Genomic DNA, 71007 nt, shown 5'->3' with positions numbered 1-71007 from the left:
CACAGCAGGAAACAGGAGGTGATAATCTGCTGCTTGGAACTTCTCTGCAGGGGAAGCTGTCACCTGCAAAAGGACCGGAGGCTCCAGTCAGTTTGCAGAAGTATTGGCTTTGAAAATAACTGTGGCACGTGCTCAAGAACATCAGTAGTTCAGAGTATGAGCATATACAGACTTCTGGATGGCTGCTAGTGCATTGTGGAAATGCCTCTAAGAATGGAATCATATAACTGGCAGCAGCGAGGAAAAACAATTTGGGCAGCAGTAGAATGGAAAGTAGTACGACAGCTACTCAAAGAAAATACCTCCTTTAATGTATCATGATAATGCACGCGTCCCAAATTCAAAGGCATCTCAAGAAGAGAAGCACAATAGTCAGGCTGACCAGTTGATTTGACTTGAACGAATAGACTTGGGATGGGAGCATAATGGAGGACTATCTTTAGCCAGGTGGGCCCATGAAACTGCTAGGCATGCCGGAAGGGATTGGATTTACTACTGGGACAGAGAACTACTGGGGCAGAGAATGGTGTCTTGGCAAGTCTCAGTGCAACCACTTAGGCAGTGTGAGAACTGTGGAATAATATAACCCACTCAGAAAGTGCAAATGATGAAACAGTATGTGTGATGGGAGAAATGGATGCTTGAAGAAGCCTGGCAAGCAGATTATGTAGGTCTCCTTTGCTCCAGCAACACTGGAAGGCTCTGTGTTCTCACAGTGGTACAGCTATCACCAAGGTGACTAGAAGCTTTCTGCACTTGGAAACCAAACACGAGTAACACCCTAGAAGAAATAAACATATCTGTTGGCACTATGGAATGCTACTTACACTAAAATCAGATAGCTGAAGTCATTTCAAAAACAACCATCCAAGAATGGGCTGACAATCATGGAGTAGAGTGAGTATATCATATTCCCTATCATCCCCAGGCATCTGGAAAGTTAGAATGGTACAACGGCTTACTTAAAACCGTGCTAAAAGCCCTGGAGAAAGGGAATCTCAGCTCTAGGAAGTTGTGTGGCTAATTAACACAAAGCCTGGAACCTCTTATCATAGATAGCCCTGCGGACAACCTTATACCCTGAACTCTACTGGGTAATGAAGTACCAACCAGCCCTGAGGACTCTTGGATTGGGAAGTGAGTTCATGTCTCTCACCCTGCAGCAGTTGAAATCCCTAAGGAAGGTGTTCCTATTGCTCAAGGACCAGAGTTTACTTACTGGGTGGCCTTTGGAAATGAGACAATGAAACGTGTGCCATTACATATGATAAATACAGTAATCTTGTTCCACCTCATAAACTGTGTTCTTGGTTAGGTGTTTTGCAGGGACAAGGCCTGAAGTTTGTAATAAGTATTTAGATTATTATGATGTTAACCCCTTTAATCTAGTCCTCAGGTTCAAGGGGTGAAGTTTGTAATGCATATATATTCAAACTGTTTTTTACCTTCTTGTTTGTATGTTGTGCAAGAACAAGGTGTGAAGTAGTAAGTAAGCGTTCAAATTGTTATAATATTAACCACTATAGTTTGGTCCTCAGAGATGAGAGGTGGAGTTTGTGAGGAATATATATTCAGGCTGTGATAATTTTAATCCTGATAACTTAGTTCAAAGGAGCAAGGGGTGGACTTTTGTGATAGATAAAAATTCAGAATGTAATGATGATAATGCCTGTAATCTGGTTCCCTGGCGGGATGGGTTAGGTGGAATTTTACTAAGTATACGTACATGTTGTTATGAGGTTAACTCCTGTAGTCTGGTCCACAGGGACAAGGGGTGGAGTTTGTGACGGGTATATATTCAGACTGTGATGTTAATCCCTGTAATCTGGTTCCCAGGGCAAAGAGTGAAATTTTAATGAGTGTATGTACACATTGTTACAATGTTAATCCCTATTGTCTGGCCCGCAGGGTGGAAGAGTTTATAACTGGTGTATGTTCAGATTGTGATGATGTTGAAAGTAGCATTTATAATGGGTTTATGTTCCAACAGTTTTTAAATACATGCTTTGCAAGGGGAAGGTGTAGAATGTATTTGGCATAAATTGCAGGGTTTACTGTATTCAAAATTCCCTGAGTCAAGACTGTTTTGCTCATGACAGCCTTCTAACGCAGTGGACACTGTGTGGCCTGCAGAGATCATCATTACTAACTGTTCATCCCAGGAGACCCCAGAGCCAAAAGAGAACATAGATTCAGATTCTTATAATGCAACCCTAATTCTGGCATTATTCTGACAGTCAAAGGAAGGTTTGCTCATGACACAACAACAATGTTGTGCCATACGTGCAAGAGCCTGCTTTATAAAACCATCTGGGTTATATTGTGCGGAAAGCTAATGGCTAATACACATATTAGTTAAAGGGCTTGTCAAGTTTGAAAACATTATGTCTGCCACAGGCCTAAGAGAAGGCATAATGGCAGGTCGCATGGCTCAGCTGAGGCAGGAGAACTTGCTGGACAGTAGCAACTTCATCAGTAGTGATTCTCTTTCCTGACCTGGAGAAATATTTTCGCTATCCGACTCTGTCGAAAACAGCAGCCTTCAGCTGTCAAGCTGCTAGGCACAAAATTGTTCTCTATAAAGACTTAACCTTCACATTTGTCTAGGGCCTGGAAAAAGGAGAGTTTTCTATACATTCATCCCCATTTATCAAAACTTCCCGTTTTAGCAAAAACTTTCAAATGATTTTGTCTGGATCTGCCTCTATAATGCCTTCCTTTTGAAGGATCATAAAAACATGTCAATCAGACCTCTCAGCATCCCGGAAAGCTGTTATCCCAGGCAACAGGTCAGCAAAAACGATCACAGAGAATTTATCCACCTCACTCATGTCGGCAGTAAACTCAGAGCTAAATTATTCAAACCCCAAAATTGCCACCATCAAGTGATTTCATGTATGTCTTCATGGCCAGAAGACTGCAGGAGGCACATATGGAAATATTCCTGTTCACTTGAGCAGGTAATTTCACTGAACCTTTTCATCTTCTGGGGCTGGGTAAAAACAGGAGGGAAGAACAACCTATGGATAATATTAAGCTAATGTAAAAATCTACTGTCTCCCCCACCTCTAGCTAATAGAAAAGGCTGTGTATATTGCCTTGCGGCATCTGAGATGTGTCTACAGGGTGTAGTACTGACTTGAGATGAGGCAGAGTGCCTGTTGGGGAGGGTATCATTATGTTAGTGTGATGCCCTAGTTAACATTCTCAGTGGAGCTTTGCAACCTCGGTTAGAGTTACAGTCGTGCAGCGGTGCTGCTTGCAAAAGCGGTTGAGGTGGCTCAGCTCTGGCAGGGCTGACGTGCGGTGTGCTGCGCTGCACCTCGCAGAGGCACCCCGAGAGCAGCGGCGCAGCCTGCCGCCTGTGTGCCCTCTGCAACTCAGGGCAGCCGCCCCAGGCCGCAGAACAGCATCGTTCTGCCCCGGGTCTCTGTGGGGTGCTGCTGCTCTCTTGCACTCCAGCCTTGTGCAGCTTGTGCTTCATATTTGTTAGCCCAGCTGTTGGATAGGTGCTGAGGCTCTTCCACGGTGCCTGCACTGGGGAGTGTCTTCCCAGGCAGCCATGGGGCTTTTAAGGCCTCTAGGTGAGATTCTGCCTCTGATCCCAAAGGGGGACATTTGCTTAGCATGTAGACATGCTCCTGTTCCCAGTAGGAGCATGTACTTTGGGTACGAGTAGATACACTTCTATATTGGTTTGTGTGTGTATGTGTATTATTTTTAATGTATCCACTGTGTATGTAATAAGCAGTTGAAATGTGACCACTTGTCGTCCCCCCCCAAGATGATCAAATGTGTAAAACTGCTGTTGCCTGGGAAGTGGATTAACTGCTGTTGAGGAGAGAGAAGCAGCATTGCCATGAAGTTGATATTTAAGTTAAAAATAGCTTTTTCTACTATGTCATTGTTTCCTACAGGAGTCATTATTTTTAAGGGTATTCTGTATATGTTCTGTACTCACTTTTGCCATTTCTTGTGTCTTGCCTTGACCAGATCATGGCTTCTTTTAAAAGAGTTGATTGAAAAATAAATACCCAGTTATATTGCTAAAGGAGAAAAGCACTTCACTTTGATGTTCCAAATGTTCAAAGGAATAGATCCAAATTTTCTAAAGGATCTGTCCAGCTTGATTGTATTTTGGAAAAAAACAAAGAAAAATATGGCAGTGCCTTGATATCCTTCTGCATTTCTAGGAATTGAGCACAAGGTAAATTTGAGACAACACATATCCTTTGCACGCTCAGGCCTTGTATTGCTCATCCAGTTTATTTAGACGTACAACTGTGAGTGTTTTCTTCCCCATGGTGATACGTCCAAAAGCTGTGTACCTCTGAGAATTGAATTACCTGTCCTAGGATTAATGTTATTAGTAATGGTTGTCATATTAAGCTTCCTACAAGTGAACTATGCAGGACGTTGTTCTAGTTCTGGTAACTTATTCCCAATATTATTGTATGTATTTGTCCCTGAGATTCTTGCTTGCTAGAAAACCTGGAGGCATCAGGGAAGTTAATGTTCAGTCTGACCATAGGTGAATGTAGGGTAGATGACACTGATGGAAATGATGACACATGAACAGAATGGGAAAGGCCTTGAAATGTTTCCTGAATTGAATAGCAGCACAGATGTCTTCTGAAGCGACCCCTGAATCAGATGAGTGCACCAAGTGGAGGCCTGTGGAGGCTTTCCAGAGTTGAGGTAGCCTTTGAGCCTTTCAGGTCACCTTTTTTGCCTCTTGCTGTCTATCCTATTACCTCTGGCCACAGACTAGGTGCAGTGTCAGAGAGCACTGGAGAACAAGTAGCTCATTTGAAGATGAGTGTGGCAAGTGAAGACTTAATAGTCAAAGCCAAATTTTCCTGAGCCCAGAGTAGTATATTGCTGAAATGAATGGGAAACAGAGCTGTCATTACCGTATGAAAGTGCAGGGAAGTCGGACTGTAGTTGTGAAAAAGTCCAGTTTCCAGACAGATGTTTAGTGCTATAAATGTGCTTGTTGAGAAGGGGAGAGACAACGGCAGTACCTGAGAGTTTTCTGAAAAATGTACTTTCCTCTTGTTTTCTAACTTGGATTCTAAAATATGACTCAAATTATCCCACATCTTGATATCTCACCCAGCTGATCAAAATAGTCATTGTGCAGAGAGGCCCTCCTGATTTCTGTCTAAGGAGTGTTAGTGTTAACTAGGAAATGTAATTCTGTTCCAGGGAAGGGGATTCTGAGGACGCTTATGTGACAGGAGCTGTGCTGTGGCTGCAAGGTTCAGGATTCATCCTTTTGTTTGCATGAGGTCTTCAGCCCAAACCAAACCATCTTATGCATGGTTATAAGTGAGCATTGGGTACAGAGATGTTCCCCAAGTCCTTCAGATTAAAAATCTTTGAAACAGATACATGTAAACAACAGATTTGCAAGAAACTTCTAGTAAAACAAAGGTATCATGCACAGCTGTGAAACATGTGCAGCCAATTTTCTCCTCCTTGAGGCGTATGGAAAGTGGTCTCTGCCTTTCCCAGTGTACATCAGAGCCTGTACAGAAATGGGTGCAGAGCCTGAGCTTCTCCCTGCTTCCTGAAGTTAGTGGCAAAGCTCTCCAAGTGACTTCCACAGTGGGGGACCAGAGGCTGATGTGGAAGGATATTGGGAAAGATTGTTTACTTGAGGAGAAGTCTATACACAGCTGATGGCATCCCTCTCTTACTCCTGTCTAATCACTCTGACCTGCTTAATGTCACAGGTGCCATTTCTCAGCCCAGATTTTTGTGCAGTGTGACTATTTGTCAATTAAGCAGCAGATAATGTAGGTAGCACTAATTGAAATCAGTTTGGGGTTAATGTTATGTCTTGCAGGATGCTCTGTTATGATGTTTTCAGGGTAAATTTACTGAAAAAAGAAAGTTATATCTAGAAGAGGGCAGGACCTGAAACCTTGATAGAAAATGCACAAAACTGCTGCAAACCATATATAGGTGTTAATCCACTCCTAATCCCCAATTTTCATAACACTCAGCCATTGTAGCATTGATGCTGTATAGCAGAAACATGAACTGAGGGGCAAATGCAAAAAATAGTAGTTTAACAACTAGCCAGACCCATTTCAGAGCACAGATGTGGGTTGTCAAGGCAGAAATTGCTGCCTTTGTCTGCCAGTGCAGAATGTAAGACTGAAGCATTTGCAAAATGCATCTGTGAGCTGCTGGCATCATGTGCTGCTTTTCAAATGGGGTGAAGCTGAGAGCACGACTGAATTATCTTCCACGTGCTAAACAGAACGTGGCTGAAAAACAAAGCAAAACCAAGAAAAGCAAAAAGTTCATGCCATCTCTGGTAAAAAATCTACTTTGGTGTTTTTCGGTAGGTTACGATGCAGGTTGCTTCTGCAGTTTATGTTGTTTTCTTACATGTCTGAGTGACACAACTTAACATTGGTGCTGAGGCAGTTTTCTCATTGCAAATGTCCTGTGCTGTCCATTGCTTGTGGGTTTTGCTGCACAGCTGTACTAGGAGTGCTGTGTGATGTGGGGAGAGTGGAACTTGCGTTTCAGAAGAGCTGCTTTGTCCCTGAAGTGTTGGGGAGCATCTCTCCTCGGTTCAGGTAGTTCCTGGTGCTGGCGGTGTCGTCCTTCTCCTAAGGATAAGGAGAGAGTTTGACTTTCTAGGTTGTCTAAATAGCGCCTTCTGTCAACACTAAAGGATGCAAAAAATAAGTGAATATCTCTGCGAGAATGCATTCTAGCCTGCCTCGCTCTAGGAGAGCATGTGAGAAACCCCAGAAGAGTCTGCTGTGACTACAACGCTTGGAACTGGAACTAATGATGTCTTTAGCAGAGAGCAGAGGGGTTCTTCTGAATGATCTCTTACGCCCTCATGTAGAGCATGTTCTATGGTGCTTTTGTTGGGCTATTGAGAGTCCTTCTTGAAGCAGATATTAGAAAATGAAACCCTTTGCAGATAAACTGCATCCTGATTAGTTGTCATTGTGCTAAGGAAGTTGTCCTCTGATAAAACAGCTGTCCTTGTTGCCTCTGGTCTTCCCTGTTCACAGACCACAGGAGCTGACTTGGCAGAATTTGCTTCTGGGAACCACAGTAAAAGTACCAGCTTCGTATCTGAAAGATGGAATTTGCTCACAGAAGTCTTTGAAATCAACAGTCAAATGTGGGAAGACAAAAAAAAAAAAGAGAGGTGACCAAAGAAAACCCAGAGAGTGATGGGAATGAAGAATCATGGTCAATTTATTCCTGAGGAATTCCTTTGGTATTGCTGCTTTATGATCTGCTTTGGACTCATCTAGCCACGTTCTGTCTGATCAAAAAGACAGGTATGTTTTTAAATGTTTGAAAATACTGTAATGTGATTACCCAGAATTGCTAGAAATACCTGTTACAGAGACTTCCTGACCAAGACAACAGTTAAGATGGTTTCAGCTTTCTTTGAACTTTCTAAGCCAAACAGAAACACAGAAGAATATGTATTGTGTCCCACTATTCAGGTGAGCTTTTGTTTTGGGTTTCTGAATGTAAAACTGTTTCTCCAGAAGGTCAGTGAGGTGAGTGCCATGGAGAAGGCCTGCTTGGGTGTAGCTCTCCTGCAGGATTGCTGTGTACTTGACATCTTGATTGGTCATTGAATGGGCTTTTCTACTCTGAGCACTCAACACGACTATGAAATGTCCTCTGTTGATGCAGTCTGTCTGAGTGGTTTGGTAGGATTAGGAATAGTACAAGGTTCTGTTTGTTTTTTCTTTTTCACTGCGTTATTGGCATCCTCCCACCCCCACCCCGGCTTCTCTTTTAATAGGCGAAGAATAAGTCAGCATGTTGCCTCTATAGCAGAGCCATTCTTCTTCCTTGTCAGGTCATTGCCTAGGTCTGCCTCAACATGCCTCCTGGAACGATGTGCTAAGGAGGGATAGGAATTCCAGAGCAACAGATTGCTGCAGACCCTAAAAGTGCCAGTGGTCACTGAAGTTACAGTAGAAATGATCATACTTTGGGAAGCGTGAATATCCCCTCTCTTCTTTCTGCTTTAGCAAGAACTGAAACCTATACTGGAATGCCCAAAAGGTATGCAAGAAAAGAAGAGGCAGGGGACTAGTGGCAGACTGAGGTGTCCCTGGAGGGTCACTTTGGGTGGAAGCAGTGCCTGCTGTGAACTCCTCCTGGCTGTGAGAGGGAGGAGTAAAATGCACCTTGCTGCACTGGGCAGGATTGATTGAAGCCATTATTTGCAATACAGAAACTCTATGAAGCTAACATTGCTTGGGGGTGTGCTGTTTGCTCTGCAGATGAAGTCCACAGCTCAAACGGCCTCCTCTGCCGCTCTGGACAGATAAGGATTTGCAGAAGTAATGCACAGTCTGTTGGGTGCATGACCCACGGTTTCCTCTAAACACCGAGGAGCAGCAGGTCCTTGAGGCATGAGGAGGGGAGAAGACGAGTGGTGAGGTGGAGGGAAAAAAAACAGGAAAATGCATCCTTGCTGCCCGGCACAGTTTGCTTTTCTACCTCCAGGTGAAGGTGTGAGGAAAAAGACCCTGCATCCTCGATGAGATCCCTCTTTCCTTAGGCCAACATTTGCCCTGGGGAGCGTCCCTGGTCTGGGAGGGAGGGGGGCAGTGGACACTAGGCGACTGCTGGTTGTTTCTCTTTGTCAGAGCGCAGCACTACCCTTGTTCGGTTGCCGTTGCTGGCTCGAGCACCAGATGTGCGCACTGAGCAGGAAAGAGAAATGCAGCCCTGAGAAGAGGAGTTGTGGAAAGGAAAGGGGAACAAAGCGACAGGGAGGGGAAGCGCAGACAGACCTGGAAGGGCCTCTCTTGTCCAGCTCTCGATTCACAATCCAGGGCTATGTTCACGCCATCCAAACCGGATGCTGAACTGAGGAGGTTGATCTCTGTGGAGAGCGGGAGGAGAAGGAGGTTCCTCCAGCTCTGGACATCCTTGGTGTAGGACTTGTCAGTGGGACGCGTTTGACATGGGGCTTACGGGGCACCGCTTAGGGTTATTTAACGCTGCTGCTCGAAGGTGGCTGCCTGTGCCCTCTTTAGGGTGGCGCAGTGCAGAGGGGAGCGGAGCACTGGAGACTCAGGTTCTGTGGCACAGTGATGGTAGGTCACAACTGAGGACCTGGACGGACAGGGAGCCTTGCCATGCAGCGCGCAGGTCCCCACGGCAGGTGTGGAGTTTCAGCGCTGTGGTGCCCTGGCTTGGGTGTAGCTGGTGCAGGTGTCTTTGTGCTCTGCTCCCCAGGTCTTCCAGTTTTAGAATTAGCCTCCACCTCTGAGCCTTTGTGTGTGTGCATGCTTATGTGTGTGTCTATATATATATTTTAAAACCTTGTAAATGAAATATATGAAGAGAAAGATAATGTCTAATTACAATCTTAAATCCTCTGCTATCTGTACTGTTGTAAGAGATGCTCTTAATTTTCTTGAATTAAAAAACACTTCCCCTCACACTTAGTCACTTAGAAATTTCCAGTTAAAAGGTGTTCATGCTCTTTGTGCCTTCTTTGCTTGTGTGACCTCCTATAGGACACAGCTGACTGTGTGTGCTCATAGGTCAAACAGGCACGTCTAGCTTGTGTTCCACTTTCACTTGCTAATGTATTTTTCTTTCAGATTAACAGATGGCTATGATACCACAGGGGATGGAAAGCCATGCGTGGTCCTAATCAAGATGCAGTTCTGCCAGATCAAAGGAACTGAACTGAGCAAGAGCAAAGAAGGCTGACATGGTGAGTACACAATCATGTAAAGAAAGCTGTAGAAAGAACTATATATGTAAAGTTAGCAGGACACAAAATTTCGGGGAAATTTGACTTAGATTGCAAGTGCTGGATGAAATCTTGGCTTTGTTGAAGTCGTCAAGACAATATTTCTTCCCCAATACTCATCATCTGTTTGGACTTCCATTTCTTTTTATTTCTAGTGCCAAATACAACACAGTTTTTAAGTATCATAATACTCAAAATATTTTCAATATTTTGAAAAGCTGGCCAGGTACAAAAATGAGTCAATTTTAATGCCTTGATTTTCTTGTACATGAGTATTGAGATCAGTGCCTTTGCTTCTCGAAGGACATGAAGAACACAGAAAATGCCATCTGTGCTTAACACGACAGGAGAATTTTTAGTCCAGTGTCCCCATTGATGCTAGATATTTCACAGGAACCTAAAGCCTGCATAGTGAGCTGAAAGGCACAGTGTGGTAGCATCATGGACTATACCATTCTTCCTGATCCCGGCTGGATGGTCAGCTTATCCTTGGAGCTATGAGAACTTGGAGCCTTTGTTTAGCTTGCCTAAACACTGTGCAGGCAAACGAGATCAATGTGTGTGTTGCTTTTTAACTTAGCCATTTGTCAAATGCACGCCTTGACAGTGAGTCCCATAGCAGAACTTGATGTGCTGTAAAAATTAGACCTGGATCAAAACTAGAAAAGGTATGCATGTGAAATGTAACAACAAAAGCAGAATGCCTTGAAATGTGGTAGCTGAACTAGAAAAAACGCATGCCTTTTTATCTGTGCTAAACCTTAGTTGCATCCTAGTGCTAGAGTAAAACAACTACCATATGTCTTTCCATTTGTATGCTTCTTGGGTTTGGCTGATTCTTGCTGCCATGAAAATACACAAATTGCATTCCTTTCTGCTTTTGAGAGCTGTTTCATCTGGAGGGGTGATGGAGGGGACAGCAGATGAGAACTGACCTAGACTCAGCTTATGGAAGGTCAGCTCAGAGAGCTCTACATTGATGTGGGTCAGATTGAACTGGTTTGTGTGGTTCCTCACAATTAATAGCACTATTTTCAGCCTGAATGCTTGCATATGGCTCTATCAGAATCTCTTTAACATACCAGCACAGGATCTTTAGGTGCCTTTTATTGCTTTATGCAGACTGCCCCCATTTACAGCCCGTATATGAGTGAGTAGCAACTGCCTTTAGGCTGATGCCGCATTTCCCCTGGAGATGGGCAAGGAGTAGGCAGTTCAGAAGTTTGGTGTTGGCCCTCAAAGTGCTGAACAAAGCTGAAGAGTCGGCCCGGTCAGCAAAATAACGTGTGTCAGGCCGAGCACTGCTGCAGTTCATTGGTTTCCTGGGTCTTGCACTGGCCCTGCCTGCAGTGTCCCTCCTATGTCAGTCAATGTGAGTGAGGGTGGTAGGACCTGGGGCTTTGAACAAGAATTCTCCTATGCAGAAACAGCGTCAAGCTGCTGTTAGGTGCCTTTGTTGTACTGGGATCTCCAAGGGCTGGAGTATTCTTAGCTACAGGAAGTTATGGCCAAGTAGAAGCTAGCCTGATGAGTGAACTGACACTAAAAAAGGCAGTGTTCAAATGCTAATTGATTATTTTGAGGAAAACTGGCAAATAAATATCCCTTATTTTATGTAATGAAGTGACTGGTTTCTGTTTGGAAATTCAGAAGCAATTCCATTTCCTCTTGTACAGCCTCCCCTCTCATATGCCATGAACTTTTGTTATCATATCCATAGAAACCAATTGCTCAGGATGCTCTAATGTCATTCAGTCTGTTGATTAATTACAAAGACGAGCAATAAATTGTGGTGAACTTTGCCCGGCAATCTTTTTAGTGAAAGATTAAAATCGGAGGTTGAATAAAAACAGCGGGATGAGAAGCTGCCTTTGCTACAAGGCAGCAGGGGAGGATTCTTCTGGCAAAGGGTAACAGAAGGAAGAGCAGAGTACCTCTCTGGGTACCTGCTGCGCTCAGAACAACTGCTGCCTTGAGGCAATCTCCAGGCAAGACTACAGACCAATGTCTTGCCCAAGAGAGGGGTGGGATGTGTCCTGTGTGATAGGGGGACCGCTGGCAGTGGTAGTGGGGCAGTGGGTGCTACAGCTGGGTTGTCACTGCCCTGCTGGGTAGCTGTGGTTAAATCACTCAGTTTTTCTGCCATTGCCTTTGTCCCCTCCAGCCTTGCTCTGTCCTGTCTGCGTAGACTGCAGGGTCTTTGGGAAGAGACATCTCTCTTGAACGACTTAAGGCCTGTTTACAAAGCTCTGAGCAGAAGTGAGCCTGCAAGTGGCTGAGGGCCTGTGGGAGGCTCCTGTAAGACAAATTACTGAATGGTGTCATTTGCTTTTTGAGTCTGGGGAATGCTGTTGTATTTTATGGTGTTACACCCTCACAAAGTGGTGAAATGGCTGTCTGTGCCCTGTGTACCAGGGCTCAATAAGTCCGGGACCATTTGGCACCTCCCGGGACCATGTTGACTGTGGCCAGCTCTGCAACAAGCTTTATGTTGCATCTTCCTCTGAGAGCACCTCCTGGGATCATGTAATCCTTTTTGTCCCATCATGACCTGTCGGGATTCTGGGACTGAAAACAAGGAGAGGACTCGGTAGCAGTGGGTTCCCGAGGGTTTCTTTGTGTTCCCTGAAGCGGGGACTTAGGGAGCCACGAAGAGCAGTGACATCTCTTTGCTCACACGCAGGGCCCTGCAAAGCCTGTATTTTCCAGAGGGGAGTGTTTTGTGTATGGAAAGCACTGGGGAAAATGCTCCTGTTTCCTGACAAGAAGGCACGGTGATACCAATCCAGATTATTCTCTGACTTGACCAAGCAAATAAGTAAGAGCGGTAACTCCCTGATGTGCAATGGCTGTACGTGTCCTTTTTGTGCAGATTCTGTTAGCTGAACATCACCCCACGTGTCCCAGCTTTGAATCTGCAGACGTGTAGGCCCTGTCACGTGAAAGTCCTCCAGCCTTGGAAGGAGATGACTGGGGTGGAAAAGGGTGGGCTCGAGTTGTTGCAAAGAAGGCATTTCACAGTCTGCGTTTCCCTGTGTGCGGCTACCGGGGAGGTGTCCTTGAATGGCATGTGCCAGGTTTTCTCAAAGTGTGAATTAAGGAATACCTGTTGCTGTTTGCTTTCAAAGCACATGTTTTCACGATTGATGCACAGGACAAAGAGTTCAGTCTGCCTCGCTGCCCCGTTACAGGTTTCATGGTGTTGGGCATAAGGGACTCCCCTGCTGCCGAAAGCGTCCAGCTTGGAGTGCTCGCAGTAACAGAATTAAGCTCCTTGCAAAGGGCTGCTTTTTTCTTTTCTTTTCTTTTTGGTTGCCCCCCGGTTGTTGAAATGCCTGAACTGGCCAAAGCACCTGCTGTCAGGTTGTCTCGCTTCCACTAGCTTTCTTGCTGCTGTCTGTGCATCTGCCCCTTTAGCCCATGGGTTTTGGTGGAGCACTGCTGGTTTGACCAGCCCCTCAGGGCACCGCACGCGCCTTGAGGAGACCGGCAGCCTGGGGACTCCCTGGTGCTTGGCCGAATGTGTCTCAGCACGGCCTGGTGATAATTCGCTGGTGCTGATTAGCAGTCTGTTTGTAGCAGTTTTGCTAAAAGCTTGTAAATGAACACCAAACTGCAAATCTTGCCGTTGCCCATTTGGGCAATTTGCTGTTTTCAAAGATGTGAAGAGGAATAAAAGAGATGAAAATAGGCCCTGAAGCCACTGATAGTTAAAGCACTGTGGCTGTGCTCACGGTTCAGCTGCCAGGGACCAAATGTTGTATTATATCAAATGCAGGGGCATGATTTTTGTTTGTCATTATTTTGAGGCCAGAAAGATAATAGCTGTAGTGTGTGTGAACTATGTTTCTATGGCAAGTTTTGGCAAAGAGGAGATTGGAGGAAAATTGACTTTTCAGTGTGGTATTCCCTCCAGAAAGCATAAGTGCCTTTCATTTGACTAGGTCTTTCCCCTGACGAGGACTTTCTGCTTGAGTGAATGGGGCAGGGAGTTCAAGTGACCCAGCCCCTGGCATCAGTGATGATGCAGCAGGTATAAGTTTGACCCTTGCACTCCGATTTTCAGATTTTCAATGCTTTTTCATGATATCCATAGAGCTTAGACAATTTACATCTGCTGTAGATCTGGAGCTAAATTGTTGTTTTTATTGTGGGTCTGCTCCAAAGGTTGCTTCTGTCAGGAGGTTTTGGATGAGCTTTAGGCTGAAGCTTTAGACTGGAGACCTTTCTGTTATTACAACAGGCGAATAAGAGCGTGCTTGTTTTTTCCCAAAAGAAACGTGTCTTTTTAGGTTACTGGCTTGGCCCGCTAGCCGTCAAATGAAAAGCAACATTCTCTGAGAATACAAAGATATTTTCAGAAACAGGAAAGAAGTGGTAATGTTATTCCCAAATCCCTAGTTCTTTGATTCATATCTGCAAGGAAAAAGACTATTTTTGATACCATCAAGTTTATTCTACCTCCAAACACAAAGCCAACACTAGCAAGGCAGAATAAGGGTAATAGGTTTCTGATCCACTTACCATTGCAAATGGAAAGGATAAAAGCAGGACCTTTCTGTGGTGCTTAGTAGGTTTATTAGTGCTCCAGAAGCTTGCACATGTAAGAATGGGAATTATGGGCTGTAGGGGTCGTGTAATAAGATTGGGCAGCTTTTTCTTTTAGTATGTGCTGTCCAGGACTGAAGGCAAATGAGAGGTGAGTTGTTTTCCAGAGTGATTTCAGCTCTGTCTGCCTTTTATTTGCGGAGGCTGGTTTGCGGGCACTGGAAAGCTTGTTACGTCTGTGTTCTCCCTGAGACGGGAAGACGCTGGTGCATCCCTTCTGCGCCTTGGTTGTTCTCTGTGCCATCTTCTGGCACATCCCTCTGCAGAAGGTTGGAGGGGTGTTTGGGCAGCTTGAAGAAGTGTGTGAATACCAGCAGGCAGCCAGAGAGACTGCAGGGCTCTGAGGTGCTTTCAGAGTCCTCTCTTCAGGTCACTTTTGTGACCAGTTAGGCTGCTGGATCAGTATCTGCTTCATGGCAAAGGCCCACTTAGACCTATGGGTCTGGCTGAAATGGCCTTTTCTTTCTTTTTCTGCATGCACGCTTTCTGTGGTGGCCCTTGTCTTTGCCTTCTCAGCTGCCTTCACCAGGTCTCGCAGCTGCTTCCTGTGCAGTTATTGCTGCTGCAGGTAGCCAGGAGCTCCCTTGGGTAGGGTGCAGCCCCGTGCTTAGCATCTGCAGTGCAGTTTTTGAGAAATCATGACCGACTGATAAATCGAACATACCGAGAGGCAGATCTGGACCAGGGATGAAATCTTCTGCTCGCTGGAGGTTGCAAAGCTGGTCCAGTTTGAGTTCTCAATGCAAGCGTGAGGGTTACACTATGGCGTTACTAAATTTTTTTTTGTCTTGATCTAAAATAGCCAGGTCTCTTGGTGCTTCCGTAAAGGGAAAATCTGTGTTGAGCAAAATCTTCTTGCTTCCTTCTGAGTGAGACCGTCTTTGAGCTGCGACTGCAATTATCAAGTAGTTAAATGACTCTCCTGCCAAGAACCTGCTTCTGACTAAGATCATCTGCGAAAGGCTCTGATTTGTGTAGCTTCGCACGCTTACAGAACGTCATGATGACTGAACCACCCAACAACCTGGGATGCTGATCTCGAGCTCCTGCTTTTCCATAGTTTTCTTCTGTTGTGGAATATAAAGCTGTGTGATTCTGGGTGACTTTGAGCTGAGGGGAGTCACCTATAGCAGACCATGTGACAGTAGGGCAACCAGCTCCCACATCCTGGACTATAGTGCCCTCACACTGACCTGCTCAAACGGGGCAAGAGAAAAAGATCATAAAATTAGGAGAATTATAAAATGTGACAGTCCAGATTTTTGTGCTAATCCATGATGAATAAAGTTGATCTTGAGTGTGGATTAAACAGAGCGTGCCTAGCTGTAAACCCACTCGTATTGCTGAACTGAAAGAGATGCTCTGAGAAAAAATGTCCTGCAGCACATCTCAGGAATTTATTGAATTGTGCAGTTTGGGATTGCCAGAAATATTACTGGCTCTGAGAACTCTGCAATAATTCTGCACCAGACTAATTCTCTGCACTGTTTTATCTTCTGTCTTTCTTTCAGAATCTGTTTTCAGCTTGCAGGTTCTCAGCCTGGCAGTAAACTGCTTCTGATATTATATGGAAAAATCTCTCGCAAGTTTTGACAATGTTGCTCTTTGACAACTGATTCCTGGGATATGCAGGTGCCTGAAATTCTGCCCAACGCCCAGGAGACTGTGGTCCCATGTCCCTTCCCGAGCTCTGCAACTCACTTCTGTGTGATCTCGAGCACCTTGCATAATTTCCCTGGAGTGGACTGTCTTGACAGAGAGCTGAGTATTACTCTTAATTAATTTCTTTTTTCCACAAAATCTGAATTTGAATCTTTTAATCATGCTTTGTTATCCAGATTTTTCTTACCCAAAATCATAGCTGGTAGCACCCTTATTATGTGAACTGTTCACCTCCTTTAAATTCCAGGCTGCAGAATGAAAGTGCTATTGGAATCTGTAGCAATCTGTAATGTTCAGTGTGTTTTTTCCTAATGTAACAGTTTTCTAACACTGTATCTTCCCATGTGCTAGGAAGGGTAAAATCAGTAACAACTCAAGTGAAAACGAATGGCAACTCGGAGTCTGTGTTGCTTTCATTAGATTCAATGGGCTACATTTTGTTCGTGGATGTAAACACCCAGTAACAACTCGGTTCCCTTCAGAAGAGTGACTGAGGTCAGAATTCTGCCCCTTGACCTCAGTGGAAATGGGACTTGTCCTTAAACCTGTATTAGTAATAGCTCTGCTGTAACCCGTACGAACGAGGAGTTTATCTGAGAGAGTAATTCCCATTGTCGTCGTGTGCTTTCTGATTTTTGGGCTGATGTTGATTCTTTCTGAAGGTTGCTGGTAGGCAAAGGGGGGAACCCGCTACCCTTTCCACTTCAGCAGCAGCGAGCGAGGCCCTGCACAGTCCCTGCCTTCCTGTAATTCGGGCGCATACTCTGCACTCCTGACCGCGTTTCTGATGGACCTTTGCAACAGGAAGAAACTGCCTCCTGCCTCGGGGAATCCGAGAGGATCTCCTCTTCCCAAGGCAGTTGAGTTTCAGAGAGTAAGCAATTGCTGGAAGGCGCTTTCTCATCACCTGCTTCTCCTATGATCACCATAACGTGTTTTTTGAGGTGCTGAGTAGGCAGCAACGTGCCTGTGGCGAACATTTATTTTTAATTTTGTCTGTTGTAATTGAGAACTGCATTATAGGTAGCCCTCCTTAGACTGGTGCTGTTAGTCAGACTTGTTTATATGAGCAGCTTCATTTCCATCCTAGAGAGTGATTTTGTAAGTCATGCTGAACACTGAGGTCAGAGTTTGTTTGTATGAGCAGCTCCATTTCCATCCTAGAGAGTGCTTGTGTCAGTCACGCTGAACACTCAGGTCTGTTGAATTCAAAGGAGGCTTTATAGGCAGGCAAGCTGGTGCTGGCTTGCATGATGGAGTTCCTTGGAGTAATTTCTGAATATGCATTTATAGCGGTTTTTCAGTCGTGGCAGTGCCAGGAAATGCCCTGAGGAGGGATGCCAGCTACGAGTTTAGAGACAGCGTAAGAAGCACTGATGCTGGCGTTTCTCCTCCAGCGCTGGCAATTTTGGGTAGCAGTTTTAAGTTTGTGAGTTGGGAGAAGAAAGGATTTGAGCTGAATGTAAAAATGCTCTCAGAAGGAGGGGGCAAGTTTAGAGGAGAAAATCGTAGCTGCAGAGTCCCAGAGGCTAGAGCGTGGGGTCACACTGAGTCTGCTGGGCAGCAGCAGTCGGAGAGGTGTTTGTGCAGCTCCTTGGCTGCTGTAAAATCCTTCCACTTATGTTTTGGCACACTGTTTGGGTCAGACGATCCTTGATTTGGAGAAAGCTGTTTTGAGTCGCCATAAAGTAAGCACCAGCAGAGAACAGCCCTGGGTACTGAAACTGGCACGCGTCCCAACAGGCAAGGAGGCAGTGCTGAACACAGGGGCGATGCTCTGCTCCAAGGCGAGCTGCCCTGCTGCAGCCCCGGTGAGGCCAAACCCTGGGAGGCGAGGAGGCGCGCTGCGGGAAGGCGGTGCAGCAGTGCCCGGGGATCAGTTACACTGAACAAGGGCTGCAAGATCTCTGCTGCAACGCTGCTGTGTGCCTTTAAGTCATGCCTGCCTCTCTCCTAAGGTCGGGGGGAAGCAAGCAGGGCAAGGACTTGCTGGCGCAGCCCATGCCGGGCCGCGGGTTGGGTGGTCTGGTGGGGTGGGCGATGGAGCCTGGCTTGTCTGTGCAGCACCTGGCCCTGGAGGGCTGCCGCTGCCAGCCCGGCTCTGGTGGGCAAGGACGGGTCGCCCACCTCAAGGCCGCCGCTGAGGGAGAGCTCGGCTCCCTGCCCGGTGCGGGCACCGAGCCAGGGGCTCCCTGCCCCCCGCGGGACCCTGCCTCTTCCCGGCCGGGGCCGCCCTGTCCGCGCGCCCAGCCCGGCGCCCCTTCTTCCCCGCCCGCTCCGGGAGCCCCCGCAGCGCCGAGCGACGGGCGGCCGCCGCCGCCGCTCCCCCGCCCGCCGCCGCCGCCCCTCCCGGCCGCCGGTGACGGGCAGCGAGCGGGGCGGGCAGCGGCGTTTCCCTCCGCCCCGGCCGCGCCGCGAGCGCGGGAGCCTCAGTCCGCCCCGCCGCCGCCGCCGCGCCCGGGCGCAGCCGAGCGCGCAGGTGAGGGCGGCCCGCAGGGCCGCGCCGGGAGGAGGCAGCGGGCGGCGCCGGCGGGTGCGCGCGGGGCCGGGGCTGTCGGGGCGCGCTGCGGCAGCGGGGCCGTGCGAGCTGCGGCCCCGGGGCGAGGCCGGGCCGCCGGCGGGGCGGGGGACTCGGCGGAGGGGCGGCTCCGGCACCACCGGCACCCCGGGCCGAGGGGCGGACCTGGCTTCGGAGGAGCGCGGCCCAGGCGCTCAGCGCCACCCGGGCTGCATCCCCCAAGCGGCCCGTGCCGGCTGGGGACACCGCCCGGTGCCAGCGCCCAGAGGACTTGGCGTCCTGGGACAAGTTGTCCCGCTGCAGGGCGGACGCTGCCGGGGCGCAGCCTCCCCCCTTCTCTCCCGGGTGCTTTTGAGTCTGCCCAGTCGATGGCTGTGTCTCTGGCTGTGGCAGAGCTCTCGAAAGAGGATGCGAGATGCTCTGTAGTTAGTGGATGGAGCGTGCTCTGTTTTAGGTTTTAGTCTCGTCACTAGTGGGTAAAGAGTGCTCACATCCTTGAGGCATAAGGTTTCTGTTAGCATTCACTATTATAAGGCTGAATTACTTTTCAGCCTTTCCTTGTTTCCTGTTAAATACTTCTCCTTGAGTTTCCTATACCATTAGCCATAAACAGCCCCATGTGGAAACTGTAATCTGTCAGTTCTGAATTTATTTCACGTTGTACGCTGTTAATTGTGTCTATGTGATGGGAGAACAGAAGCTCCTGCTGGATTCGCTCTAGTGCATTTGTTATATTATGAGCTTTAATCTCCGAGTCATCGACCCCTCTGCAAGGTGAACCTGTTCCATCTGTGCATTTGATCTTCATAGCAGGTATTTCTGTGCCCCGGGCATTCTGCCTATCCATTTGTAAAGGTCATCTTAAAAGTCTGTGGTATCCTTTTGTGAAATGTGGTGACTGCTACTGCATTTAGTAGTCTATGGGAGACAGCCACAGGGTTGTGTGTGTTGACATACTTCCTGTATTCTCCATTTTTACTCTGTGTATTGTAACACTTGTTCTAGCTTTTGTTTTTTAATATAGTTGCCCACTGAGATGAGGTTTTTGGTTGAGCCATACATGGTGACACATAGATCCCTCTTCTGAGTTAAGTAAGTTATTCTGGCACCTTGATGAGTGTGAGTTGTTTAAATTCTGTGCAGTGCAGATTTACCTGTGATGAACTCCATTACCAGCATACTGCCGTGGCACCTCGCTGAAACACCAGATGCCAAGGTACATCCAGGGGATTGGGGCAAAAGGCACATATAGTAAAGGGACAAAATGAGCAGCTTAGAGAAGAAAAGACTGTTGTCAGGAAGACTGGATGGACTTGAAACGTGATCTGTGTTGTCCAGCATTTCAGTTCTAAGCCCTTGTGGACAGCAAACCGGAAGAGAGTTGTGGATTTGTTGGAAGTACAGTTACAGCAGCCAGTGAAAGCAAATTGCTGAGGCTTCCCAATTTATTTCTTGTCATCTCTTGCCTGTACATGATGCGGGGCCCATTCTTACCTGCCTCCAGTGACATGGTAGAAGGGATTAGCTTAAGCCATGTCACTTGAGGTTCAGGCTGAGAACGTTCTGCTTCATTCATGAGGCAGAGCGGCAGCTGCTTTGGGCCAGCGGATGAGCGGTAGCTGTGGCAGCCTGACTGCATGGGATAGTGCACCGGTACTTCTTATAAAGCCTGTTGAAGTAGCTCATTGATGAGGCAAAAATCAGACCCCAGGGAAAAGACCTTCTGTGACAGCTGTAACAGAAGAGGCAGGTATCTCCTGTGCTGTGATCTTCTGCACTTGCAAGAGCAGAGCAGAGTTGAACAGGCTTCCTCAGGAGCCTGAGCAGTGGGATGCCATAAGAACATGTAGCAAGGAGAGGCCAAACGTGGCACCAGACTAGGGGAGGGGAAATGTTGTGGAGCGAAGGCCAGCTGGGTTGATGAGGATGGCAGCAAGCTGCAAAAGCCCAGACTGGAAGGAAAGGATGAAGTTGTCTCATCTTGATTTCCCAATGTGATGCTTTTACGTCTGCTCTTGTCAGGTGCTCATTTCTGTACCTTTGGTGAGGCTGTTTTGGTTTCTCCTGTCCTCTTTTTGATACTGCTGTGAGGAAGAAGATGTGGAGAGAAAAGATCCTGGAACCTAGAAATCTTTCCCTCAGCTCAGCATTGAGCAACAGAAGGTGCTTTTTCTGTTCTCAGTGGTTCTGGGCTGGCAGGAGGACTTAGAGAAAAAAGGTCACAGGACTGCTCCAAAGGAAGACTTTAGCTCTTCCTAATTTGCCAGGTAACCTCGAGTTAGCTTGTGTAGCTATGATATTTGTGCTTATCACTACTTTTTCGGTCCATTTATAATGTCTGATAGAAGAGTCTGTTTATCTGCTCGGAGATTAATAAAAACATGCTTGAGAGTTTAGATGTTCTCCTACTGTACAAAGCAAATACTTTTAAATAATTGTTTCAGTGACAACACATCCAGCTGTAAATCTAGCCAAGCTTATCTAATCCCTCCTCATCACGGGATGTTGCTAAGACTTTTGGTAGGTTGGCAATGAGTGGCTTACTGGAATGAAGTTGTCCAGTGCTACCATTTCAAAACAGCTTATTTGCAATGCTGTGTTCTGGTAGCTGTAGCTGCGTTCTGAGACTTTTTCGGCTGTTTGAGACGCACTGTGTTAGGGCTATGTAGGGAGGTTTTTGGGAAAACCTCTGTGTGGTGCTGTGGCCTGGGCAACACAGAACAGCCCTGTGCTCCAATCCTTCCCCCTTAGTGGGGGTCTCCTCAGGCTTGAAGTACGCTGAACTGAAACCTGGCACTGCTGTGGTCCGCAGTTGGGATCTGTAGACAGGCATTGCTCTTCAAGAGTAGTGCAGGGGTACAGTGAAATAGTGACTGTTGAACATTGGACTCCCAACAGCAATTTGTTAGTTTGTTTTTTTCCCTAAATGTGTGTAGTAGAAGCATTTAATACAGCCTAACCTAAGTAGCAGGTGTTGCTTCCTTGCTCGTCTTAAAAAGATAAGAGAAAATCTGCCAAAGCTTGTGTCCATGGAGAAAGGAGGAACACTTTCTCCATGGCTCACTGAAAGCTGCTAGTTGCAACAAGGGCTTGGAGTGTAGTCATTCTGCTAGGAATCCAAGCTTTTTTTTCCTATTCACTTTCACGAGTAAAAGACAGAAAGGGATAATTTCCCATGAAAGGTCATTGTTCCTTGATGGCAGTAGCTGCTGCTACACTAACAAACCTGAACCGCATTTAAAAGCCTGTAAGAGATTCACAGAAACAATGCCAGCTGCCTGGTCTTGGTGGAAGTAAATTAGGTCTAACTGTGTGCCACCCTTAATTTCTTATCAGGAAAGGACAGCAAGGTTGGTCAAACTTCTGGAGTAGTTTCTGCCACTGAGGTGAAGAAGGATTGAGTAAGCTAGGACCCTTCGTTCTGGAAAAGATATACCTTCAGGCAGAGAGATAGGCCAGAAATCTACAAAATAGTATAGAAAAGGTGAATAGAGATCACTCATTTTGAAACTGGCTCCTTCTAACCTTATGTGATGTTCTCTAGTTTCAAATTGGAAGAGACAAATAAGAGAAGATAGTTCTTCATGCCGAAAGAGCAGACCTGTGGAACTCCTTGCCAGGGATGCCGTGGATGTAAGAAGTTCATATGGGTTAGAGGGAAAATAAGACGAGTACTAGGAAGAGAGATCCATTGAGGGTTATTAGATAAAGCTTATCAGGCTCAGGAAATCTGAAGTTTGGGACAGCATTTGGATGAAGTAGTCTGTACGCTTGTCCTTTTTGTAGCCTTTCCTGGGGATCTGCTTATGGCCACAGTTGGAGACAGGTTACTAGCTAGCCAGACCCTTATTCTGATCAGTATGACTGTTCTTCTTTTAAGTAACAGGTACCTGAGAGGTGGTTTTTCATTGTTACCAATTATTAAGAGCTCTAGCCCTTAATCATGTCCCTGCTGCCAGGCAGAAGTTCACCCACTGAATAAGGTAGTTATTCTTCAATGTCAGCAGTTATTCTTCAATGGGGAAACGGAACAGAACTGGTTTTTGTTTTTTCCTTCCTTCACAGCATTTTCTTGCTTCAGCAGTAGAGCACAAGCTTTTCTTGTTCTTGCTGGTTTTGTTTATACTGTCTTTGTAAAGCTGACAGAAGCTTACACATCTCTTGCTTTCTATCCACACACAAAAGAAGTGGCAGCCATCAGCCTTTTGCTTTGTATCCACCAACCTACCCACCTCTTCTCCCTGCCCTTTCCTCTACTACTTTCAGGACTGGAAAGGATGAAAGCATAAACTGTGATGTTAGATATAGTTGTATATCTCAAATTCAGCTGCCAGTTAAATGCTGAACTCATTACCTGCTATCTGACCACAATTAATATTTTTCTTCTGGTTGGGCAATTAAATAAAACCACGAATGTATGTTATTACCTAGGTCTCTGGACAAAATGGGGAATGGATCAGTGAAACCCAAGCATCTGAAGCGGCCGGATAGACATGTAGCAAACTTCCCTACTGGCTGTGCTGGCAACTGTAAGTTTTTGAAGGACCCAGCGCTGGGCATCAGTGTGACTGGGCAAGTTGATGTTCTTTGCAGCAGGGTGCTTGAGCTGGAAAAGGAGCTGAAGAGAAAAGATGAAGAGTTACGAGACAGTGAATGCCATGTTGCTGAGCTTCAGGAACAGCTGGCTGTGCAGACTAAGGTCATAGCAGAACTCACCAAGGAACTTCAGAGCAAGTGTATACAGCTCAACAAACTGCAGGATGTTGTTAACATTCAGGGAGAGAGCTCTCTTCAGGCTTCTCCATTTAAAGTGGCTCCAAGGATTAAAGTCTCTGCTAATAGGAGGAGAGGTGCTAAGGAAGGTGTATCTGCAGAACCGACAACATGGCTGTATGATCTGAGCAAGCAGGCTAGGTTTTCCTTTGAAAAAGCAAGAATCAGAAAGGATTCCAGGTGAGCTCACTGCATGCCATTTGTACACTTGTGTTTCTGCCATTGCAATGACATACTCTTCCAGAGAAGTCCTTTCCCATTTCCTGCCTCTGCCCTCCAAAGGGCACTTTCTTCATTCTCTGTTTTCTATACTTTTCATGTCACTGTAGTAGCTAAATGCTGGCTAGGTTTGTGGGGTATTTTTACTAAACAGTGCAGTCAAACACTTTGGGATCTTGATTTCTCTCATTCTTTCAGAGCTCATGAGAACATGTCACAGTTGAGGGTATTCCCACTGATATGTGAGGAAAGTGTGAGTTGTGTAAGTCCTGTGAAGCATGTGTGTGTGTGGAGGGGTCTCACATTACTGCCCTACCTAGAGCCTGAAGAAATGAGAACTTCTGAAGGGCAAAAGGTCTTCTGAGGGAAGTAGGCAGGGCAGGGAATCCACTGCACTTTAACCAAGAAGCATCTGTGTCCCACAGACTTCAGATGAAGAGCAGTGGGTGGCTGATGGCCTCTGTATCTCAGCTGCCTTTGAGGAGAGGCACAAAGGGCTCTGTTAGTTGCTATGTGAATTGTTTCCACTGTCAGCTAAGCACAGCCCAAGCCTCTTCTGAGGTCCAGGCTTGCCTTCTGCTTACCGTTTAAGCTATGCTCTGGAGTACTGAGATGGGCATAAGGCTGGATGCTTCACATAGGCTCAGAATATTACAGTAAGGATGGTTTGGGAAGAGCACCTGACCCCAGCTTAACTCTCTCATGTGCAATATGGATACTTATTCCAAGCTATGTAAAAACAGTGAGTCCAGTGTTGAAATAGTCTGGTACAATATATAACAAAATGGTTTGTACAGGGTGATTATCTTTCTGGAGGCTTTTTTCTGCCTTCCAGCTTCTGGCAGTCATGGTTTAGGGACCTCTCTATTAGGGACCTGAATTTACTTTTTCCTCTTGGAATCCAGTTATACCTCTGCAAAAGCCAGTGGTATTTGGGACAGCAGCTCTGGGACCTTGTGGACAGAGATATCCAGATTAGTATCCTTAAACATACCCTTAGGCCTGCTTTTACCTTGCAGTATCCCGAATATCTGCCTGAGCATAGTGCTGGCCAGAATAAATATGGACTTTAGCCAGCAGCTCAAGTGTCTCAGATTTGTGGGGAACTGTATTATTTTATGAAGGATTCATGGCACATTTGGATCTGTACTATAACTGACATGATGAAAGTTTTCAGTCTGGATTTAGTTATCATCAGTCATGTCCTGCATTACATGTTAGAAGTGTCTCATGAACCAGAAAGGATGCCTGAGCCACCATCAGGAGCTGAAAGCTTCAGCTAGCAGTATTTTTGCAGAGTAAGGGAACTGTAATAAAATCCTATCTACAGTAGCTTGGCAGTTTCAAAAAACTGTTTCAAGAGTATTCTATTTGTAATTACCTGTCTTCTCCCAGCATGATCTGTGTACTGAAGTCCACCAGCTGGTTTTCTAGCATGCCTTCCAAAAGACAAGACTGTAACAGCACTAAGGAGTGAAGCAAAGAGAATAGCCAGATGATGAGGAAAAAAGTCCACCACAGACATGGCTGTTTAGGACAAATGCAAATATTGCAGCTTACACAGTCTAAATGTAGTGCTGATCATACAGTAGATTAGGTAAGTGGAAGGGGCCAGATGTTTTCTTTCTGGATTCAGGGGCTGAGCACTTTAAAACATTTTCATTTTTGTTGTGTGCTATCTCCATTTTCTTTCTGAAAGAGATAACAGTATGACACAGTCAGATAAAAGAAAGGGGAGAACTTTTTTACTCCTTTCATCTCTTGAAAATCTTTGAATCTGATTCAAAGATCATCTTTGTTAGTGGTAGGGTCCCCATTGATTCATAAGGTTTTAAAATAGACCATTCTTGCATTTATTCTGATCTTGATTCCACTGAAAACAAATTGTTTTGGTTTTGACTGAAAGGGCAGCAAGAGCAGAACATTCTCCCTTTTCCTCCCCACCATTTACAGCTTTTCTATTACTCTGTTTGTACCTTTGCTTCCTTCTGTTCTTTTCAGCACTTTCCCAGTTTCCTTCATTTGCACATGCTTTAATTTTAATTCAAATTCTAGTCTTCTGTGATGGCCGTAAACTTTGATTTGTCTACTAATTATTGTCCTGAGTATAGGTAATGTGAGAATGAAATGGAACTCATGATTTTTGTTTCATTATCTAGTGCTAGAAAATGCACAAACTTTGCCAGAGTAATTAGCATCAGAGACTATTTGCCATGTGTTCTTTACAAAATAAAAAAGAGGTTACTTCTCAAACTGCAGTGAAAAACAAAGTGAAAAATAGTTTGACATTGGACCAATCTTCAGGTTTTAATACAAAAATAGTTATTTGACAAATATGATCAAAGTCTTAGCTGATTAAAGAGCTCATGTAGACTTTCTTCATGTGAGCCAGGATTATGACTGAAGAAAAACATTTTTACAGTACATGTGTTGTATGATGAGGTATCAGAGAGGCTGGAATTGAGAAAATCACTTCTAGGATGTCCTAACTTTTGATTAGATTATGCCACAGATTAAGTAATATTTTCTTATATTAATCTTAATGTTTTACCCAGTGTTCTTAAAAAAATGAATTACAAGATTTAATTGAAAAATAAAAATAAAAATAAACTAAAAAGTTAAAATTCTTCCATGATTAACTTTTGTAGCTCTCTAGCTCTTGGTAGGACATCAAGTGGCAATATTCCTGGGTTTTACTCTTAGTTCCAAGAGCATAGTCCAGTAGTTAGAAAGACAATTAGATAGCCAAGTTTGGAGGTTTTTTTTTTTTTTTTTTACTGGCATTACAGCAATTAGTTTTATTTTTTTTACAGGTTTTTTTTTTTTTTTTAAGTCTAAAGTTACAGGTAAAAGACAGGTAGTTTTGTTTTATATAGAGTTTAGTCCCCAAGAGTTCATGTATTTTTCCAGCTAAGAGTCTGAAACTTAAATCTGTTATAGTATGGATCCTTGTTATCCGCTTTGCAGTAGCGGAAGTGACTTTGTTCAAGCTTTAGGCTTTGAAAAACTAGATAGCTTAGAATGCAATACAGCAAGAATGGCTGCCTTAAGTTAATACAATTATAAGAAATTAAGGAAACCTCAGTTCCTGTGGATAATCAAATTAAACTTAAAGAGCATGCTCAGAAATACTTCAGTCATTTGCAAGTTTGCGTTTATTTTCTATTGCCACAGCCAGCATATTATTAGATGTGTATCTGTGGTAGCTTTTAGGCCTAGGCATAATGCTTTTTTTTTTTTTTTTTTTTTTTTTAACTTTTTAATCTATTTTATAAACCCACACACATCACATGCTCAGAGGGGAGAATGACTAGATAAATACATATATTTACACTTTCTTCAACAAAACAAGTAATAGTGGAAGACTTTGCTCAGGCATTTTGTAGGGGGGAATCCTTGGGCAAACTGTCTTTTATTCTTCCAAATATTTTGGAAAGTGACAAATGTGAGAAAATATCATCTGTGTTACAGACATAGCAGTGCTGTGTATAGCAGTCAGATATTCCTGTGACATGCACGCAGTTGTTAAAGCCACCATCATCTTGCTATTGAGACACTCAGTGGAGGATCGAGCATCTTGTTTCCTTTCCCAAACTGTAAATACTTTAAGTCAGTCAAATTCAGTCAGTTGCTATATGTGAAAGGACTGTCTGGGAGATTTGACAATCAACTTTGTTGTCCTTAAACCTGACCTTTTCAAGTCAAGTGTCATCTCAGTGTCTAGCAGCAGTCTTCACTGTGTACAGAATTCTCTGTCCACTGTAATTAAAAACTATTACTGATCCTTTACCCTAACAGCAGCTATAGAGGTGTGTTTAAACATGCCGATGTAAGTGGCTGCTAATGCGGCTTAATGCAGGCCCACTTTCACATAAGGTTACTGCAGAATGTACCTACCGAGTTATGAAAGAAGCTGTTTCAGAAGCAAGGGAAGGGAAGCTCCAGGGGATGTTCCTGAATTTGCCTCAAGTTCAGAATATTGCTGGATGCCTGTAGAAACAGTTGTAGGAACAAACGGCATAATCAAAGATCCATTTTTCAGGGCTTCTGAGTACAATATTTCTGGTTTTGGAATAACTCAACATGACCAATTTTGACAAAAGGCCTAGAAACTTTGCGTGGTGCTGTAACTGTCAAATATGAATGGATTATTTCTTATGTGTATTTAATCTCTTGAAATAGTTGAATAAGTTCATCTTCTCTCTCAGCTTCCAAAAACATGGATTTTCTCAAAGGAAATTTGAGCTTTGAAAAATTTTGGCTAAGGCCTGAAAATTGGAGGGTTTGAACATGGTCTTTTTGAAAGCAGATTCCTCTCAAAATATCTTTCAAATGGGAATTATTTTAACATCTTGGTTTTTTGCCCAAAATTATTCATGTGAGTGTTACCAAGTATCTGTGTCTGCAGGGCTTGCTTCTACAACTTGCAGCCTCCATCAGCAATACTTAAGCCACCTATGTAAAGTCCCTTCCCACTGTGGGCTTAGGATCTTGACCCTAGCCATTATTGGATGGGGAATGAGAACTATACTTAATACTTAACATTTATGTCCCTTACCAGTGAAGGACAGCCTAAATCCACAATCTTTCATGTTACTAGCAGAAAAATACATGAATAGAAAGCATTGCTCCATAAAGGATACATCATGTCTTTGTACTTGTGTGATGACAGATTCATCTGTCTTAGGATGGGAATAATTGGGCAATCCTGTCATCAAAAGCTTCTTTGACAGGCAAGTGCTATTTCTGGGGGTGTGATTAGGAATATATTCAAAGAGAGATACATCAACAACAGCTAATAGCAGAGAGAAGAATGAAGTCAGGAGAAGGGTACTACAGCAGGTGGTGAAAGATAGCTAATCCTACTAGTGGTAGGACTTAGAGAAATACTTCAAAAAAGACAAACGTAGGTGTGGAGCCGTACACCCCCTTTAGCTTTGAAAAGTATTCACAATGGCAGTGGCTAGCAGGAGTATAAGGTTAAGTACTTTGTCTTTCCTGGAAAACTTGTTACTTCCAGCAGCTGTTCTTAAAACTGGTATAGGTATTGGGGAAGCTGAGCAAAACAGTTGAGAACTGCTGTTGTAGAGAGCTGGCATGCTGTGCTGGTGGCCCATGAAATCAGCAAGCAACTGATGCAGAACCTGAACCATGGTTTTGATCATCTTATATCCTCCACTGCGTAGCCAACAACACTCTCTGAAAACAGTATTGCCTTCTGTTCTGTATCTCTGGAAGCTACAGCACTTGCTATTACATATCACTTCATCAGCCATTTCTATCCTTTATTGCAGTATTGTGTGCATGATGTAGGGCAGGATCAATTAAATATCATTTTTAGCAGAAAATTAAGTTAGAGATTATAGTCTAATATAACTGTTTCTTTTGGAAGGCAAGTTTTTACAATTTGTATTTCAGGCTCTAAGTACTATCATTACCATACCTATGAGATTTTATTTTCTGGCCTCTTGTTATTACCATTATTGCTTTTCAGGCATTGTATGCCTAGTAAGGCAGGTAGATATGACTTATTCATTCCTAGATTCCCCCTCCAAAGATTTGTCCACATGACCTAATTTGATGATAGCCTTTTGTTGAGTTGAGTTTTGTTGAGTACAAGCAAGAAGATGCTTCAGAAAGTTGTAAGGCTATTTACTTTGTTAGGCAGCTTGATTATACATGCAGAATAGGAACATTGGGACTTAAAGGTATAGGTTGTCTTTCACTTCAACTGTGAAGAAAAATCCACTCAGTAGGTCCATAAAAGCTCCATCAGTGCTCCATTTGATTAATTGCATTCCTTTCTGTCATGGATTCAAAGCAGTGCTGTACATCTAGGGCTTTAGTAGGAAGCCCTTGACCTAAAACATACTTGAGCCAATCAAAATTGATAGATTGCCCAACATGACAGAGAGCTCTTTATCCCCTTCACTCAGTTGGTCATACATCCTGTTTTTCCTGTATTGTCTCCCTAAAATCCAGCCACCCGGCTCTTCCACTAGCAGCTCTCATCCCTGCAAGCACTCCATTTACCTGTCAGTATTTGCTATTCCTGAAGGTGATACAGAGGAGCTGTACCAGGGAGCAGCAAGAACAGGGCTGCTCCACAAGAGAGGGTGATCCAGATGCTAAAGACAGCTATAGCACAGGCAATGAGCACTTTCACTGACCAGGCCACAGACTCACCCAGTCCAAGCAGGGTGGTAATAACACCATCCCTTGGAAGTCCCATCTAGGGAGCCTAGTCAGGAGCATCAGGAGACAGGATACAGCAGAGGTCCAAGGTCTCTCCAGAAGGCAAAAACAGGACTAGAGACAAGGCCACAACCGAGATCTGATGGCCATCCAGGAAATAAAGCCAGAGAAATCATTTAGCAAGGAGGCAAAGCCCAGGCCTGAGCTAAAATAGAGCAGCCAGGCCAATGGGCAAAGGATGCGTGGGTGGTGGGCCCAGGTGAAGCTGGTCAGGTCAAGTAAGGCTTATTACCACCCTCAAGGCCCTGACTGGCTGGCTTTTGGTCACAAGTGTGCCTATTGATGATTTTTCAAAGACATTTCAACAAAACATCCCTCAATGGCTGTAGTTTGCTGTAGCTTTACCAAAGGATGGTACAATATAAATGCTTTTCCCCAGATGCTGAATTTCAGAAAGCAAGGAGGTCAGCATTAATGGCTACGTACTTATATGCACAAGCCTTTGTCTCATTTTTGTTCTTCTGATTACACCCTAAACATTCCAAAATGCAGTAGAGGGAAGAGTTGTTTTGGGAAGACTCCTTCCATACCTGGTCATTCTTAAGGAGATGGTACGTTTGTCATCCCACATGGGCAGACTACTACAGGAATTTTACTCAGGACCTTTTGTGCTGTTTGTTGTCATCAGTGCAAAAGAAGAAGGAAGCAGACATAGCAGAGGCAGGAGGAGTTTTGCGCGGAGATGGACAGAGGGCAAAGAACAGTGCAGAAAGGATCTGCATTAACACCCCCACCACCACCTCCCCTGGATCTTGGGACTTTCTTGTGAAGGTGGAGGAGATGTTCAGCAGGTATTCTGCAGCTGACCTTCAAGTCATTTCCTGGTCATGGATCTGTTCTGTAGCTATGAACAGGGAATGTCACGCAATCAATGTCATTTTGCTGGCACAAGTGAAGTTCTCTGTAGTCATTTTTTTAATCAGGCTCATTTACAATTTGCTCTGCTTTCTCCCTTCTGAGACTTGTAACATCCTCCTAGGGACCTGCAGCACTTGTTAATTGTGTTTCTGCATATTTTTCTTTCCTTGCTTGCTTTTTCCTCACCACAAAGGAGGTAAACTTGATGAGGCTTTACTACCGTCAGTGTTGAATTTAACCTTATTTCTATTATCAGTATTATGTTTTTGCTGGGAATTAAAAAAAATGCATTAGAGTGTTAGAAAAGTAGGCCTGATTTTATAAGGGGTTGCCATTCCTATATAGGCAGCGGCCTACCTTTCACATTTCTTTCCTTCAGGTAAGCAGGCTGTGTGCCTTAGTGATGCAGTGGGGGAAGAACATGGTGGAAAACAGTGCAAAACTTTCTGAGGAGCTTGCCTTCTAGTGCATCTTTTTACATCTAACCTGATGCTTTCTGCAGTTGGGGTCACACAGAGGGAAAGAGGCTGTGATGTAGCGTGTCAATGGGATGCGTATTAGCTGCAAGGACTGTAACATGAGTCAGTGGTACCAGTCATGCTGTCAGTGTTTGAACTGAGAGGAAACATCTTGAAAGGAATGAATGTCTGGTGAATAGTATACCCCAGCCATGCTGGATCTGTTAAACCTGGTTTTTGATTGAAACTAGTGAGAAGAAGCTCATCACGGATGCCCTGAATAAAAATCAGTTCCTGAAGAGACTGGAGCCTCAGCAGATCCGAGACATGGTGGAATGTATGTATGAAAGGAGTTACCAGCAAGGGAGTTACATCATCAGACAGGGAGAGCCAGGCAATCACATTTTTGTACTCGAAGGTGAGTGCTGCTTGTTTGTACAATGCACATGTGCCAGAAAGAGGAAAGTCACTTAGAAGTCTCTGCAGGAGACCTTGGTGTTGACCTTTCTGCTCCTGAATCATTCATGCTGGCCCTGCTGAGGGCATTGGGAGTTTTACCAGGGAGTTTTTTTGTGAAACGGAGTGAGGGCAACAGAAAGTGCCTTAGAAACTTCTACCTTGATGTAATGCTATTTCCTGTGTAAAAGAACTTGAGAGGCTTCTTTCATTTGGAAAGCCTAGAGGCCAGCAAAGCCTAGCTGTTGTGGATACAGCCAAACCTCTCTTGTCCAAAAGAAGAGCAGGTATAGTTTAAATCCCAGAAAGCTGCTCTATGGTGAAACCATTTCTAAAATAAACTCACTTTTCAATATTCCTAAGAGCTCTTCCCAGTTTCCTATGTGTGGGATCTTAAGGGATGAGGTCTGAGTTAGCTATTCTGAGTTCAGGACTTTTTTTTAAAGCCAGCTGCTTGTTTTTTCTGAGGAAAAAAACAAACTTTGGCCTAAGACAACCTCATAAAATAACACCAGCAGGTCTGAAATTACCTTGCTGCTGTCTTCTTTGTTGACTGCTGCTGTTCCATCACTCAAACCTAAATTAACAGCATGCAGAAATCAGCTGTACTGGAGTTAAACACCTGGGAGTTACTCGTGGAGGAAATGTGCTCTTTCATCATCCCACCACTAAAAAAAAAAAGGACAGTATTAAAAAAAAAGAAACTTGTATTTGTAATTCATTTGCAAACTGCATTAATTCTGAATTGCTAGGAGGTCTAGCAGCTCTTAAGAATTAGAGTTCATGCTGTAGGGAGTATGAAAGTCTGCTCTGTTGAGGCAGGAATATTGAAGCCAGAAGCATACATGCACACATCAAAAAGCACATCTGCTATCTTCTGGCTTCATGTAAATGGGTTAGTGTGAAAAATTGGTGGTAGCTGTGCTTGTGTAGCACAAATGGTGCAGGGAGAAAGGGGAGGCAGGGCTCGTAATGGGGAAGTTTTATTCTTATTAAGCAAAATGATAAAATTTTGAAAAACAGGTGAAATTTTAAGAAGGATTTGTGAGCCCAGAAGTTTTGCTGGCACAGTAGCCTTCTTTTTCTGGGGAGGTAATAAGTGTCCTGGAGAGAAGAGAGCCAAACTTTCAGAGCGTGTTTAAGGGAGGGTTTTCTTGGGCCATAAACCGAAGAAGAAATTCAGACTTTCTTTGACTTCCGCTAAATGTATAGTAAGGCTCAAGGACATTTCTTAAAGGAGGCAATAACTTGCTTTTCCTTTTTCTGCTCTCCCCTACATTCTGCACATACATACACACACATGCATATGAACAGTTTCTCTTATGAGCACTGTTGTAAGACTGGTTTGTCTAGACCACATTAGGTTATCTCAACCAGTACTGACTGTTCTGTTGTAGCAAAGGTTTATCCCATCAGGGTTTAGAATTATTCTTTTCCATGTCCTTTTTGGTGTTGAAAAGTTTGTTTCATCTTTCCCTCTCTTCCACACCAAAACCTTTGACTAGCAACACATTAAAAAAGAGATTTCTCTCCACTGGTTTATACCTGTGTTTCAAAGTTCTGTTTGCATCATTGCTCCCATGCCTGTATTCCAGAGAGCAGGGAAGCCAGGACTGTATTGATTTGTTTACCCTTCACTCTGTGTAGTAGAGTTCAGTTTTTATGCGTGTCATCCTGATGATTTTTGACAGAGGGCAATCTGGAAGTCTTTCAGCAGAACAAGCTACTCTCCTCAATACCTGTGTGGACAGCATTTGGTGAACTAGCCATTTTATACAACTGTACGCGGACAGCCTCTGTGAAAGGTATGCAAGGTTTATTATGACAATGTTCCTCAAAATAAAAACAGTACGTACTGTTGTGAAGTCTCTGTTGTATCCTGTTTTTTTCTTGGAAGTCATCATTTAATAGATGTCCGCATGTGCTGACTATCTACAGTAAGTTCCCATTTCCTTCTCTGAGTTCTTCCTGCCTGGGGAATCTAATACTATGGCATGAATATATTTCCATCTCGAAGAATGATCTTTGATAAAGGATCGGACGTCTCCAAAGTCTTTGGTGAGCCAAATCTGTACAAAGCTAATGCTAAGGAAGGCTTATGTTTAAAGTTGAAATGATTTAGTAGGAGCGATGGTTTTTGGCTGTTATGCTTTTGTTTCAAATGCAACCTGGAGGTTTACATTACAGTGAGTTTAAAAAGATTTCAGAACCGTGTTTTTTTTAATAGAGCAGATAAAGCCTAACTCAAGAGGAAATAAAAGACATAGGAATTTGTTGCTTTTGTACTTCCTTAAGTTCTGTATCGTTAAGTTATTGAGTCTTGCCAGGATCCATTTTCACTTTTGAGCTTTGTTTTAATGGGGAAGGAGAGGGGACAGAAAAGTAGAGCTCTAGAATTTGTGTTCAACTGAGTAAAACATTATTATTGTAGCTGTAAAATTGGTTGGGTTTTTTTTCTTCTAACTAGTTATTTTGATTCTAATTTCTTCCTTTTGAAAATGCTGAATGCCTGTGTTAGGGGTAAGTGGTATTGGATCTCTGCACATCTATTTGAAGGTGGATTTAGAAAAGGAATACTTCCCTGGATCAGAGTCTAGGAGACTGCCTTGTGAAAAGAAGATCCCATGTGTCTCATATTGCTGAGAACAGTTCCACCATGCTTATTCCTGTGTATGCCACCAAAATCATTCCTGTGTGTTTATGACACAGACTATCAGGAGTGACTGGAATGGTTAGTAAGGTATCATTTTAATTCTGTAGCAGGCAGTGGAGTGACTTGAATATTACACAGGAGGAGATAGACTACTGGTGTGACATATACAGTGTAGCCTTTTCTCTTTAACATAATGTGACTTAAACTTTTCAATTGCTTCAAGGCAAGTTTCAGAAGGTTTTACCTATCATAAAGAAATGTTCTTCAACATGAATCCCTGTAAAAAAAAGGTAATAATGCTCTGCATCTTAGTGCACAGTTCCTTAATGTGCAGGCAGAGGCCAAATTCTGTTTTCCTTTTCATAGACTTGACGTAGGAATAACTTGACTGAATACTGGATTACTGTGAAATCTCTCTGACTAGAAAGCTAAACAGGCCTATTCAGACATGCAGTGGGTAACGCTGGGTGGAGGTCTGACCTGACACTCAGGAGAAGTTAGAGTCTGATCCCAAAGAAGGTAGGGGAAGAGATGAAACTCCTAGGTGAGACGTATCTCTTCTCCAGGCCTGGCCTTCTCCGAGGCAAATACTGGCTTTTGCTTTGTGTTTACAGTGCTGACCAGGATGGAGTTGTTAGGTAGTGCTGTGATATAAATATCCATCTTCCTGCATAAGGCTGGGTTTTAATCCATTAAGCACCCCTTGATTCCTTTTCTAGCCTGCCATAATTATTCCATGGCAAAACAGTAAGTGATCAAAGACAGCTTTAATTCATCTTCCCCATGTCCCACTCTCCACCATTCCGTAAAAATAACTTGGTTTTGGAGGTTAATATCTGTTCTTGTCTAAATCTGCAGGAAGCCTGAAACACTGGTAAGTATGAAGAGTTCGTGTTGTCTTAAAAAGGAACAAATGGAACCAAAGAAGCTGTTCATTTTAAAAGCTGCTGGTCTTTCTCCCTGCACCCGGTTTAAGCATTTCATCATTGCTGCCTATGCAGATGGAAGTTATTATATTTAATCGGTTTTTCTGTGGCCGCCTGATAAACAGAACAGCATCAATAATTTGATTATTTTTCTTACTTGTGCACTGTTCTATTTGACTGTGTTCCCTGTTTTCCTTTTTGCATGCTGTACACCATTAGCATTGTAAAGGTCCTGCATAGCAAGATGTCATGCTATTTTAGACCTTTGTTAATGTTAATTGGTTTTTAGGTAGCTCATTTCGGACAAGAAAGGGTGTTTGAATACCTAAAATCACTGCAGAAATTCCCCTCCACCCATCCCCATTAGCTTTCCTGTGTTTCTTGTAGTGGAGAAAGAGCAGTGCAAATGCCTTAACTGAGCATGACTAGTAAATACATCTGGAAAACTTTTTACTGAGGCTGGATCTAGTAAACCCTTTACCTGCAGTCTTTGGAGAACACCAAGTGAAGGAGTTTAGCCAGAGAGAGCATTTTAATGGCTGGTACTACCCAGCAACATCTTTATATGCAGTAGCTGTATTTGAACATGGGAACATGATTTTCTGCTAATTTGTTTCTAAATTCCTTCCTCTATCTCATCTTTGAGATTGCAGTTGTTTTTCTAGCTGTGTAATTGCTTTCTTCAGGAAAGGTGCAAGATACATGAGATGGGTTCCCATTAGCTTTCATACTTGCCGTTCCTTCGTGCAAAGGAAACTGAAAGATGTTGTTCAGGATAAAAACAAAACCAAAACAAAACCTTTGTTCTCCCTCCCAGCATCCAGAAATAATTTTTTTGAGCTAAAATATTTTTTGAGCTGATTTTTTTTAAGCAAAAGTCTGATGGCAGTTGAGAGTATATCTGTGCGTCAGGGTTACATATCGAGACTAATAACTGATCTTGTGCATCATTTTAAACCTGGGATTGTTCTTTCCTGTAAAAATGGTTTTCTTTGTTTCTGCTAAGTTGGTAAACTGAGGGAATCAGTTGTTCCAGCTTTTTCTGGAGCTTTCTTTAACCCAGAGAAAAACAATTTTGTTCCTTCATAAGACAGAAGTAAAAATGCTGAATATAACGTAGCATCTTTTTAAAGAAAAGAGATTAAATTAAATGGAATCACCTTATTTTGCTTAAAAATAGGAAGTGTAATGTGTCCTATTGTGTCAGCTATTACACACAGAGGCCACTTAGTGCTTTGTGTCTATGATGTTGGATCTCACATGTGCTTTCCATATTAATATTTTGATTACCCTTCCAAAGGTAATCAGTACTTTCTAATATCTTGATTACCATTTATTCCCTTATGAATAGGCTTAAGATGGAGGAAAAATGTGACAGGATCACTGGATTCCATTAAATGAAATTAATTTCTTGACTTCTGTTATTCCTATTTTATTGTGTATCTCATAAATATTTGCATGTAATCGGAATTAGAGATGGACCCAAGCCGTAGTATTCAACACTTAGGTCATGAGTTTTGGAACCTTAGGCCAAGGGTTTGGTGTTTTTTGTTTTTTTTTCAAATGAGCTCTTTTACAGGTTAGATTGCAATCCTGGAGTGAGAATACTGTCCATGATTAAGAATAGATTTTCACAAGCATTCAGCCCTGTGTATGCCCATAGTAAATGGCTAGGTTTTCAAGGTAATTCAGCTTGTTGGGTTGCATGGAAAGTGCTCAGTGGAGGAACCATGTGGAAATCTAAGCCTTATTTTTGTGACCATTGTTTAAATGGGAGCTGAATTCTTTTAAATGTCTACTTGCAGTAGATACTGAATATTTGAAAATCTGGCCTTGTGCTTTTTTGAAGAGCTGGGCTCTATTGTGCCATGTCCTGATGCTGACGAATCTTTCATCAAGTCACTAGGAAACATTGTTGGTTTTGTTGTTTGTTTGTTTTTCTAAAGCAATCACCAATGTTAAAACATGGGCATTGGACAGAGAAGTGTTTCAAAATATCATGAGGGTGACAGCACAAACAAGACAAGAGCAATACAGAAGCTTCCTTAGAAGGTAAACATAATACATTTCTATTTCTAAGTACCAGTTTAGATTACTTTATAAAGTGCACAACAGTACTGTTTCTTTCTTAGAGAGAGAGAGAGACAGAGAAAGAGGTGACCTTAATGCAAAGGGCCTCGATAACCTAAATATTTACCTCTGTTAATTTTTGGAGGATTCACAGAAACGTTTTTCTCATTTTGATTTGTTTTCTCCTGCATCACATTATGAAACAACAATATGTGCTTGATGAAATGAATGTTTTTAAGTAATAGAACAAATGTATAGCAAGGCTATGTGGCTAGAAGTAGAAACAGTATATGAAATAAATAAAATTAACAAAATCTTCCAACAGGATGTTAATTTGCAGCTTGAGTAGATTAAGTGGGATATTCCTCAACTCTTGGAGCCTGGAACAGCACATCTCTCTTAATTTATGAACTAATTCCAACATAAATTCCTGGTCTAGGAAATCTGTAGAGAGGTAGTATAGAATAATTCTCTCTCCTGAAGGGAACGTTGGGAGATGTACGATGCTTTTCCTTTAGGAAGAAGGTCAGATTAGATGTTCCAAACCACAAGTAGCTGATTTAGTATTTTTCTTACTTTCTTTAGAGAGAATGGCCATTCTGATATGGTTTCCAAATGAGATCTCAAGCCTGGCCGTGCATAGGATGTTTTGTGCGTTTTTGCATTCACTGCTTGTCTCCACATTTATTTCTATAAATATTTCTGTGTTGGGACCCATTAACTAGAGAGCACTATCATTTCCTGACTTTTACAAGTTGGGGTTTCAGGACGGAACGTTATTTTTCATTCTTAGCAGCAAGTTCAGTAAGTGATGTCCCTGTGGTTGTATTCTCTTTTCATAGTTGCCAAAGTAGTTCTGAAGTTTTCACCTGTATTTGATTTTGCAGTTTCTGTAGTGCATTTGAAAATATATTATTGGAGTAGTACAGTGTCTTGTTCTTCACAATAAATTAGGGATTCTGTATGACTGAATTTTGACATTATTTTGAAAAAATGCACCTGCCAGAGCTTTTTTCTCACACCAGAATGCAAAGCTGATTGACAAGCTCACCAACATTTGCCACATTTCCCTAATCTGTGCAAGTTCGGTTTATCCAAAAAGCAGGTTTAGAATGTTTGAGCCTTATATGTTATATATTTTGTGTTTTGTATAGCTGCACTAGTTTATAAAATGTGGTTGTACAAACTGTAGAGATGAGAAGAGACTGTGAAAAAAATATTAATGATAATTATTTTTGTTCGTTTGCTTTGCATTTCTGCTTTTCGGAAGCGTGTCCCTGCTGAAAAGCTTACCTGAAGATAAATTAACCAAGATCATGGACTGCCTGGAGGTGGTAAGATATTGTTAAGTTTTTCTAAACAGTGTTCAATAAGCTTTAAAAAAAAAAAAGAAGAAATAAAATAAGTAAAGAAAATAAAAATAAAGGAAATTGTATCTTTAATACAGCAGTGTTTTTAGAGTGGTCAGAGCAGAATTTCAGGCTGGCAGCAAGTAACATTTAGTGGCATCAAAATAAGTTATATCTTTGGACTCTAAGAAGTCAAACAAGTAGATCAGAGGATGCACAATCTAGCCTGAATCAGCATTAAGCACAAAGAGATTTTGATATATTTTTCCTCAGTTTCCCCTGCTTCATAAGGATGATGCCAGTGTTAACATTTTTTTTAAAACAAATAACACACTGCTGCTTTAAGATATATTATAGTTTGTCCGTCATGCTTTAAATAGTGGAGTGGTTGCATATTATTATGGGATGCAATATGTGCGGGAGGTAGGAAGTTAAACCCTGATGGAACATTCAGATGTTTTAAGAAATCTGCATAGTAATCAGATTTTTCAAGTGTCTCTGTTTTCCCCAACAGGAGTACTATGACGAGGGAGATTATGTTATTCGGGAAGGAGAAGAGGGCAGTACCTTCTTTATCATAGCAAAAGGAAAGGTAAGATTTACTAAAGCTAACTGTTAGTATGCAACACATATGAACATCTGTATGTCAAAAGCTGTCTTGAGGGGCTGGTCTTCAGTAAAAACTGTGCAGAGTTTCCGAGTATGTTAAGTTCACACTACTGTGATAAGAGCCAAGAGTGGTGTATCAAACATGAGAGTCTGATTTTCATTTACAGTGAAGCCATGATATACTGTTCTAATTATAATGTAATTTAAGTGTCTTCTAAAGCCTCTTGATACTGCTGTGGAGATGTGAAGTCAACTTTTTTAAATGGTCCCATGTCATCTTCTGGGTGTTGCAGTATCTGACAGGGAAAAAGCAGATTTCTGAAATAACGGAGAAGTGATGGAGTCCGAGGTACCAGGCTCAATGGAGATGGGACTTTCAGGTGACTCAGTCAGGATCTACTTCCTTTCATTTGTTACTCCCTGAGGAGTCAGCCAGCGGCCTTTATCCTTGAACTGTTACATTGGGTGCTGGCACAAGGCTCTAAAGAACCAAAGCAGGAGTATTTTCATCAGTAAGGTTCCAGTAAACATGTCATGTTTCCAAAAGGTGTCTGTGTCTGAAGATGCTTCTTCTTTTTTTTAATGGGTGTGGGCAGAAGTAGCAAGTGTGCTCATGTGGAAGCGGCTCCGTCGGTGCAGCAATTGCTATGTATGACAAATGTTCATGAAAACTCAAACAAATGAATGACGTGTCTAAAATTTTAGTGATAACATCTGTTAAAAGCTTGTATTGTGAGCCTGAAGTTTGATTGTTTTGGTTCTGGGCTGTCTCAAGTTCTAACAGTGTTTGAACCTGAATTACGAAAAGGCCTTTGAGGAACTTCACCTCAGAACAAGAGTTGAATAGAGATTTGTTGTTGTTGAGCAAATCTTTTCTGAAGATTTTAAGGAGACTGTTTTGAAATTCAAACATCAGTAGGAGCCAAGTTCCACTTATAATCATAAATAAGTTTTTTTTATGGTATTTTTAAACCAGTGGAGTTATTCAAAACAATAAAAAGTTGTTTGAGGAGCTAATCAATACGATTTGCTTATTTTTTAAACTAAGAATGGTGTTAAGATGTGTAGAATACTCTAAAATACTGATAAAATGCATGCAAAAATAAAACTGATTATTTTGTAGATTCTGTGGGCTGATTTATTTGTAAAGGTGAAAAATGTTGGTTACCATTTCTGGAGGCTCTCTGTTTAACTGGTATGATAAAAAGCTCACATGATGTCTGCCCACTATGGGAACTGAAATATCTTTCAGTTTTTCATTGAAATTGGGATTTGTGTTGCTCTGTTTTAAAGGGTGGGAAGAGAAAATGGTGAGGGGATGGTAATAATAAATATATTAATTTTTTCCATCTCTCAGCTAAAATCTGGGAGAGGCTGGGGTCTGTTTTATGGTTTTCATTTTTGAGGGTAGAGAGTAATTATATTTATTTGTAACTCTTAATGAAACATTGTTGAGCTTTAGGCATCTATGAAATATACAGAAAAGAAGGGGAAACCATGGGTTGCTTTGAATATTATTGTGCTAAATTTTTGTTCCTCTACTTTCCAGGTGAAAGTTACCCAGAGTACTGCAGGTCACTCGCAGCCTCAGCTGATTAAGACTCTACATAAGGGAGATTACTTTGGGGAGAAGGCTTTGATTAGGTTAGTGCGCACTGTCTGATTCATACTGTATAGTATTTCAATTGACCTATTAAGGTGTGTCTGACTATACACCTCATGACTGTTTTGAATATAAGTTTTGGGTTGATTGTCAAGCCATCAGCCAGTAGCAATGGCTAGATTTATTGGAATATTTTGCTTTTTGGAGAGAGAACTTAAAAGACACACTGTCACCTACCTTTTATCTACTCTGAAAAGGCAAATGCCAGCTCTCTCTGCAGTGTTGCTTAGTGTTTGTCTTTCAGTAGAAGCTGTGATGGAAATGTGTTGTGCCGGGTTCTGTATGACTCCTAGCATGCAAGAGTTACATCATTACCAGACAAGGTTTCCATGCCAGTGCCTGTGATAACAAGAAACAGAGGAAAGCAGTAGAGAAAAGCCATGGTGTATGAGCCATGTAGCTTCTTCCAAGAAAATGTATCCAGGCTTTCCTGAGATATCCAAAGGTCTTAATTTATTTTCCCTATACTTCACCAGATGTTGCAGCTGGGCTCTAGATAATTTTCACCCATACGGCACAAACAGTGCTTGCAATAAATAAATAAAAACAACCCTTTAAGCAGTGGAGAACTTTTTTGTGCTCATTATCTTAAGCATTCCCTTTCTTTAATTTCTTTTCTCTGTGTATTTGTTGGCTGTCAGAAGCCTCAGAAATGTTTGTAGCATTCATATCTCATAGGTTATCTTAAGACCTTGAGAAGAAAAAAATCTGTATTTTTTAGCAACCAACCAGACAGGTAAATTTACATAGGACATAAATATTTTCCAGTAAGCTTTCTTTATCCCTTCTCACAACTGAAAGGATGGCAAATATGAATAATGTACAGTGAACTCCGAAATACCTATTGGCATAAAACAGTCACTAGAAAATCAAACAATGGAAAGAAAACTGCACCTCTTCTTAGAGCTCAGGTCTGTTGTTTTGTCTCACGTTTGGTCACTGAAGTGTGTGATTTGGCATTAAGTAGTACTGTAAGTACTTTAGGCTACCTAAATGTGAAAATAATTCTCTCCTTAAGAAGGCATTTACTTACAGAAATGGGATTGAGGAATTCTCACACAGCTTACTGAACAACAACAACAAAAAGATTAAGGAACTTAAAAATATTCATATCATCAATCAAATTAGTTTCTGGTCCCCTTTGTGTTCATTTCTATGAATATTTATGTGGATGATTGAGTAGGAATGTTTTATCTCTGAAGATCAGTTCTGAAATTAAAAAAAGGGCAGTCAATCCCGTTGTAATGCTAATTACATCTCATCCTAATTTCTTGGAAAGTTGCTAGAGTCATGATCCAAACCCTATTGAAACTGGAGGAAATACTGTGCTAGATGATAATAATGAACTATTAAAATGCTGGAATTGTGGATTTGGTTTAGCAGTGCTTATCCAAACACAGACTGCAGAGGCCTTCCAGGAGTTTCACCTATCGCAACAGTGACGCTTCCTGGGAACAGTGTGGGATACTTCCAGGATTTCAATATGCTTCTAAATTCTTTCTAATCTGTTTCAATTCCTAGTGATGATGTCAGATCAGCCAACATTATTGCAGATGAAAATGATGTGGAGTGCCTTGTTGTAGATAGAGAGTAAGTACCACGCTATGGTTTAATGAAAGGTCTCTTTCAGTAGGTCATCAGCAAGATGTGACTTCAGTGTCACACCAGTGTCACATAACCACAATTTTTTCTTAAGTGAATACCGAGTAAGTGCTCCACTGTGGTTATGCTTGAGACAAAGACCTAATGACAAGAGGCTCACAGAAGGTGTGGGAGCACAGAACTTAAGAGTAGTTCAGAGTTGTTATTTTTCTCTCCTTGTGGTGGTGATGTTTCACATAGATTAAGTAATGTTCATTGGCTCAGTGAAGAACAAAAGCCCTTGCGTGTCCCTGGTTTTGGGATGTCCATTTGTCAAGGCAGGTATGCAGCCAAATCTGTAGTTCTGCCTGGTATAGGCCAATCTCACAGGTACCAAGGTAGAGGCCCGACTGAAAGGCTTTTGCCTGCGTTCGGGTGCCTTTATTCCATTTATAGTGGGAAAAGTCCTTTGCAGGAGACTGTTTAGCCATAGTCTCTGTGCCTCTTTACACAAAATAGAGAACAACTCTTGCCAGGAGGTCAGACATTCCACCTCTGCTGGCACAAGGAACACCAATCATTCCCTGCACGGGCTAGTAGGGCTGAGGAGGTGCTTGCAGTGTCAAAGACCTACATCCTTATTCTGAAGATCCTTTTTTATGAGTGAAACCACCAGTGGTGAACAAATCAGGCTCTTGGTGAGCTCTCTTTGGCTTACTTACCTAGAGCAGAGGAGACCTGTTTCACTAGAAAAAGGCAAGAGAGCCATGCTCCCTGCTGGATGGCAGGGCTTGCTGAGAATAGTGGAGAGCAGTGATCAGAGATCTGCTCAGGTTTGAACCTTGTTCCTTCACATGCCAGTTTCACAGATTTAAAACCAGTTTGGACCAGTTGCTCTCTTTCTTCTGTTGGAGGGCTGCTGGTTAATCTTACATAATTCTTGACTGCACTGGAGAGATACTCCAAGGGCAGTTTAGTTTATAAGTCAGTGACTCAGTGAGCTGACTGTTCGTTCCATACGAGGCCAGAGTTTGAGCCCTGTATGGAGAGCATATTTTTTATACAACTGAAGAAGATAGTCACTCAGAAGACACTAAGACAGGTTCCTATCCTAGAAGAGACTAAAGTTGAGGATTAAGAGGAGGGAAACATTCTGGCTCAACCAAGTGTGTGTGGGAGACCAAGCACACCCGGCCTTCTCTGAATTATTTAAACGTATCAGGAAATGACTTGAGGAGATCAGGCATTTTGTCCCCCTACGCTCTTGCAAACCAAATCTTGGTACTTCAGTGGGTTGCTGCCTCTCTCATCCTGCTGATTGTGTCCTCTGTTGAATCAGTTAACAGCCACAATGCAGACCTAGAATCTTGGTCTCCTGAATACTTAGTGATTGAAAGTAAAGCTCCGTGTAGCAGAAATCTTCAAAGCTCTTGCAAGTTGTACCATCCAAGTAGTAGTGTAAAGCTCAGCCTGGGTCATTACTTAGAGGCAATCTAAAGCCTTTGTGCAGCAACACAGATTTTGCTTGTTTCTCTTTCCACCATATGGGCAGTAGTTTACACTTTCGTTCATGTTCTAGGACATTTAATCAAACTGTTGGAACTTTTGAAGAGCTCCAAACCTACCTTGAGGGTTATGTGGCTAACCTGGCCCGCGCTGATGAAAAGCGACATGCAAAGTAAGTCTGATCATTTTTTAGACACATCTGTATTAGATAATCATAAAAATGAGTGTTAGGTATGCCAGTAACATCATGGATGGTAGCTGGTGGAGATGGGCCCTTAGCAATGACACCAATCACTACAATAAAACCGTAATTTGTATGCTTATTGAGTCAAAGGAATTTTCTTTTCTGAAACAAAAATTAAACACAATCTCAGTATATTGACTTCCAGGCAAGGACTCACAGAGCAAGCTATATTTATACATACAGCTAAAGAAGAGAGCACTTAGTGGATCATTTCTGTGAACACAAACACAGTGCTGAATGTCGACTGTATTTCTCAGTCACGAAAGACTGATGCTTAGATAATTGTTTGAGATTGTAGAATTTATTTTTAATGGTAAAAAAATCTCAGTTCTTCATTTTTCAAAGATGTTAAAAAGGAAAATACTAAAAATGTTATACAAGTCATTCTTAATGTTTTTCAAGTATTGAGGGTGGCATTTTTGTTATAAAATGGCGTTTTATGTTATAAAAAGCTTCAAATGACTTTTGAAAAAGTATTTTTGGTGAAAGCTATTCATTTGATTTTTTACCAACTCTGTCTACTTTCAGGAAGACCTAGATAACCTCAGTAAGCAGCCATCATTTAATGTTTAAAATAGATTGTTAATAAAATAGATAATGTTAATATACATCATTACTGATGAAATTATTTTGTTCTAGGAGTTGATATGATTTGTCCTGAGCATAGGAAGCTGCAACTCCATTTTAATCAGTGCCAAACCATAATATTGTATCATTTTATACTTGCTAGGTAACACCTGGTAGAAAACTCTGAAACTCTGGGGTCTTTTCCATCGCTCTGTCTTTTTCCCCTTTTTTTTAAAGCTACCAGAGTGAAATGTTATGTGGCAACGATTTTATCTGTTCAAAATTTAAATATTTAAATTTTGCTCCTATCTGAATAATTCATATACATTTCTTAGAAATGAAATGAGGGTTGTTTATACACCCCATTGAAAGAAAACCAAAGACTGAAAGAAATTCAAGTGTGCTCAAGTGATGTAATTATCATTTGTATTCTGATGGTAAATTCTTTCACTGGTAAAATCCCTAAAGTTCACCACAGGAGTTAATAAAACTGGATTACTGTATAAGAGGGAAGTTGTCATTTCAAATGGAAGTATTCAGACATAAAAGAAAATCTATTTTTTATGTTTCAGTGTAGCAGTGGTGCTATTAAAGGGTTTGCTTTTAGCTGTGGACTATACCTATAGCTTATCTGCATCTGATTTCAACCTCAGCACCATTGGAAGATTAGCAGAGTATGTTTTACTTCTGAACAAAAATATAGCTGCACTTTTATTTCTGATCGTTCTACTGGAATTGGTACACAGTCCTTCAGAAATTGATTCTCCAGCTTGGAGTTTCTGAAGTTTGTAAGCTGGCTGTATAATTACGAACCTCATCATGGATCAGCTCTTGGTAAAAATGCCATTGCTTATTTTTGGTGAACTTTAGTAGCAGTTCAGTTCTAATTTACTTGTAAAGGATGTCCAGGAAGAAAATACTTTTGCATGGAAAAAAGACAAGATCGTGTTACAGAATAAGAAGGCTTTTCTCTTCTTTGTTTACAGGGGTATTAGAGTACTGTGATGCAGCTTGCTCACAGGGAAAATACTAATGTATGTTAATTTTTTTTAACTCAGAAGAAGATCCCTCTGTGGACAGCTGACCAGAGAGGTCTCTTTGGAGATGATACAGCTGAAGGAGAAAGTAGCCCAGTTCCCTTCTTCCCCATTCCAGAATTTGGAAGTTGTCACAACTCTGGGCGTTGGTGGGTTCGGAAGGGTTGAGCTTGTAAGAGTTTGTTTTAAACATATGCAAGTAGTTCTCAGTCTTACATAATTGATTTAACTGCTGAAACATTTGGAGGATTTTAACATTTAGTCTGCATGCTTGTATCCCTCAGACAGAGATAATTCCATATAGAGCAATTCATAGTCAATAAATATTTTCACGACTTCGACACTCAGTGAAACAAATCCGTTCTCTTGTGCCTTCATTTCTTGCTGTTAAAAGTATCTTTCTGGTCACTAGACTTATTCATCCGTGTCATGCGTGGAGAATTTACAGATGTGTCTATCTGCATCATGTTCCCTGAACTGCAGGCCATGTCCAGAGATTCTGCCTGGACCTGAAGTAATCTCCAGGGTTGTATATTCTTTGTTGTTAGAATTGCCTCAGTGTGCCCCACAGCAACTGTAGCCAGTGTGATCTAGCTCTGAGCTGTGTTCACTTAGACATCTTCAGCAATTTGTAATGGCTCTTCTGAGCCATTCCTTGTGTTTCTGGGATAGGAAGGGCTTCATTAGAGTGAAGTCTTAAACTCCAGACTCCTCAGGCTCAGTAGCAAGCATCTGAAAAAAATGTGAACGCTTTTCGACAAGCCGCTGAAGTTGATGGTAAATCAATGGAGGCTAGGTGATTTTAGTGAACAGAGAAATCTTTTACAGTATTTAGATAAGCTATTGTTTTATTGTGATTCATGCTTCATAAAACAAATTAGAAATTCTCATAAGCTGTTCCACATTGGAGACGGCCAGCTGTGGGAATTCTACAACATCACCTGGAAAATAAAATACAAATAAAATTCCCAGACAACTGTAGAACACTGATAGCTGCTTATTTGGTTTCCAGGAAGCCCTGTTTTAACTTTAACCTTTTTATTGCATCTTGTATAACATTTTAGTGTAATGTGAAATCATTCATAAACATTCATCATAAATTCCTCTACTTTTTGTTCATTTGTATTATGTTACTGTTTAGAAAGCTTAATTGAGATTAGGACCCATTGTGCTATAAACTAATTGTAAAATACAGTACCTATGCAAACTGCTGATATTTTGTTTACATAAAATGGGTAAAGGGAACATTTTTCCTCATTTTACAAGTGGGGATAAAAAAAACGGGTGCCTGGCTTAAAAGCATGCAGAATGGTTCTTCAGAAAATCTGGAACTCATCCATAGTTACAGCCATCATTTTCAATCCTGTGCTGTATCCAAAGTGAATATTTTTGTTTAATAGCAAGTTGGTGAAACTTGCTTCCTTTACCTCATATATATTCATCATTTTTATTCACAGGTTAAAGTGAAAAATGAGAACATGGCTTTTGCTATGAAGCGTATAAAGAAGAAACATGTAGTGGACACCAAACAACAAGAGCATGTCTACTCTGAAAAGAAAATCCTCGAAGAGATATGTTCTCCATTCATTGTAAAGTAAGTTGACCTTAAGGTTTCCTTAAAAGTTGACCCACTTAACAGCATTAAGGATCAGGTTTGACATACATGAATTCTGGAGAAAAGGCACTGTGAGTCTTGCATTTTATTTTGCTTCTCATAAATTGCTGCTGTTTGTCTCCACAGACTATACCGCACATTCAAGGATAGTAAGTATGTATACATGCTACTGGAGGCCTGCCTTGGAGGGGAATTGTGGAGCTTGCTGAGAGACAGGTAACAACAAATGAAGTGGAACCTTGTCCTTTAAAACCAGCAGTCAGCTGCAAGCGTCTGTTGAATAGGTTCTCTGTCTAACTGAATTGGTACAGCTCTGTTTCAGAGACTGGTATTGATAAGGGATCAGATTTTCTAGATCCGTACCTCTCCAATACTTTGGATACTGCTCCTTCTTCCCCACTCCCCAATAAGTTTAAGAGAGTTTGGTGAGCAATCTTGACGTTCATGACGGCCACTTTCCCCAGAGCTGACATGAGCCAATGCTAGCATGTTTTCTTTAATTGTGCCTAGGTTTGCAATGTCCGAGTGCTTTTAGTAGAGTAGTGTATTAGTGGAGGTATTACAAGGTGAGAACAGGATCACATGAGCATTGTGCTTTGAGCTGCCTGGAGGACATTACCACTGCCGTTGCTTATTCTTAGTTTCAGTATGTCTCCCATGGCCCCATTTATGTGGGTAAAGGAAATTACATTTGTCTCTAGTGATGCTAATGCTAGTCTCTCTGAGTTTGCTGCTGCCCGCCACCACAGTTCACCGTCTCTCCATGCAGCACAGACAAAGTCCTATAAAAACCTGAATGGCAGCTTTATATACAAAAAGAGAGGGGACTGCAGGGTTTGGGAGGGGGATGAGTGAAGTGGCTACTAAGGTGAGGCATTTTGTAATCAGTTAACTTGCAGCCGAGCAGCCTTTTCCTACTGAGAACCACGGCATGTACCACTGCCGTAAGAATATTGTGCCATTTGTTGTTGAAGGGTCAGTGATGATCCTAAGAACTATCTACAAACAGAAAACACTCAAAGTAGACAATCTGTATGAGAGAGGGAGAAGCACCTCTTTAGCTACCAAGGAAATCCCTGCTCTGGCTTTAGGTGTCTTGGGATCTTTGGTAGATACACAGCACGAGCAAGACATTTGCCTTCATGGATTTGTCTGAAAATGCTAACCCAGAGTAAACTGGAAGTGCTTCCAGTGGAACGGAAGCTACTCTTAAGTGGAAGAAGCACATACTATTTTCCCATTTGTTCTCATCGCGATCAGCTTTTTGAGTGCACACAGCAGGAGGTGCATGTGATACAACTTTTCCTTTTCTTGCAAGTTTGAGCAAGGTTTCCTCACAATCCTTGATTGCTCTGCAGGAACATTACTTTCTGAGAGGCAAAGAGGTGAGATTATGACCCTGATATTTTCCATACCAGTGCTTGTTATAGAGCCATGTGTGCCTCTTAATGCAGAACTCATTTGTACAAGCACATACACATAGACACTGCAGAGAAGTTAGTAGAGATTGTCCCTCTTGGTTGTTTCTTTATGTACAGAAAGATTGGAGTCTGTCAGGATGGGAACAACCAAATTTTGCAAGAAATACTATTATAATTTCGTTGAAGGTACTCTTGAGTTATTATTGGTACTGCTGTCCTAACACAATGCTTGGTTTGTTATGCATTTGAAAGTGTTGTCCTTTGGAGTAGATAAAAGAGATGAGGAGTAAAGATCTTGTTCCCTTTCTTGCAGCAGAAGGCATGTAAGGCAAATTTCTGTTTGCAAAGGTGAGGGACTGTGCTCCGTAATACCACCTGGCATTTCAGTTGTTTGCAAAACTCCTTGTCCTCAATTTTTATTTTAAACTGTGATGTAGTTTGGCTGTATACTATCACCTAGTGGTTGCATTCTATTACTGAGTGAGGTTATTATGTACCTGCAATGTGTCTAGAGCTTTGGATTTTTTGCAGTGAGAGATACTGTATCAATACAAAATATTATCACAAGAGTCAAAATGATCTAGAACACGTGATGATTCAAAGGCTGTCCAGTGAAATGACATTTGGCTCAGTCTTCAACCACATGAGTAACATACTGAATGTTAAAGCAAAAAAGCTGTTAATATTCTGGGTGTTACATCTTATCTGCTTAATGAGTGAAACTTTTTTAGAAGTTAATTCTCTCTACAAGGATAGTGATTATTTCTGTTGCAGAGGCAGCTTTGATGAATCCACTACTAAGTTCTGTGTTGGGTGTGTGACAGAGGCTTTTGACTATCTACATCATATAGGAATTATCTACAGAGACCTGAAGCCAGAAAATTTAATTTTGGATGCTGAAGGATATATAAAACTGGTAAGATGTAATGTTATCCTTTTGAACCTGTTTCCTTGCAAGGAGATATAAATAGGCAGCATGTAATTATAGTACCAGGATCCTGGAGTTTAATATCCCTCACTCTTTAGAGGAAAAGAGGGCAAGTTACTGGTTGCACAGTAAGGAACAAAGGCATTGCAAAGACATTACAACCCCACCAACAAACTGGGGATTTGCAGCCTCCAAGAGCTCTCGCTGCAGCATCTACAGCAAAAGTAATTTCTCCCAGCAGCCAGTCTTAATATAAAGGCAAGAGCCACATTTCCCAGGTGTGGATTTACCTCTCTGTCCAGCCTCAAGCAATTGCAGGCTCTACATTGTTTCTGTAGTTAGGGAACACGGTGAAGAGCCCCTGGCTCGCTTGACTGTGACAGTGAAAACCAAAAAGAGAATACCCTTCAGAGAGCTTGAAACATCCATGCTGAGGACAGTGAGCAACCCGTCCTTCTCCATGGTCTGTAAGTCCTGGGTCCTCAAAGAAAGCATGGGTTGTTTTATCCAAAAGGAGACTCATTCAGGAAATTACCTGTGGCAGTAAATGGGACTGTTCTGTAACATTCAGTAATCCAGTGGAATTACTTCCTTCTCCTTCACAGTAATACTGTATGATTGTCTTAGCTGTAACGTTGGCAACTGTGAGATCTCCGCTTCCCAGTGCAAAGCACCTCTGCATTATGCAGCATATGTTGATTTTAAACAGGTTGATTTTGGATTTGCAAAGAAGATTGGATCAGGGCAGAAAACCTGGACATTTTGTGGAACCCCTGAGTATGTTGCCCCTGAAGTCATTTTGAGTAAAGGACATGACTTCAGTGTGGATTTTTGGTCCCTTGGGATTCTTGTGTATGAACTCCTTACTGGCAGGTAAGTGTCTCCTACTCCAAGTTCTTTTCTTGTGTGTTTTAAGTTATTTTTAAAACGGTTTGTCATTTTTCCCATCAATAAACAGGAATGACTTGCAAAATGATACTTCTTTTTGCTTCTTACCCATGCCTTATCTTCCCTTGTTTCAGAAATGTCACAGACAACCAAACTGTGGGCCATATTCTCAATTTTGGTTTATCCATCCAAGAAAAGGGCCAGGCACAGGCTATAGGTGGCTGGTGGAGAGTTGCTTTAGCTGATGATGGTGTTCCTGTTCTTTTCTCCTTTAGTGGGTGAAGGGGTGCAGTGGGGTGGGTGCACTGTAAGTGGGACCCGTTCCTTGCCCCTGCACACACTCCCGTGGTGACTCTTTGTGACTGCTCTACATTAGTACAACATGGAAGCTTCTCTGAGTCAGGCTGTGGCCAGAGCTTGTTTAGACCAACACATATGATCATGTATTTTCTCTGGTACCTACAGGCAACTTACCAGCTCCAAACCTTGCTAATACCTTAAACAGGCAAAAATGCAGGTTGTAAACCTAGGGAAGTAATGTTTTCCGTATTCTCAAATATTCACTTTGGTGAGAAATGGCCAAATCTGCTCTTACCTGCCATTCCATTTAACAGTCTTGCTTTCTTTTTCTAGTCCACCATTCTCTGGGGCTGATCAAATGATGACCTATAATTTGATTCTCAAAGGCATTGAAAAACTGGATTTTCCTAAAATAATAACAAGGCGGCCTGAGGATTTGATCCGCAAACTCTGCAGGTAAGTGGGGTAGTTTGTGGCAGAGCGTGGGAGTGGACAATTGAGCTATATAAGATCCACATTAGAGTGTTATATTTCTGACAACTCCACTGAACATCATTTTGCTTAACATTGATCCATTCTGATTATATCTGGTATGTCTGCATGCCCCTGGGTGTTTGTGACACCTCTTAGTCTTCAGAGGTATCATCCACAAACCCAGTCTCTGGGCTTTTTCCGTGGGATGTTATGGATTTTTCTGCAGTTTTCTGAATCACATCTTAGGGCAACATCATTTAGCTGAAGGCTCTGCAAGCAGTGAGCAACACCTGATTATTTCCCCTTATGTGGCCACATGTTGTCTGCAAGCTTCCTGCCTGTGTAACTGTTAATGCAAGCAGCCAGGAAGGCGTATGTGGTCCTATGTGGTTCTCTTTTCCAAAAATAAGAATATTTTCTGAATTCTTGCTTTTATTTCTTTTTTTTTCTTTTTTAAGGCAAAACCCTACAGAAAGATTAGGCAATCTGAGGAATGGAATTAATGACATCAAGAAGCACAGGTAAGTGAAGAGACACTTCTGCCAAAAAGAAAATATGGTTTTGGAGTTGAAAATAATTTTATTATGTTAGAACCCAGCTCAGTAAGCCCTTGAGGTTCCAGGCACTTCAAACTGTGTAATAGTGGTATCTCTATTGCTGTCACATCTACTTGCTCCTACAGCAGGCAACAGTATAAACATAAATCCTCAGGATGATCAGCTAGAAACATGGTATTGTTTACTGCTTTGTCATGGGTTGTTGGTGTGGAAGTTTAATTCAGGTCTCGGAGAAATCAATGCCATTTGTATGGGATTATGTGCCCTGTTAGACCCCCAGACTCTTTCATCTAAAACCAAGCAGTTGCGGTTTAAGAACAGTAGTTAAGAGCTCTAGAACAATATTAAGTTTTTGTCCTCTTTCTTCTAATGAAGAAACCCTCTTGTCTGCTCTTGAAATTTTTGGATCATTCTCTGTATAGTGTTTGTAGTAGCAGTGTATTTGCCTAGCATGTCTATATCATTTTTTTTTAATTGATGTCTCAGTTAACAGCAGTCTACCTCACTGGGCCAGTACTGTTACCTCTATTGATACTTGGTTAAAGATAACCATCTAATAATAGTTAAATACTTCCTCATACCTGGCATTGCCCAGCATTGGGAAGGACAACAGTCTTTGTACCACAATGTGCATTTTTTAGAGTAGATTTCTTTGCAAAATCCCTGCCTTTTTACTTGCTATCCACTGGTGGCATGATCTTTACCAGGGACCAGCTGCCCCAGCACACACCCGGTATTGTCTACACTGAAACCTGTGGTGCCACCTGAGCTACCCGGGTTAAAGCTCTCTGTGCGGTAAGCTTGCCCAAACAAAAATTGTGCTTCCAATTGCAATGTAGACGTATGTTGTGAGAGGCAGAGATAAAGAAAGGTGAAGGTTTATCTCATCTGTGTGCACTTCAGTGAAGAACAGCGTTACCCTGGCACTCTTTCATGCCAAATGTCTCTGAACTCTGGTGCATTTTATCTAACTTATTTGTTTTGCTCTGTGCCTGTCTCTCAACTCTACAGTCTTCAAAGGCCACCTTCCTTACTTTGTTTTTACATTTCTCTGTTATAGAGCTATTTCTGAGTGGTATTATCACTGTTTTACACTATTCCTGCAAAATAATTCACATGTGGAGATGTCAAGAGATGAAAAATAGTTTTTTGTTTCATTCTGTGATCATTTTGCCAGTATCAATGGGAATCATACTTTTGAGTTCAGTCTTCAGTGGATTAGACATTTCCTGCTTTTTCTTTTTCTCTGAGTTATTCCTAAGGCCTGTGGTTTGTGATTGGGAAAAGAAGCACTTTGACAGTTCTGTTTGAAGCCTCTTCTCATGTTGCTAAAAGAGGTGGAATTCCCAGGGGGGCACACGTCTGTGCGTGGCTGCGCTTGCGCACGTGCGGCCACATACATGTACCCGTGTGCGCTGACCCGGCTGTCGCTTCTGCGCTTCCGTACAGAGGAGCTGCAACGTACCCGATGGCCCTGAAGCGCCCCTTGCTACCACTCCCTTGCCTGGCAATGCCAGTTCTCAAGTGTCCCTGTTCTAACAACTGTGTTGTCACGTGGAATGAAGTTCCCGTGATAAAATGTTTTATAGCCCTTGTTTTCGTGGTTTTAAGCTGTTAATAATATAGTGCTTCTAACAGAAAATAGTCTCTCTCTCTCTCTCTCTTTCATTTCTTTTTAATTAGGTGGTTGAATGGTTTTAACTGGGATGGTCTGAAAGTGAGGAAATTAACATCACCTTTAAAAAGAGAGGTATTGGGCTTCGGCTTTCAATATCATAATGCTTTACTGTTGCAAAGGTGCTTGGCTACAAAGAAAGAACTGATGGCAAGTGCAAAAATGCCCAAAGAAGCACTTGCGTTTTTATAGCTCGCCATTTTCAGTGGAAGCTGAAGGAAGAAAAGAGAGACCAGCAAGTGATAGATAACTTAAATTCCATTAAATAGTGGAAATATTATTCTGTCTGTGTGCTTAGCATTAGATTTTCACCACCATTAAAATAAATGGTGTTTGGTGAGAGATGAGTAGTGAAATGCTGTATTTTCTTGGGCAATGGGCACATTATTAAGATGCACTGTTCACTGACTGTGCAGAGTACGAGTTCCTGTATTCTCATGATATTGAATTACAGCACAGCCTTGAATAAGCTTCCTGTTTTAAACAGCCCATTTCTCTCTGCCCTAAAATAATAAAAGATTGAGGGTGGAGAATTTGAAACTCTCTTAATGATAACAAATAATAATTCTGAAGTCTTCTCTGAGTAGCTACTCCATGATTGTAGATGCAGTCTTACATGAATTTGAATCAAAACTGTATTCATTGTGGCCCGGTTTTCTTACCAACTTTTGTGGGCTTTGGATGAGATCTAGCATTGGTAATGTCTGGAGAGTGTTTTTCTATAAGGAAACTAGTATCTTTGTTCTGTTGTCAAGCTAACTATTGGAGTTTTATCTTTTAAAGAGTGATGAAACGCATCCGTTGAAAGAGGTCATCCATACCATGTTAGCTTTTCATTCCTCCACTGGCAGCAATAAAATGTGATGCATGATTAATGGAGAGTATTTTCAAAAGTTACCTTCTGAAACAACCTTTTGTTTGTGTTTTAAATGTCCTAGCTGTCTGGACCCACTGATTACAGCTACTTTGACTGCTATCCACCTGAAGAAGGAACCCCTCCGGATGAACTTTCAGGCTGGGACAAGGATTTCTGAGAATTTTTCTTCCAGGACATTTATAGAGAATCATAGGCATCAGTTCTAAACCTGTTCACTTGTTTCTTGAGTAAAATTAAAGTACACAAGGTTTTGTGACAAACTTGATGTTCCCTGAAGAATAGGAGGCAATACAGCAAGCAGAACTTGCTTGGATAATGCACCAAATTCTGTGTGCATCTTTTGTAACAAGGGCATCCATTCAGTCAGCAGATGCGACCTGAATATTTTTTAATACAAAATGCTTCTATGAATGTGTTCTGATACTATGGATTGGATGTATAGTTTTGCCATTGGAAGTATCACTAGCTAAAATTTTGCTATTAGCAAGGTTTCCATATTTCTTTATTTTGAATGAAGAAGATAAATACTAAAAGACATTAACTTTGGGGCATTTGTCAACAGCTGACACTACAGGCATTTATTTTTGCATTTCATTATGTCTACTGTGTGTTTTGCTTTTTCCAGTAGTAGCCAGTGTGGCATCAATCCAGCAGCATGCAGAAAAGAGACTTTTTCTAAAAGACTGATTTGATTTGGTGCTGCAGCTCAAAGGGCATCACTGTGGAAACAGTCTGTCAGTCTAGTTTTGCACCAGATTGAGTGTGTGAGACAGACTATAATGGGTCAAATGAAAATCCAGTAAGAAACAAATTATATACATTATAGAAGTTGCCTTGAGAAGCAGACTATGGTATGCATGTCCCTAACTGCTTCTAAGAGCTATGTCCATTTTATAATGCTTTGCTTTTATATAGTGGAAAGATAAAATAGATTGACAAAAGGCATTTGCCTTGCAGGAAAAAAATATGTAAGTATAGAATCCTATTTTTTTTCCTTTAAATATATTTTCAGAATGTTTTCATTGATATATTGGCAGAAATTTTTGTGCTGAAGTCCTAGATCTGTTCACATCAGTAGTAAAAATCCCACCCATTTCAATGTCCCACTTTCTGTCACTGACCCTGCTTTGAGCAGGAGGTTGGACTAGAGACCTCCCAACGTCCCTTCCAACTTAGCGATTCTCTGATTAAGAAAAAGAAATTTTAACTGTAAGCCATTTATATAATTAAAATATATCGCAACACATTTTCCCATCCAATTTTATCTATGCCTGATTTTTGCCACTTGAACCCTTAAACTGTTGGAATAAGGGAAACAGTTTGAAACACTGAGTGGATAATAAATGCCGTTGTATGTTGTATGTTCATGGTTTAAACAGAAAAACTCTGTTGCTCTCTGTTATTAGCCCCAACTGCTATGGAAAACATTCCCGGTGGTCATGCTGGGCTCATGGGATCAATGCATCTGTAATGCCTGCTTGGATTTGAGCCTAGCTCCCATTGAGACAATTTCCAGTCTAAAAATCTTTTAGATGCTGAAACTGCCCAGGCACACTGCATTTCACGTGCTGGATGGGAAGCCTTCCGGGAAGCTTGTAATGTGTGCTCAGGGTTTGGATACCCACGCCTGCCGCGAGCCTGGTAAGGTGCTGGCCATGCCTCATCCCAGCTGGGCTAGGGATGGACTGCCTTAGGGAGTGGCTCTTTCCCCAGTTCTGGTGAGAGAAGGAACTTGATCCTTTGCTCGCTGAGGTCAGTGCCAAGCCTCACTTTGCCTTTAATGAGGCGGCCCTGGGCCCTCAGCCTGGACTCCCTTCATGAACAGCAAGGGAGGCCTGCTGCCTTTTTTTCTTTTTTTTTTTTTTTTTTTGAATTTGCTCCGCACTGAAATAACCTGTGTTTGATAAGCCTCTGAATATGCTGCAGTAAAACATTATTTTGATGCAGTTCCTGGCAGAAGACTGACAAAATGTTCCCGTAAGATCATTATAAGGATCAAGGTAAAGATATTCTTTAACTATTTTGATACAGTCTATGGGCTAATTGATTTGTTTCATGTTTATAGTTATTTTTCACTGCTGAGTGGTCATCACTTTGACTGCAAATCGATTTAAATTTTTGACTTTTAAAATTTTGTATGACATTCAGTCCAATAAAGGCAGTAGAAGATTTTCCATTGAATTGAATGACAACTGGATTGAGCCCTTTGAGGAAGACACTTGCAAGTTTTGCTGGTTTTGTTTCCCTGCCTGGTTGTAAACTCTTTTGGAAACTTGCAGCCAGTAAAGCCTGTGTAAAATGATGATAACCGTACACAGTGAAGAGGGTGGAGCAGAGGCTGGAAGCTGGGGCTTTAGATGTTTTAGGCACTTGCAGCTAATACTATTTAGCAATACCAAAGAATAGAGTTTCTCTTCAGGATTTAGACAAGCACTACACATTGTATATGTGTGTGTGTCTGTTTCTCTCTCATAAACATTTTTATTACAGTCAAGTTACATAGTCAAGTTATGAAACCCAAGTTTTATAAAATGTTTTTGAATGTACTTTTCCATTTTATTTACAGATACTTTTCTCAAGTATATATTTTGGGCTGGGTGTTGTTTTTTAAGTGCAGAAATAGCAGTATGATGCATTTAGTGCAGTTAGCATTTAGGTCTGTGCAGCTGTAGGGTATGTTTTCTTTTCAGAACAATCATATACCTTGCTTAACTTGCAGTGTGTGCAAATAAAGTAAGTTTACAGTGCAATGGGCAGTGCATTCACTTTTTACAAGGGCATGCCATCCAGCAGTCCAGATTTGGACTGTTCAGCAGGCCCTGAATTGTACTTCTTGTCCACATGATTCAGAAGAGACTGAGACAGAAAAGGCTATCCTGGGGATAGAGCCACTGATGTTATTTCTTGCAGCATGTACCCCACTCAGACTGTGCTTTCCCCAGTGGGTGTTGAGAAAATGAATGCATAAGAAGCTATAATGATTGAGGTGGCAAATCTTTCTGTATTTATGTGGAGGACCCATGTACATCTGATTCATTTTCTTTCTGGCCTCTATGCGAATGACTGAGTTGAAGATTTCCAGAAATTGAAGCAGATGCTGATATAATACAGCCCAAACATTCCTTGAACGAACCCAAACTGTCTTTAATATAGATATACTTTAGACATCAACTCAGACCCAGTGGAGTTATGCTGTTGTAAAACAAGTGGGAAAATAAGCGATTCAGGCCGAAGTGGTTTCACAGTGCAGGAAATGGTGCAAGATTTGAATGGGGCGGTTAGGACAATGATCAGACTATGCTTATTGTTGCATTTTCTAATTTAAGGTCAATATGAAAAAGATTCTGACATTGGCATCCTGTGGACATGTTAGTTAACTGTCTGTGCAAGTTCTCTCCTCAATACTCATATCTGCTGTTCTGCCATTCTTGTCTTGTTGGCTTTGCTTTTATTCTGTGGCTCCCTGAGAAACCCAACACTAGCTCTGCCTTTTTTGCTCTACTTCCGCCACTAGAGAACGTGCCTCAGGAGGCAGGAGGGCTGGCGATTCTTCCTGAGGACAGAGCCAAGGAGTGGTCAGCCTGCGCTCGGTGGACAGAAGCGCCTTTCCCGAACTCTTGCAGCAGACCGGAGATGTAGGTAAGCAGTTAGGAGAGAGGCCCAGGCAGGAGCAGCAGCAGCAGCAGAGAGAAAGAGGAAATTCCCAGGTGTATGCTACCTCCATTCAGTTTTTAGTGTGAGTGATGAAATTTTGCATGGAGAAGGGGAAGTTGGCCACCCAGTGTGGCACAGCTCTGCTCCCCTAAATTGACATACTGTTGAGCTACTGCCCTAACTTGGTTGAGATTCTGGCAAAGAGCTTGGGACACTTCATCTTAAGTACCACCAGGGTTCCTGCATGCTCTCACAATATGTTGTGTCATCACAGACGATGATGGCTTTCATCAGAGCAGCTGCTGAGTCACATCCCACTTTCTTCCCTGCAACATCACAGTTACCCTGTTTCAGCCCTTGGCCTCTTCTCAGCTTGTTTGTCATTCATTTATCAGCGCCAATACTGCTCTTGGCCCTGGCAGGCAGGGAGGTGGCACCTCTGCTAGAGACGGTGCTCGCCCCATGTCCACCTGAAGGAAAGTTTGATTTCCGAAAGATTACTAGTGAGCAGCTCCATGTTCGGGCACTCGTACATGTAAACATGCTTTCCTGTTGTTTTGTGTAGCGGTGGCTAGATCACAGCTAAGGGAACGTTCTGGAGTTCGATTTGACCAGGAGCTTGAAGGCTCTTTGCTAATAAATAAGTAACATCCCTCTAAGAGGCAGGGATCAAAACCCAAGGTAAGCCTGGGGTGCTCTTTGAGCGGCTCCCCGAGCTGCACAAGAGGAAAGTGCATGTGTAAAGCTCAGGCTCAAGTACAAATCCTCAAGGCATTGAGTACCTCTTTATTTGAAGAGCAGAAGATCGGTCGAGAAAGGGGGGAAGGACTGGTGGGATCACCGTGCCCGAGGCAGACGCTCGTTCAGGCTGATGTCGTGAGCGCTAGCACCCAGAATCGTGGACAGTCGCAGCTGGTCTTCCTTGAACCTTACGTGTGCAAGCTGCTTGGCGGATAGGACCAGCCGGGAATGCTCGAGCAGTCAAAAGCATCTGCTCCCCTCGGGAGTCAGTCCCCTCCCCTGTCTTCCTCTTGTAACCAGGGGCTAGAGGTGATGCCTGGTTCTGTACATGGCACGCAAAATCATGTGGCTCAGAATGAATTACGGTTTCTGAGTAAGTTGCCTTGCACAGCAGCTGCAAGAAGGGTGGGTAATTATTTTCTTCAGAACCCATGATTCGTTGCTTGCCATACTAATATTAGACTGCTGTCGCTGCTGCTATTTTGGGGGTAGCCGCAAGACATCAGCAAGATTGACCTGAGTCCTGAAGTGCATCCTTTTGCAGAACTCACAAGTGTTCGATTATGGCAACTTCTGATATACTGTGACTGATTGTTAGTTGGTAGGAGTTGGTAAAATGCTGCTGAAATAAGGTGAAATCCTGCTGCACGGAAGTCGAGGTTAAACTCGAGCTGACCTCCATTAGCCAGTATTTCACTGATGCACAGCAGCTGAGAACTGGCAAATGTCATTTTAAAGCTTGTCTGATGCACTTGCTGAGCCAGAAGCCATTACGCTTACTGAGCTGCAGGCTAGCAACGCCAAGAGACAGAATGAATATTCCAATTAAATTATTGGGCTAATAGCGGGAGGCACAGCAGCTTGATAATCTAGTTACTCACTAGGGAAGGAAAGTCCATCCCCAGGTAGATTGTCTCACGCACTGTCTGGCTAAACAGAAAACATTCAAGAGAAAGCAAGCCGTGTTCCACCACTTGTGCCAGGCACTGTGCGCAGACTGAGCGGAGCTGTGCACAGTCCCGACCTTCTGCCCAAGGGCCCAGCGGCTCCAACTCCCTGCCAGGACGCAGGACGCCGGGGCCTGTGCCCCCTCGCCTTGCGGGAAGCTGGGTCCCTCGGCCGGTTTCCTGGGGATGGGCTGCCCTTCTCCTAGGGAGCAGCGTCGTTGCAGTGTGGTGACTCTGCAGCCTCCTGTGGGGAGTTTGAAAGTTGCCAGGTACTTTCTGTTCCGCACTGCCTTTGGGAGGATGTAGGCTTTTGCTGCTCTGTAAAGGGAATACGTCGTAACCCTAACACAAGGCGATGTGGGGAGCAATCCAGCCCTGAATGAAGTATTGCTGAGCAGCAATACTACCCTTCTGCTGAGGACAAGGGGGTGTCCACCTCGAGAGCATTTAGCCTTGTACTGGACATCGAAAATACTGCAAGGGAAGTGATCTTGGCGAGAAAGTGTTACTCAGCGCCAGCCACTTCACCCTGAAGAAAGAAATGGGAAGTGTGGTCATGTAGCCAAGGTTGCCTTGTAAAGCTGTTTGAATTCTCTTTTGTGACAAGTTCTCTGCAAAGGGAAGATTCGATTTGGTTAGCTCTGTTGTTTGAGTTTGCTTTTTTTTTCTTTTACTAGCAGCCATTGTCACGCTTAATTGTATAAGGAATGTATTTATCTTTACAGCTATTACAGCAGAGAACTCTCAGAAACCAGCACCTGCTTTTGCTCGCAGGGCCTGCTGCCCCCGGTCGTCCAAGCCTGCCTCCGGCTTAGCCTGTGGCAACCTCCGAGTGTCCTAGCGATAGCAGGCCAAGGAGCGGGCCGACGGCGAGAAGGTGACAAGGTGAGCCCTGCAACCCAGGCAGCCTGGTGTACGTCGGCTTGGGACTGTCTGTAAAGTCACGACAGGAGCTCACACAGCTCAGCCCCACAGAGACAGGCTGTTTTCATTACCAAGACACCCGGCAGCACAGCAGTCTCCTGAGTCCTGGGCAGTGAACAGCTCTTTGTTGTCTGCAACTGTCTTTCATTTCAGTCAGAAGAAAAGCATAGGGTTTTTTCTTCCCATTTGTCAGTCTGTTTGACTTGCACGTACATTGTCTGGCTTTTCATTAATCATTTTTTGGTTGTTCATTGTAAGACTACAGCTGTCCTAGGTGACACCTCTTCTTTCCTTGGGCTAAAAGACAGAGAACCATTTCAACAAATCCTGCCAGTTTTTGGTCTCATTATGCAACACATTACAGGGTCCTGCTGGCTTAACTGGGAAATGTAGGAAAGGGCTTTCCCCTGTGGTACACACTAGCTGTTATCAAAGAGCCAGAAGTGTGGGAGAAGTGTGGACAACATTTTTTTATGCATTTCTGTACGTCTTGTCATTTTTGCTCAGCCATATTTGAGAGTTGTGTTTCAGAGAAGAATCAGATTCTGTCCTGAAAATATAGAGTTAAAAGGTCTGGTTACATTGCAATTTTTCTTCAAGGCCTCTTGTTGTAGGTGCAGGAGATTCTTAAGTAAGTGCGTGGCTTCTTTAGAAAGTTCTGCTCCTCTCAGCTATAAAGCTGTGTCTTAAAGGGTTTTGCAGCCCAGGATGATCTAATTTGTCGAAGGAGTAACAGCGACATAGTTGACGAATGTAATTAATACAGTCATGTAAAGGACAAGGGGGAAGCCTGTGGGAGAGCAGAATTTGCAACCAAGGAGTTGCAGCATTCAAGGCAGGGAATTTGGAGTCAAATTCTCTCCAAAAGGAAATACTGTGGCTGTGCTGTTTCCACTGCAGGGCTGGCCAAGCAATCGGGAGCAAGGAAAGAGTCTCGGTTTAGAGCAAGGAGTATCCGGAATTGGATCTGCTTGGAGGAGCAAGTCTCCCTCAGCTCGGATGGTGCCTTTCCTCTTTTCAGCGCGGGCACTGCTTCCTTCAGCGCAGAGCGCTCTGTGGAGCCGCCAGAGCTCAGGATCTGCAGGGTGATGGCATCGAGCACCACGGCCCTGCCCCACGGGCGGGTGTCCCCGCTGTCCCCCCGCCGCCCCTTCCCGCGCGACTGCAGCCACCCGGGCGCCGAGGTCGCTGCGCAGCGCGCAGGCGGCGCTGCCGCCCCGACGGCCGCCAGGCGGCGCCGCCGCGCCGGGGCCCCGCGCCCGCCCCGCCCGGCCCCGCTGCGGCGGCGGCGGCGGCGGCTGCTGCTGGTGCTGCGGGCGGCGGCGGCGGCGGCGGCCTCGGGCCCGGCGCGGTGAGTGCGGGGAGCCCCTGCCCCCCTTCCTCCCGGCCCCCGGCCCCGGCGCGGCGGGGGGAGCCCTGGGGGCGGCGGCGGCCGGGCCGGAGCCCTCCCTGGGGGAGACCGGCAGGAGCAGGGCTCGGAGCCGGGGCGCCGGGGGAGGCCGACGCGGAAGGCAGCGTGCGGTGAGTGCCCGAAGCGGCGCCCGAGCAGCGCCGAGACGCGCCCCGTCCCCGGGCCGGCCGTGCCCAGCACACGGGGGCTGCGGGGAGCTGTCGCTGCCGGCGGGGCCCCGCGGGAACCGAAGGGTCCCCGAAGCGCTGGGAGCAGGGGGGCCCTGCGAGGGAGCAGGGTGCTGCACCGCGCAGGTGGTGGCAGGGAGGGCTGCGCCTGGGGGCACCTGGCAGGGGCCGAGACAGGGCAGAGGCAGCAGCAGGCTGGGGCTGAGGAGCCCGTGCCCGGCTGCTGGTGAGGAAAAAGCCTTTTGGGCTTGTGGCACCTGGCTTTTGTGGTGTGCACGGGGCAGTTTGAGGGACAGGGGACGGCGGGTGTCGGTGCGTGGGTGCCGCTGGGCTCCCTGGCACTAAATGCAGCCGGGGTGCGCGCCCACGCGGAGCAGCGTCTCCCTTCGCTGAGGCTGTGCCCGGGCTCAGGCCGAGCCCCGCGGGGCAGCTCTGCCTGGGGAGGCTGCGGGCAGGGCCACGGTTTCTGTGCCCACAGCCCCAGCGCTGAGTGTGGGGGGGCCGTGGGGCACCCAGCGGGGTGGGCACGGCCGAGCCGGGTGCCACCGTGTCCCTGCGTGGGGCCAGCGCTGGTCTGTCTGCATGGCCGGGGAGCGCCAGGCCGGGCTGCCGGGGCCATGCAGAGCTGCCACAGCGTCACACGCTGAAGCCCTCGTGGGGCAGGTTTGTGCCTCACGTTGCGCAGGACGGGTCGCTGTGAAGGGAGGTCAGGAAAGCTCCGGTGAGCAGCACTGCCCGGGAGCTGCTGCTGGCGCTGCCAGCGCCCACCCCAACCTGCGCCCGGTCAGTGTTGGTGCTGGAGCTGCGCTGGGCTGAGACTGGGCTGGGGAAGGGCCCCATCACGGGGCCTGGGGTTGCTCCTTGTGCTGCTGGGCCTCTCCTGAAAGATCCTTCAGGTTTTTTTGTTTTTTGTTAGCTCGGTTTTTTGCTTTTTTACTTTTACAGGGACAGAGGAGCCCCAGCAGTGCCATCAGAGACAGCCGGTGCAAGTGCCCCAGCGTCGCCCCAGCACTGGATCTCTGACACTGCCGCCTGCGTGCAGAGCCTGGGACAGCGTGTCCAGCAGGAGGGGCTGCGTCCCTGCCCCTCTCACCTGCACGGGGACGTTGGGGCCTCGGAGGCGCTTCCTGGGGAGCCCGGGGGCATTTTCCCCTGCTGCCTTCTCCCTAAATCGCCTGCAGGGCTTGTGTCACTGCTGAGGAACAGCTCCAGCCTCACTGCCTGCCTCTGTGTCACGTCCAGGGGTGCCGACACCGCATGATGGCCTCGCACCTCCTTTCTGCGCTGGGAAAGGGAACCAGCAGAGCCGCGATGCAGAGAGACAACGTGAGGTTTAGTTCGTCCCTGGCAGAAGGCGCCCGGCTCCCTGCTCCCAGCAGCACGACTCCACTCGCCTCCCTCCTGCCCTGCGCGCGGTCCCGCTCCTGGCTGGGGACGACCTGCCTGCGCCCACCTGGCTCTCAGCCTCCGCAGAAACCCTGCTGGGATGGGAGTACAGCGCCGGCTCGGGACAGCTCAGCTCCAGCTCGGGCTCCTCACAGCAATCTTGGGGACTGACAAGGTCGTAAATCAATCACTGTCACAACTTGCGTATTAATATCATCTTTAATATTGCACACACATTGCACAGTTAGTTTATGAACAGTGTCCACACATTGAATAAATATTCCGAGTCTTGTACAAAGGGTGAATAAACAGTGGAACTGGAAGACGGTGTCTGCTTGTGTTTCCTCCCCCAAAAGCGCCTTTCGCGCCAGAAACTATCTCAGACGCCAAGTTCGGCCTGGTGCATGCCAGCCTCCCTGCCGTCGGGGCGCACGTGGATGGACCCCCACCTCTGGTGAGGGTCCACATGCCCTGCCCACCTCCCTCCCACCACCCAGCCCAGCCCCTTCCCACCCCTCTCGCCCTCCCACCACCCACAAAAAGGGCCCCCTTGGCCTCTGGTTCTGGGGTTGAAAACGGATGACTTAGTCTCTGTTTTCAAACCCCAAAAATGCAGGCCTCGGCCTCTGGTTTTGAGCACAAAAACACAGGACTTAGCCTCCCTTTCTGAGCTCTGAAACCAGTCCATTGAACCTGTTCTTGAGCAGCAGAAACGCAGGACTTAGCCTCCATTTTTGAGCCCCAAAAAAAAGGACCTAGTCTCCTCTTCTGAACCCCCCCATTCAGCTGACTTAGACTCCGGTTTTGAATCCCCAAAACACAGGACTTAGCCTCTGCTTCCGAGCACTGAAAACACCTGACTCCAGCTTTTCTTCAGGGCTCACAAGCAGAGGCTGCCTATTTACCCATCCCTGCACCCCCAGTGTGATGTTGGGGGGGGGGGAAAGGAGAGCCCACCCAGAGCCCTGTGCCTCCTTCGGGCCCCACACGCAGTGTCAGGGAGTGCTTGGGAACTGGGGTGGGGGGCAAGCCTCACCGTGGGCTCAGCCCTGTTGCGTGGGGCACAACAAGGAAAGGGTCTCTCACTGCACTCTGGCCCTTTCGGCTTTATTTCCCTTCAGCTATCGCTGACTTTCCCCCCACACATACCCACAACCCCCCCGAAAAGCCCGGGGCAGCCGATGCTTCACCCCCTCTGCAAGCTGTACCCAGGACACCCCGTCAGCACCACCCGGCCAGGCAGAAGTTTTGATCCCCCCTCTCACAGTGCTGGGCAGGAGGAGGCTGCTGCCACCTCCAACCATCCGGCTGCCCTGAGACCGAGGCTGCAGGCTGGTGCGGAGACGGGGCTGCCGCCAGCCTCTTGCTCAAGTTGCTGACACACCAGGGCCAGCAGGTCCCCTCGGGGGGGCAGAATGCCAACAGCACCGCGTGGCAACTGCGCAGGCTGCTCGCCAGAACCCCACTCTGGGCTCAGGGGAGCTTCCAAGGACACTGCCAGCTTCTGCCCACGAGGCTGCAATGCCCAGCAGCCACAAGCCAGTGGCAGCAACACAAGTTACCCATCTCTGCAGCCAGGCCAAAAACTATCATCAGGACTGGGGGCAGATGGGGGACTCGGCTCTGCTCTGCCCACCCCAGCCTCGACAAAACCCCAGCTGCGCTAAGGCCGGGCCCTGCCCACAACCCCCCAGCTACACCAGGCAGCAGCAACACCACAGGCCATCCAGGCTCAGCTCCCCGCTCTGACCTTCAGATAACAACCCAAAGCAGACAGCTACAGGAAATCGGCCTTGTTCTTTCCTCACCACTTTCCTTCTGGCCTCCAGCGCTGGGCTCTGCAACGAGACGCTTAGCTGGCCAGGCGGCCGCTCCCACCACACCTGAGCACCCCCCCGGGCCTCACTGGCACAGGGTGAGGCTCTTCTCGGCAGAAGGAAGGAAGGAAGGAAGGATCCCCTGCATCCCAGAAGACGTTTGGGGACAGAGCAGATGCGCTGCACCACCTGCTGCCACCAGCAGACCAGTGCTAAGGGCCGAGCTGACCCAAACCGGGAGGGAAGAGCCTGCGCTGTGGGCTGCTAACCCAGAGGCCTCCTGCCCAGCCCGAAAGGAAGACGGAGGGGGGTTAACGCGCGCAGGGCGGCCCCTCGCCCCCCCCCCCCCCCCGCGCCGCTGCCCCGCGCTGCCCACGTCCCCGCGGGGCCCGGCCGCGGCTGCTCACCCCGCGGCGGGGGAAGCTGCTCCCGACGCCCCGGGAGCCCCGCACACAAGCGGGAAGCCCCGGCACCGCCGCCGCACCCGGGCAGAAGCCCCCGGCGGCGCGGGGCAGCGCCACCCCGCCGCCGCACCGCGCTCGCTCCCCGGCCGCGGGCAGAAGCCGCTGCCGCCCCGGCGAGACGCCGCTCCCGGCCGCTCGCCCCGCCGCGCCGCGCTTCCTGCGCTCCCCGCTCCGCGCTCGCCGGCCCCTTCCCGCGGCTCGCGGCGACCGGCCGGGAGCAGCCGGCCGCCCCCTCCCGCGGCCTCTTCCCGGGCCGCAGACGGCGAGCAGCCCGCAGCCCCGGGCCCCCGGAAGGGGCAGCCGCCCCCCGCCGCCGCCGCCTTTTCCCGGCGGGCCGGGCCCGCCCCGCCCCGCCCCGCCCCGCTGGGACCCGCCCGGGGCGGCGCAGCACGGCCCGGCCCGGCACGGCACGGCACGGCACGGCGGCCCCGGCCCCGGCCCCGGCCCCGGGGAGAAAACCAGAGCAGCTGGTTTTGAAAATCGGAAAATCAGAGTGCAAGGGTCAAACTTACACCTGCTGCATCATCACGGATGCCAGGGGCTGGGTCACTTGAACTCCCTGCCTCATTCACTCAAGCAGAAAGTCCTCGTCAGGGGAAAGACCTAGTCAAATGAAAGGCACTTATGCTATCTAGAGGAAATACCACATTGAAAAGTCAATTTTCCTCCGATCTCCTCTTTGCCAAAACTTCCCATAGAAACATAGTTCACACACAGTACAGCTATTATCTGTCTGGCCTCAAAATAATGACAAACAAAAATCATGCCCCTGCATTTGATATAATACAACATTTGGTCCCTGGCAGCTGAACCGTGAGCACAGCCACAGTGCTTTAACTATCAGTGGCTTCAGGGCCTATTTTCAGCTCTTTTATTCCTCTTCACATCTTTGAAAACAGCAAATTGCCCAAATGGGCAATGGCAAGATTTGCAGCTTGGTGTTCATTTACGAGCTTTTAGCAAAACTGCTACAAACAGACTGCTAATCAGCACCAGCGAATTATCACCAGGCCGTGCTGAGACACATTCGGCCAAGCACCAGGGAGTCCCCAGGCTGCCGGTCTCCTCAAGGCGCGTGCTCTGCCCTGAGGGGCTGGTCACACCAGCAGTGCTCCACCAAAACCCATGGGCTAAAGGGGCAGATGCACAGACAGCAGCAAGAAAGCTAGTGGAAGCGAGACAACCTGACAGCAGGTGCTTTGGCCAGCTCAGACATTTCAACAACCGGGGGGCAACCCAAAAAAGAAAAAAAGAAAAGAAAAGAAAATAGCAGCCCTTTGCAAGGAGCTTAATTCTGTTACTGCGAGCACTCCAAGCTGGACGCTTTCGGCAGCAGGGGAGTCCCTTATGCCCAACACCACGAAGCCTGCAACGGGGCAGCGAGGCACACTGAACTCTTCGTCCTGTGCTCTTCGTGTCTTTTGAGCTCAGCACAGGGGTGAACATCAGCTGCCTGACAGCCCAGCTATGGGGATTTTGCTCTAGTGCTTCTCACTAACCGGTCCCCATCAAGCTCTCACTTCTCCTCACATCTGACCACAAAAGCTCTCCAGCCATGCGGCTTCAACTGCCAAAGGTTTACCCAAGACGAAGAACATACACTTTCCCCTTTCCAAGACAGTTTCTCGTTTCCAACAATTTGTTTCCATGAGCCGCAAGGCACTGGAGGAGATTTCTTATACCGCCACATGTTGAACAGATTGCCCAAGCAATAGGCTGTATGACAAAGGTAGGAGGGATTTCCCCCCCCCCACACACACACACACAATCGTTTTACTTTTACATGTTTGAAATTTCCTGCATCTCCAGCAAACCAGACATGAATTTCGCAAAAGCTCTGTGCAAAGCGCACTTCTGAATGCTATTTATAAACTGGCCTTGTGTTCAAAGAAAAAATGATTTTCCTTCCAAACTTTTGATCCTTTCTATAACAGAAAGAAATCCTCTACATTAGCAGACCTCTGAACTGTCCCTTGTCCTAAGCTCAGGTCTAATTCTACAACGCCTATGGCTGTAACTTTCACCAAATTTAATGGGAGCAAAAACAGCGCTGAAGTTCATGGGGTTTTTTTAGAGTGCCCAGACCTGTCTTCTTAGTGAAGCGATGACTACCCATGCTTCCAACAAACACTTGCTTCAATCAACCGTGAAAACACGTGCTTTGAAAGCAAACAGCAATAGGGATTCCTTAATTCACACTTTGAGAAAACCTGGCACATGCCATTCAAGGACACCTCCCTGGTAGCCGCGCACAGGGAAACACAGACTGTGAAATGCCTTCTTTGCAACAACTCGATCCCACCCTTTTCCACCCCAGTCATCTCCTTCCAAGACTGGATGACTTTCACGTGACAGGGCCTATACGTCTGCAGATTCAAAGCTGGGACACATGGGGTGATGTTCAGCTAATAAAATCTGCACAAAAGGACACGTACAGCCATTGCACATCAGGGAGTTACCGCTCTTACTTATTTGCTTGGTCAAGTCAGAGAATAATTTGGATTGGTATCACCGTGCCTTCTTGTCAGGAAACAGGAGCATTTTCCCCAGTGGTTTCCATACACAAAACACTCCCCTCTGGAAAATACAGGCTTTGCAGGGTCCTGCATGTGAGCAAAGAGATGTCACTGCTCTTCGTGGCTCCCTAAGTCCCCTTTTCAGGGAACACAAAGAAACCCTCGGGAACCCACTGCTACCGAGTCCTCTCCTTGTTTTCATTCCCAGAATCCCGACAGGTCATGATGGGACAAAAATGATTACATGATCCCAGGAGGTGCTCTCAGAGGAAGATGCAACATAAAGCTTGTTGCAGAGCTGGCCACAGTCAGCGTGGTCCCGGGAGGTGCCAAATGGTCCCGGACTTATTGAGCCCGGGTACACAGGGCACAGACAGCCATTTCACCACTTTGTGAGGGTGTAACACCATAAAATACAACAGCATTCCCCAGACTCAAAAAGCAAATGACACCATTCATTAATTTGTCTTACAGGAGCCTCCCACAGGCCCTCAGCCACTCGCAGGCTCACTTCTGCTCAGAGCTTTGTAAACAGGCCTTAAGTCGTTCAAGAGAGATGTCTCTTCCCAAAGACCCTTGCAGTCTACGCAGACAGGACAGAGCAAGGCCAGAGGGGACAAAGGCAATGGCAGAAAAATTGAGGGATTTGGCCACAGCTATCCAGCAGGGCAGTGACAACCCAGCTGTAGCACCCACTGCCAGGTCCCCTTCAGGGTCCCCCTATCACACAGGGCACATCCCACCCCTCTCTTGGGCAAGACATTGGTCTGTACTCTTGCCTGGAGATTGCCTCAAGGCAGCAGTTGTTCTGAGCGCAGCAGGTACCCAGAGAGGTACTCTGCTCTTCCTTCTGTTACCCTTTGCCAGAAGAATCCTCCCCTGCTGCCTTGTAGCAAAGGCAGCTTCTCATCCCGCTGTTTTTATTCAATCTCCGATTTTAATCTTTCACTAAAAAGATCACTGGGCAAAGTTCACCACAATTTATTGCTCGTCTTTGTAATTAATCGACAGACTGAATGACATTAGAGCATCCTGAGCAATCGGTTTCTATGGATATGATAACAAAAGTTCATGGCATACGAGAAGGGGGCTGCACAAGAGGCAATGGAATCGCTTCTGAACCTTCAAAGAGAAACCAGGCACTCGAAAATAAGAGATGTTTATTCACCACCTTCTCCCAAAACAATCAATTAGCATTTGAACACTGCCTTTTTTAGTGTCAGTTCATGCCTCAGGCTAGCTTCTACTTGGCCAGCACTCTTTAGCCCCCAACACTTTTACTGCATGGCAACTTTCTCTCCCCGAGGCCCCAGGTCCCACCACCCTCACTCACATCGACTGACATAGGAGGGACACTGCAGGCAGGGCCAGTGCAAGATCCAGGAAACCAATGAACTGCAGCAGTGCTCGGTCGGACACATGTTATTTTGCTGACCGGGCCCACTCTTCAGCTTTGTTCAGCACTGTGAGGGCCAACACCAAACTTCTGAATTGCCTGCTCCTTGCCCATCTCCAGGCGAAATGCAGCATCAGCCTAAAGCCAGTTGCTACTCACTCATATACGGACTGTAAATGGCGGCAGCCTGCATAAAGCAATAAAGGGCACAAAACCACACACGAGGCAATGGAGACCAATCACAATATATGGCATTCCATTCCAATTGAAGAAAAAACTTTCTTCAGGAGGAGGGTGACTGAACACTGGAACAGGCTGCCCAATGAGGCTGTAGAGTCTCCACCCTTAAAAATATTCTAAAGCTGACTTGACATGCTCATGAGCCTGCTTGGAGCAGGGAGGCTGCACTAGGGCATCTCTAGAGACCCCTTCCAACCTCAACTATTCTGCGATTCTGTCATCCTCTGCTGGTATGTTAAAGAGCTGCTGTTTAAGCCATACAGAAGCAGAACTGGAGAAGGCTGCAGAGTTTCTTCAGTTTATGAGATGACAAACCTGACTGCACCGGGCAGGCTCTTGCACCGTTTGCTGTGGTGACTGGCACACAGAGCCAGAAGAAAGGGATCAAAACAAAGGATGCTGGGCTGTCTTCCACAAGGATTGTTCACTTGCCACATCAGCTTGCTTTCCTCTTGCCCAGCTCAGCTCCTTCCAGTTAGCAAAACTGAATCTTGCTTATAACCATACACTGCTTGCCTTTCTCCGGGGCATCACAGCCCTGGGTTAGCTCCAAAGAAAAACGGTAGGAAGCGATAGAGGAACGTGAGCTACAAGTGCTTTGTTTGACCCATGAGGACACACAGTCAGCTATCTGTGTCCTACAGGAGGTCACACAAACAGACAAAGCACAAAGCAGCAGCACTTTTTCACTGGAAATTTCCAGGTATGGGGGGGGAAATGTCAGTTTCTTAATTCAACAAATTTGAGAGCATCTCTTAAAACACTGTAGGTGGAAGAGTACTTCAGACTGTAAATAGATCTTATCTTTCTCTATTTCTC

General features: G+C 44.7%; 1 protein-coding gene and 1 long non-coding RNA gene across 2 annotated transcripts; both read left to right on the top strand.

Annotated features, from left to right (window-relative positions):
- The first annotated feature begins 23010 nt into the window (after positions 1-23010).
- Positions 23011-55800, top strand: PRKG2 (protein kinase cGMP-dependent 2). The gene is made up of 18 exons (XM_013950570.2): positions 23011-23519; positions 31381-31547; positions 33277-33390; positions 37111-37216; positions 38505-38568; positions 39098-39175; positions 40742-40836; positions 42377-42445; positions 44016-44114; positions 45812-45962; positions 47248-47384; positions 47532-47621; positions 49601-49742; positions 50464-50627; positions 51276-51398; positions 51875-51937; positions 53657-53723; positions 54587-55800. The coding sequence occupies exons 1-18, from the start codon at positions 23011-23013 to the stop codon at positions 54680-54682; spliced, it is 2334 nt and encodes a 777-aa protein (XP_013806024.1). The 3' UTR covers positions 54683-55800.
- Positions 55801-62074: 6274 nt separating this feature from the next.
- LOC136992174 (uncharacterized) lies at positions 62075-64078 on the top strand. The gene is made up of 2 exons (XR_010884238.1): positions 62075-62142; positions 63315-64078. It is a non-coding gene; the product is annotated as an uncharacterized lncRNA (long non-coding RNA).
- Positions 64079-71007: the final 6929 nt, after the last annotated feature.

The sequence above is a fragment of the Apteryx mantelli genome, chromosome 5 (genome assembly GCF_036417845.1).
Source record: "Apteryx mantelli isolate bAptMan1 chromosome 5, bAptMan1.hap1, whole genome shotgun sequence".
NCBI lineage: Eukaryota > Metazoa > Chordata > Aves > Apterygiformes > Apterygidae > Apteryx > Apteryx mantelli.
Note: the sequence above shows the minus strand (reverse complement) of the source record. Positions and strands in the feature narration are given on the sequence as shown.

Excerpts from the sequence above, each read along its gene's own strand:
- PRKG2 (XM_013950570.2), top strand. The coding sequence starts at position 23,011 with ATGGGGAATGGATCAGTGAAACCCAAGCATCTGAAGCGGCCGGATAGA. Across the intron at positions 44,115-45,811 it reads GATGAAAAGCGACATGCAAA|AAGAAGATCCCTCTGTGGAC; the intron begins GTAAGTCTGATC and ends TTTTTAACTCAG. Across the intron at positions 53,724-54,586 it reads CATCACCTTTAAAAAGAGAG|CTGTCTGGACCCACTGATTA; the intron begins GTATTGGGCTTC and ends TAAATGTCCTAG.